Source organism: Gigantopelta aegis, chromosome 9, assembly GCF_016097555.1.
Source record: "Gigantopelta aegis isolate Gae_Host chromosome 9, Gae_host_genome, whole genome shotgun sequence".
NCBI classification, from domain to species: Eukaryota; Metazoa; Mollusca; class Gastropoda; order Neomphalida; family Peltospiridae; genus Gigantopelta; species Gigantopelta aegis.
The window spans coordinates 22,494,619-22,566,707 of NC_054707.1; the positions used below are offsets into that span (position 1 = coordinate 22,494,619).

The following is a 72,089-nucleotide window of genomic DNA, read 5'->3' on the forward strand; positions in this document are numbered from 1 at the left end:
GTGAATGTACATTATATAAAACGAAAGTTTCTCTTTCTGCAGAAGTTTCAAAACGATTTACGGCTCATTCTGCACGCAATCTCAAGAATGTCCAAAGTCTATCGTAATGCAAACACATCACAAGAGGGATGTGTGTATCGTATTTACACACTTTATATTTAGCATTGTTGCCGTGCTAGATTGGTATCGTACTTATCTTGATTTACAAACGCTTAGAACAAATGTGTAGGGTTCTCTGCTTGACAGCATTCACAAACAGATACAGTCAATGGCAAAACATTCAACTTCATAACCGACTTAATCGACAATATTTCAACAACGGCTAATTAATTTTGTGATCTAAAAGACCGAGGTGTTTCCAATCTCTATGTTCTAAGGTTTCAATATTTCATTTCAACTTATTGTCGTGCTTATATCCAATTAAGGTTCCAGTACGCTGTCCTGGGAACACACAATTCCAGGACAGTGGGTTAGTTGTTAGAGGTTAGTGTGAGAGAAGAGGGTGTTGTTTTCTTACACCTACCCACTAAAACGTTAAAACTCGCTATGGGTGGGAGCGGGTACCGGGCTGCGAACCCTGTACCTACCAGCCTTATGTCCGATGGCTTAACCACGACACCACCGCGGCCGGTGGTTGCATTAACCAGATCTTCCTTCCCATTCTTTTAAAATTGGCGTTCATTTGTTTCCCCAGGATTTGGCATAATATTTTTTTAATGCAAATACAATGTTTCTTTCGAAGATCAACCGTTCTCATCGACTGCCAACACCATTAAGGTAAAACTGTCTCCATTTTGAAATATAATTTCTATAAGTCGGATGCTCACAGTTTAAAGGGACAATGAATAAAGTCACCGCGACGTCTACAGTGTCGTGTTCAGGAGGTCAAACGCTGGATGTTGCTCGCCTAGTTGGCCTTTGCACCTGGTGTTAAATGAATATGGTACGATGGAAGCCAGTCAAATAGTTTATGAGCGCTCGCTCGTTTCCTCTTGCATTAAAGCGACTGTATTAGTATTGTATTATGACCAAAAGTATTTATTAAGTTACATTTTGAAATGTAAAGATTATACCATGAAATACATAGCCATAACAAGTAATTTATTTACTAGACAAATAGAGTAATATTTAATTACTAGTATATTACAAAATCTAAAGAGGGTGACCAGCAACATAATGCGTGACGTCATTATTTGTTCTCATCTTCACACTGACAGAAATCCACCCTCCGTTTAACATCGAGTGACGCTAACAAACGTGCTCGAACTGCTTGATTGGTTCCCAATCGGTTTAATGTGAAACACATGAACCAATTTAGTGAACATTGTTACTCTCTCTGGCTGAACGCATGTCGGGCTACTGTTTTTGATGGATAGGCCTTTATATGGTAGATTTTCCGTGTACTTTCTATTTTGGAGAGAATCACTGTTTACGCCGAGTAGCAGTATATTACACATTTTATTTTGGACAATCAAGCTGGACAATCAAGCTGACGACTGTGGTTCAAATCCCATCAAACCTGGATAACACATTCATTCATCTTTCTTATCTACCACCCTCTGCCTATCATTCTCATTATCTTAATAAAAACAAAAAAACTTTCCAATTTCTCCCACGATTTCAATATGTTTCGATCCTTTCTGTCAGTTTCCTCGGACTCTGTGTTCTGAGCTGTCTACACCATCGCCTGCCTGTCTCAACGTCCTCCACGGGTGCAGTTTCTGTGTATTTCCCTGTACCCACCTGGCATCCTCGTCCTCTGCCGCTAATAAAGCTGGTCTGACCCATGGCACTAACAACCGCCTGTAGTAGGGGTGCATAGTAGGTGGCTGCAAGTGCCTCTTTAAAATGTCAGAAGTAACTACTGAATACTTCCTGAAGTGGTCAGACTAAGTCCACAGCTAAAAGCTGATGGGGAATGGCAGGTGTGTGGCACAGATAGCCACAAGAGACAAGCACCTGTCGCGGTTGGAGAGACAAAGACTGGGATGTGGAGGTGGGCAGCGAAAGAAGTTGAAAGGTAGGAGGAGTTACCAGATCGGGAAGCAATGAGATGGAATTCAAAGGAGAGAAAGTAAAGGGGGCAGTGGGATAAACAATACATATATAAATATTATGTCAAGTTAATCATGACAACAATTATGTGTATTTGTTGATTACAGATAAATAATTTGTTTTAGTGAAATATGGCAAATATAATTATGATAATGCATCTTTAAGATAGCATTACATCAAATAGTATTTTACCGAGTCAAAGTTAGAAGCGCACCAAACCTTTAATTCCACAGTTAATGCTACCAGTCCTGCCATTGGTGATATATGTGGCAGTGTTTGTTGTGATAAAATGCTATTTCATTTGCCAGTAAATTCTTGTAATTTAATTTGAACTATAGATGTCAGTGTACCAGCTACTATTGTGCTTGGATCATATGCGGGGTCGTATTAAAAATATCAGCTTAACCCCCAATTGTTCTACGAATTACTTATAAGTGTATGTGTTGGTAGTATGTATATCCGTGGTGTATATGTTGATTAAAACGCTGTGCGTATCAAGTTTAGCAACATATGTTATGATTGTCGTGTATGTGATTTGATTTGGTGGCATGCACCCTAAAATATAGGTCGCTTTAAATTAAAGAAACGCTGCCCATTGGTCATTAGCAAAAACAATTATCTGCGTAGGACCTACATATTGTATAATATCATAAGCTAAAACCGTCCTCGGCGGTGTCGTGGTTAAGCCATCGGACATAAAGCTGGTAGGTACAGGGTTCGCAGCCCGGTACTGGCTCCCACCCAGAGCGAGTTTTAACGACTCAATGGGTAGGTGTAAGGCCACTACACCCTCTTCTCTCTCACTAACCACTAACAACTAACCCACTGTCCTAGACAGACAGCCCAGATAGCTGTGTGTTCCCAGGACAGCGTGCTTGAACCTTAATTGAATATAAGCACGAACATAAGTTATAATGAATGAATGGATACAAAACTAGACATGTATAGCAGTGCTATACATTTTGTTTTTTTATTTCCTTTTATAAATGAAAAAAAAAAAAGACCACAGAATAAGCAATGTTTAGTTTTAAAGTTTATTTTCATATATGATTAATAAATAAAAATCATACATAATTTCATATCCTAGAAGTTGACAAGGCACTCAGAAATACATACATATACATACACTGAGTTCACATTGTCGTGGTTAACTAATAACAAACAACATTGTCGACACAATAGTAACAAAGCACTTATTATGATGCAACATGAGTATGTAAATGATAAAGAAGAATTATTTCAAGAACTATTTTCTGAAATTCGTGGTTTTATGTCAAATTCGACTTCGACTGACCTTAAACCTACAATGCTAATAGATTGTTGAATTTATAAATATTCTTTTCACAATATTTAAGGTATAAAACATGTAGCACTTTTTGGAAACTAAAATATAGTCAGAAGTAAGTTGTGAATAACAAATGGTCAGACGTCGTTATCTCGACTTCTGTAAAGTTGACAGCCTCGAATATTTCGAATTCCAAATATTGTTATATGATATAATGTTCACCAGTAACTACTATGGTTATCTTGAACCACTGATATATCGATCCTTCAACGTGTTAATGAAGTTGATACTTACAACATTACCATTTTTTTTTTACTACTTGTCATAAATCATTCACCAATGATTGAATCAGTATCACTTACTCACAGCTATCGCTTCCGTTTAAATATCACAAATACACGTCATCTATTGCATATTTTGTTAAAACACATTGTTCAATATAAATATGGCACACTTAGTTTTGGAGTCAACTGTTAAAATGAGACATCAGTAGATTCTATAAATACCAAGTTTCAAATTCACATCTGGACTCAACGTAGGACAAGGCACAAAGACAAATTTGGACTCGTGGCAGAATATTTGTTTGTATCTCTTTTCTTACACTACTGACATCCAATAGACGATGATTAATACACCAGTGTGCTCTAGTGGTGTCGTTAAACAAAACAAACTAACTCTTCCACTAACCCTATAACATAATTATGATTTTGATAGGTAGTTCATGCGGCTGTGGTGTGTGCCCAAGAAAGCGAGCTTGAACCTAAGTCAAATATAAGCAGGAAAATACCTGCAGACGTATACTTTGTGGTCTTCAGAAATGTGGTATAAAGTTGTTTAATATTTAAAGCATGAATGCATTTGATGAGATTTGCATTTTGGTCTCGTTTCATTCACCAGGAAACATATGCAAATGAGGTATTTTAACATTGGTTCCACCTGCTTGTACCTTTCAGCTTACACATTACAGTAATTATATAAACATTTTCGTTGTCGTCGTTGTAGTTGTAGTTGTTTTTACACACAAATAAATTTGGCTACGAAAACAAGTCTTGCTCGCTATCTTTGCTGCAAATTAATCACAATGTTTATAAACATAATTGAAAACGAAAACAATAAAATACAACACTACACTGCACAAAAAAACATTGAGCAAAACAGTGAAATGGAGTAATGAATAAGGATACCTGAAATATAAACATTACATTTCGACAGAACCATTGAGGACCAACCTTGGTAAGTCGTAACATCCTATTTACAATATATACAGTTAAATCCCGTTGGCTCGAACCCCGATGATGCTCGAGAAAGTGTTTGACCCATCGGGTAGTTCGACCCAACCATTTGGTCACCAATGTGTAAGTGGAACTCGGGACTTCGTTTTTGGTTTGAGTGTTGTGGTGTATTCGACCATTCCGAGTTCGACCCAACGAGATTCTACTGTATTTTACAATACCGTAAATCCCTGAATGTAGGCTGGGTCTTGAATAGAAACCGCATCAGCCATATCTCTAACATATTAGAAATCGAAGTCAAGCATTGTACTAAACATTAGTTTGAAATAAACTATGGCTGGCAAAGAACAACCTGCGGTAATGCCACTCAATATGAACAACTGTCACGCCTATGCTAAGCGCAGACTGTCAACTGCCTGCTGAAAGTTGGCCAACTCGACCTTTGAGTTCAGACTAACAACTTGGCGTCGCTTTGAGTTGTGATGCGCGCTCAGACTAGCAACAAATATCGGGTCCGATTCGTGTTTTGAATCGGATACGACGGCCGTCGTAGAAGTCGTAAGAACGCTCAGACTAGCAACTGAACAGTCGTAGAAGTCTTGACAGGTAGTTGGCAGCCTGAGCTCAGTATTATTAACATATACATAATTACCAGCTCATAACTTATAGATAAATCTATTTTCATAAATTCCACTAATTATGTCCCAAATATTCAAAGCCGGCTTTCGATTTGCATTTAGGATTTCGAATAATCGCAGGGTTCAGAGTTTGAAACAGAAAGATCATCGGGTTGTAATGAGATATGTACGGTACGTGGAACTTTGATTTCGTAAATCTCTCTGCAGCGAACCTGCATTTATATTATTTGGCTCAGTCATACGTCATCGAATTCTAAGAATATGGCAAGAACAAATGGATTCACACAGTCTTCCTTTGAACAAAGATCAACAGGACATTGGTTTTATTAATATGATTTGATATATATTTGTATAGCACTATATATGCAATCTGTTTTTATCAAACATACACGGACAACAGTTGATAAATACACTCTCCGTAACACATCACGGGTTCGCTTCTTATAAAAGTCCAATTAGTTGCTGGATCGTACAGTGTTCGGCTGCCTCATTAATATTTATGAATTAGGTCAAGAGTTAATGATAGGTTTTCTTCAATAACACCCTAACTCCGCCCACAACTCCGCCCACAATGTCAGTGCTGACCAATCCACAAGGAGTTCGAACAGCTGCCACAGAGCAGCATTGTCTATCAGTTTTCCATCCTCGAGCTAGTACTCATTTACTATTTAAACTCTAGTAGCTCTATCTGTTGGCGCAATATCTTCATACTCTGACGTCATCACCTCTGTAGCGACGAAGGCATCTGAATTCCAGAGTCACGGTAAGAGTTTAGACTAACCACGGCAGCGTTCTCAATCCATTGTTTCAAATTAGAACTGTTAACGCATATTAACATTGTTTATGTGATCTGCCTTGGTGTTAGTAACTAATCAATAATGCTACGGAGTAAATGGACAAAAATACTCATTGTCCAATGAAATGTCTTCTAACAATATATAAACACTCATTGTCCAATGAAATATCTTCTAACAATATATAACTACTTTCTTGTCCAATGAAATGTTTTGTAACATTATATATACACACATTGGCCTGTGTAATTTTTATGATGTGTATGTACACACACACACACACACACACACACACACACACACACACACACACACACACACACACACATACATACTTGTTCTGTGAATTGTTTTGTAACATTATATATACACAACGCTGTCCTGTATAATGATGTGTGTTATGTGTGATATACATACATACGCGCACACTAAGTCAGTGAAATGTCTTGCAATATTATATATACACTATACACGCAATTGTCCAATGAGATGTTTTGTAAGAGTACAGAACACACACCGTCCAACAGAATGCCTTGTAACATACATAAACTCTTATTAACACACGTTGTATTATGCAGCTGACCCTAGATCACATGAAAGTATGATATCACAGTTCGTAGACTCTAGGGAGTGAAGGTGCCATTCAAGCGATCGTTATTTCAAACGCAAGATCCGCATCTTACAGATGGGTGTACAGGTCCTGCAAAGAAGAAGCAAAAGACATGTATTAGCGATACATATTCTGAGTATTTCAAGAAATAAATCGACCTAAAACTTCAGAATAAAACAAAGAATAACAATGCGACACTGAGTACATGTAGGTATTTGATAGAAGACAATGCATATATGTATAATGCATATTACGAAGTGGTTGGTGATATACCCAAAATCCACGTTGTAATGCCATACTTAACCCCACTTGTTGATAGTCTCAACATTTGTCTTTTCCGTATTTAAAGTGCCTAGCCGTATAAGGCTTATGTTTATTATCCCATTAGACCCTAAGGCCCGCCTACATCGTATACCATTCGCTATGACTTACACACCGATGTGATTGGTCGTAAAATAGAAGCATGGATCAATTATTAGCTGGCTTCTTTGAAAGATATGATGATCTCTCCTGACCCTTCTCTAATCAGAATCTTCCCGTGTTTACAAAATGATGCACATCACAAACATGGATCGCCTGGGCCCGTGCTTATTAAACATTTAGAGTCTTGACTCAATCTCAAACGATATCACACGCAATGCAATTTGTATGGCGTTGCCATGACGATAAAGTCTCAGACTCTATATGTCTTATGTCTAGACTTTAAAAGTTAGCCCGTGCTTATAAACCTTTAGAGTCCTAAACTCAGTCTCAAATGAGGTCACAGGTATGCAATTTGTCTAGAGTTGTCATGACGATAAAGTCTCAGATTCTATATGTCTTGAGTATAGACTCTAAAAGTTAGCCCGTGCTTATAAACCTTTAGAGTCCTAGACTCAATCTCAAATGAGGTCACAGGTATACAATTTGTCTAGAGTTGTCATGACGATAAAGTCTCAGACACTTAATTTTGTCTTGAGTCTAGATTCTAAAAGTTAGCCAGTGCTTATAAAATTCTTAGAGTCTAGACTCAGTCTCAAACGACGTCTCACGCAGTGCAGTTTGTATGGCGTTGATACGATGACAAAGTTTCAGACTTTATTAAAGTCTTAAGATCAGTTTTATAAGCACCAGGGCCCCGTTCCACGAAGGGATCTTAGCCCTAAGATCAACTTAAGTGCATAGGGTAGCTATGCGCCTACGGTAATCTTAGGGCTAAGATCGCTTCGTGGAACGGGGCCCAGGACAGGATCAACATACCGTACCAGACATGAGACTACTAATTAATAACTCATACAAACTCACCTCGTCTTGGGGCATGGTGACCTCTTCGTACGTAGGCAACGACATGTCGTCCTCGAACACGGGGTTGTCGTGCCCACTGGACACGTCATCGCATGAGGGGATCACGAACGTGACGTCAGAAGACAGACTTCCGGTCGACAAGGTAAGTAATGACGGATCCAAGCTAACCTGAAGAGAGTAACGACATTTACGAATGAAAATGAAGATCTTAATTAAAATGATCGACATCACGTTTTAATGTGATGTTCAAGCACGATAACCATGGCACGTAATAATCTTGGCTATATGGGCTGTTTGTCCAGGAGACGGACACAGACAGTCATAGAGACAGATAGGACGGAGAGAGGAAATTCGCTACATTGTTTTTCCATTCGCAGCAAGGGGTATACGATATGCATATACCAGTCGTGGGGCAATGGTTGGAATGTGAAAACGCAATGTGAATAGCAATCAATACTGGAATACAAACCCAGCGTCCAATGGCACCTACCACCCTGTTACTAATAATAAGACACTCCAGGATTGTGACTAACCTGCTTGGAAATTGACGGGCGTTCGTGTTCTTCGTCTGATGACGACGAGTCCATTGCTAGACTAGGGTGACTTCCCAGTGCGCTGGCCAACGCCAATGACGCAAAGCTCTCTAGTCCTGGCAAGATGCTGCTCTTTCTTCGTTTTCCTACAATAACAAACGTCTGTGTTAAAACATCTCTAAACAGAGACTTTACGGTAAACCTTATAGGCTAGGACAATTTCTCACTATTTAAGTAACAAAAATGTCAGCTTTTTTCCCCTAGGATTGATTTGTGTGTCACAAAACCAAATATTTGTTTCCTCGGTTCTATTTTCCTTTCATAGCACACAGTAAAAACACAGTACATCTAAAAAACATTGTGTTAAAAAGGCTCCATACATCCACGTTTCCACAAACCTGTCTTAATTTATTAATCGCATTAAAACTACAAACCATTTAGGGTATTGGAAATCGTACCCAAACTTTCTATATAAAGTAATTAAAAATGGCAGGATTTTACGCCATGGAATAGAACGTTAAAAATTAAAGTGTTGTTTTGTTTAACGACACCACTAGATCACATTCATTTATTAATAATAATTTTAACATATAGTCTTAGAGAGGAAACCCGCTACATTTTCCCATTAGTAGTAAGGGATCTTTTATACGCACCATCCCACGGAATAGAACGTTTGCATTTTCATAGTATTTTAATTATGCTTTTCGTAAGAAAAAGCTAGGTAGCACTTATTTAAATATAGTTAATTAGGCAAAAGGAATTTATGTCATCGGCATGAGAGTTACGACGTCCTCTAAGAATAATGACCATGTTTTGCTCACCCACGAGCAGAGATAAGTAGACGCTCCATCACACTTTTAACAGTGGATTATAATTAGAAAAGGCGGATACATATATTGTGTTTTAACATGCATTATATATGACATCCGTTCTGTGTCAACACTTAGCTTTACTTTGTCGTCAGTTTACAAAGAGACATGATTAATTTATTTTTCAAAACTGAATCCGCTGGGTCATTAAAACTTCATAGTTATTATATATATATATATATATATATATATATATATAATATATATATATATATATATATATATATATATATATATATATATATATATATATATATATATATATATATATATATATATATATACTAGTATACAATTTTAAGTTTAAAATTAAAATAAAACAAACAGAGACAAGTGCATTTATGTTGGTGGGTTTTCGTGGGGGGGGGGGGGGGGTTGTTTTTTTTTGGGGGGAAGTCACGGTATATACCATCATATTAAGACATAATACTAGTTTACTAACATAAAAATATGACGATGAGTTGTTTAAAGAAAAAACGAACTAATTTTAAAATGAAAATGACGTCACAAAATATATTACATGCATGCATGGGTGTTAGCTATAGGTAGTTAGTATACTAAGCTATTATTTTCTCACCACAGAGATGGATCTGTATTGTTGTTTAAACTAATTAAACCTGACCTCTAACTTGAGAAAAAGTTTCGAATTATATCAGGATTGGGGGCGGTATTTAGCTCAGTCGGTTGAGCGCTTGCCTGGGGTATTTGCGTCGCGAGATCGAACCACATCGGTGGACCCATTCAACTGATTGGGTTTTCCTCGTTCCAACCAATGCACCACAACTGGTCAAAGGTCATAGTATGTGCTTTTTTGTTTGTGGGAAAGGATGTGAAAGATACCTTGCAACATTAATGTAGCGGGCTCCCTCTGATGACTGTATCAGAATTACCAAATGATTGACATATATATATATATATATATATATATATATATATAAAGGACTGCATCAAGAGTCAATTTATTCTTATTATTTTAACATTTGAGTTAAGAGTGTTTTAGAAATGAAAAGGTGGTGGAGGGGTGATGTAATTGGGTATTATTTGCATTTTAAATTATTTCAGCAAATAACTTAGGTCGGGTACTTGTAACCAGTCCATTAATCTCATGACCACTGCTGATTCTTGTAAAAAGTCAACAAGACGGTTTTTGTTTTCTTCCTTTGTTACAATGCAACTAGTTTAAAGTTCCTATTTGTTTTACTGAATTATGCGTAATAAAACAGGCATTGGCTTTATAAAATTTAAAACCCCCACCTATGTCTGATTACTTATGACTTTTAAATGGGGGGCCCAGTGGTAAAGAGCTCGCTTGATGCGCGGATGGTTTGGGATCGATCCCCGTCGGTGGGCCCATTGGGCTATTTCTCTTTCCAGCCAGTGCACCACGACTGATATATGAAAAACCGTAGTATGTGGGATGATGCATATAAAATATTCCTTGCTACTAATGGAAAAATGTAACGAGTTTCCTCACTAAGACTGTATGTCAAAATCACCAAATGTTTGACACCAAATAACCGATGATTAATAAATCAGTGTGATCTAGTTGTGTTGTTAAACTTTTGAATGGGGAAGAAGAAAACAAATAATAGTCCAGACTTTCGGTCGCCATGAAGTAAATGTATTAGCTGTGACGCCGGCGTGTCACATTCACAGGTATATGATTATCGATGACGTATAACAATAGTTAGCCACCACAGATTCAACTCATTCATGTTCTCAACTTAGCACAGTGACTAATGCCCGATGGTCTCCAGCTGATCAAAGGTGGTGTGGGTTAATAAACAATTACCTTGTGACAGGTGTAAGACAAGGCACCGTTATATCATCGATCATTTTGATGATAATGACGTCGATTCCATTCATCGTGGCACCAAAATATAGGAGACATGATGGACGGCGATTAATCAAAATTTTATTCGTGGGTTCCATAGTGCATTCGTGTTATTTAGTAAATACTGTTATTAGGTTTGCGATTTATATTAATTTGGGATAAAAAAATAAACAAATATTAAAAGTATTCGCCCAGAATGATTTATTACTGAACATGGAAAGAGTAAAAACGCATTGTATATTCCTTTAAGGATCCGACTAATACTTGACTTTAACCTAACCTCACGCAATTATTAACTGTGCGTTTGTGTTTGTGTGTACGTATTCGTCACTAGGAACATATAGCATCGATTTCAAGTTGCAACCAAGAAATATTAAGCACATTACTACCTAAAATAAAGCCCACCTCAAAGTTATTGCATAATAATAATTACCGGGTCTTTTGCGACTGGACAAAGCGGACATTTCTAAACTAATTGGACAGTTTTTGTATTTTTATGGAGGCTACTGTCTCTTGACTTCCGCGTTTACCATGATCTTGGGAATGGGCCCCACTATTGCGACTGAACAAAACGGACATTTGTAAACTAATTGGACAGTTTTTGTATTTTTTATGGGGGCTACCTGTCTCTTGACTTCCACGTTTACCATGATCTTGTGAATGGGCCCCACTATTGCGACTGAACAAAACGGACATTTGTAAACTAATTGGACAGTTTTTGTATCTTTATGGGAGCTACTGTCTCTTGACTTCCACGTTTACCACGATCTTGGGAATGGGCCCCACTATTGCGACTGAACAAAACGGACATTTGCAAACTAATTGGACAGTTTTTGTATTTTTTATGGGGGCTACCTGTCTCTTGACTTCCACGTTTACCACGATCTTGAGAATGGGCCTGCCTATGTTGGATTGAGAAGCCAGTCTGTTAGGCAGGATAGTCAGGCCCCGTCATGGCATCGCCTACAAACCACATACGTGTGATGTCAGTAACGATTTGAGTGTAGATGCTAGATTTTTGTTTAGGCACGGGACCTAGAAAGACCATGCGCATCACCCTCAGCTATCAGTCCATAGTCCTTGCCACAGAGAACGCCTTTTTTCATACTACGGAATTTACTACAAGTTCTTATTTATAAGCCGAGTGTTTTCTAAATTACACACAGAAATAGTATTTTTTTATTATTTCCAAAACACTTTTAGTTTTCTTCTTATGTCAAACAAATTGAAATTATTTACAAAATAAAAGGATGGGATGAACTATAGATATAGCTGTGATATAAAACGTAAACCTGGAACCCTCGGACGTTATTACACCACACTATAGACTATTTCTGGCTAGGATTGTGCCACCAGACAATTAATATTAATACACAAAGGTGTAAACAAACAACAAGAATTATAACAAAAACAAACAATGCTTAATATCCGTGTGTTAGTTGTGTTAATGTTATAAGTACTATGATGGTTAATTGTAATTAGACCAAACATCCTGTAAACTAATAACAGTAGAAATGTGCGATTGCCAATTAAGCTAGCAAAACCGAAAGGACCGACATTGCTTTCTCATCACACACTTGAAGGGAATAGACCGGCCTCGATGGCACAGCGGTTATGCCATCGGATTACAGGCTGGTAGGTACAGGGTTCGCAGCCCGGTACCGGCTCCAACCCAGAGCGAGTTCTTAAGGGCTCAATGGGTAGGTGTAAGACCACTACACCCTGTTCTCTATCACTAACCACTAACCAACTAACAATTAACCCACTGTCCTGGACAAACATCCCAGATAGCTGAGGTGTGTGCCCAGGACAGCTTGCTTCAACTTTAATTGGATATAAGCACGAAAATAAGTTGAAAAGAAAAAGAAGGGGAATAGCATTGGTGTCTGTGATGCTGTTAGTGACTCAATATCACACCAATGATGGTACATGGTGTTTTGTGAAAGACGAATACACTAAACGGTATTCTTAACTCCAGGATGGACAATACATGTAGTGTCAATACATTTCAGACTCCCGAGCTAAATGGCTTTCCACGGGCAGAGATCAGTCATGCTTTACCTAATGACTTATTCACGAACAACAAGTTTGGTCTCATCCCACGTAGTCAGTTCAATTATTCATTGAAACTTGGAGCAATAACTGGTTATCAGAAATAAATACAAATAACATGCTGGAAAACCCATATGTAACCGTTTTCCAGACAAATAGAGATATACCAAAAGGAGAGAGAAAGAGTAAATGTACCCATAACCAATACCATACCCCGAGTTCTTCCACCACACAACTGAAAGCCCAAACCTAGTACAAACCTATTATGGAAGTTCTCTTTTTCTTTGACCAGTAATCTAAAGAAACCAGATAGAATCATATGTCTTTTGTCTTGGCAGTATACATACTTTGATATGATTTTGCTTTGAGGCCGATTGTACTATACATTGTATGAGAAATGCATTTACTATAAAACATTTTAATTAGAACTACATTTAACACAGAGTTCACAATATATATATGAATTTAAAATTAATGAACAACTACTTTTGTCTGACTCAGTATCACAGGAAAGGTAGGGGTATTTGGTTAACATCACGTCAGTACGGTTTAAATGTTGGCTCCTTATATATCATAATGTTATGGTTATTTCCATAATTGTTCAATATAATCCGAGAGAACACTAGCTGTCTCCACAAATTTAAAATGGCTCAGAATATTGTTAACAGAACAGTCGATTAAATTTTGTGAACAAAACATCATGTCCCCACCCCTCCCCAATAACTAAATTGCGGCCTTCTCTAACTGATATTAATCGTTATATACATATATCTATGCCCCCAACCCTGATTCGAATATAAACTATTTTTGACGGGTCTGGGACAATTTCGGTTTTTGGGGGTAAATTCAAACTCCTTTTATACCTGTCGTACAGTAATCACACTAATAAAAAAAGTAAAGTTTGTTTTATTTAACGACGCCACTAGAGCACATTGATTTTTAATCTTATCATCGGCTATTGGACGTCAAACATATGGTCATTCTGACACTGTTTTTAGAGGAAACCCGCTGTCGCCACATAGGCTACTCTTCTTTACGACAGGCAGCAAGGGATCTTTTATTTGCGCTTCCCACAGGCAGGATAGCACAAACCATGGCCTTTGTTGAACCAGTTATGGATCACTGGTCGGTGCAAGTGGTTTACACCTACCCATTGAGCCTTGCGGAACACTCACTCAGGGTTTGGAGTCGGTATCTGGATTAAAAATCCCATGCCTCGACTGGGATCCGAACCCAGTACCTACCAGCCTGTAGACCGATGGCCTGCCACGACGCCACCGAGGCCGGTTCACACACTAATAATGTCTAGACTATAACGAGAAATAAGGTGACTATCGTACCTCCGGGACCACAGGCGTGGATCTCTTTTTCTGTAGCGCCGTGTTTTCTACAAACTCCCTGAAGATGCTTAGTTTCCAACTGAAAACAATAAAAAGAAATAAAACATCTTTGTTAGTATATCCGTGTGCGTTTTCGTGATCCACTGGGGGTGTGGGGTGAGGTGGGGTGGATTGTGTGTGGATGTTATGTGTCAATACCTCCCAAATCACATCTCATTTTTCGCCCATCAGCTTACATATTTTCCTGTCACCCTAAACACAACTAATAGACAATTTGGTCGCCACCAGCCCCATCTGACCTCAGACCACAATTAATTTCGCTATATGTTTCTATATAGCCTTAGTGGCTATAACATTTTTATTAATATCAGCAGGCCCATGGATTTTTGTATGTACCTTTGCCTGCCTGGGGGACACATACCTTGAAAAGGACAACCCCTGTTGTCCAGCTCTTTCTCCCAGCATATTGGTTTAAACAGACACACCCTCTAAACCAGGCCGGAGTACACCCATTTTACACAAAAAGAACTACTTTTGCATGGGCCGGAATTACCACAAACAAGTCTTCAATGTCAACAAGTTACACATGTTTACAAACTACATGCTCTCCCCTGTCACTTCAGTCAAACAGTTGCCACTTCATAGCTGTCTGCCATAAAATAACCACAGTCAAACAGCAGACTACTTGCGCGGTCAAATTTCTGGATTTTGGACAACCAAATGGGAAGATAACTGTAATCTGAGGCCATCTCTTAACCCCAATATACAATCCTGGCTACGCCTGTAATGTGTTGCTCGTTAAGCACTCGGGCACACATACGTTTGGGGCGAGATGTAGCTCAGTGGTAGAGCGATTTCACTGACGTGCAGTGGGTCACAGAATCGATCACCTTCGGAGGAAACGTGGGGTCTTGTCTCGTCCCAACCAGTGCCCCGCTATTAGTATAACAAAGGTTGTGATGTGTACATTCCTCTCTGTGATAAAGTGCACATAAAAGATCCCATGCGGCTGTTTGATACACAATTACAAATTATTTCAGTGCTGACTTTACATTCCTTCTGTTACATATAACAGTAACACTAAGTGCTGAGCAATTCCATACCTTGTATGAATTTGACTTTTCAGCAAGTTCTCTCGTCTTCTTTACCGAGCCCCTCAATCTCTGTTTAATGATCTTCAGTTGGACATGGTCTTTCTGTTGTATGACGAGGACAAAACCTGAAAATAAAATGAGTGAATGTTTGACCTCCAATAGCCGATGGTTAATTAATTAATGTACCCTAGTGGTGTCGTTAAACAAAACAAACTGTCCCATTAGTGGACAGTTTTATCTGACAATTTTCTGTCAAGATAGGTTTTTTTTAATGGCAGTCCAGTCAGTGTTTAAAGGTTCGAGTTTTTGTGTATTTGTTTATTCTTAAGCTATCCAGTTTCAGACACAAATGGATCATGATTATCATAATATGTAAAATGCCAAAATAATAGTATCAAGGTTCGCTCGTATTTATGTTTACGTATTATAGCTATTACAATAGATAGTTGATAGTTAACGTGCCTCAACAATAAACTTACTATTCACTATCCTGACCACTCGCCAGGGAAGAATGAAAATCAAAATGGTGGCAGCTTCCGTTCCAGGTTTCGCCCAGATTCCTTCCCAGAAGGCAACATCCAGGGACCATGACACAGCAACGACGAAACAGTCAAAACACTAAAATGGAGAATAACGATTGTTAAATATTGGTGGCTAAGTAGTAATTTGGTACAACATTTATGCTGAAAGATTGATACTACTTAAACATTCCCATGTCCACTTAAGATTTTGGCATGTATACCCGTGACATGAATCATAGGCTACATCAGTTCTTGGTCATGGTCATTGAGTGGGTTAAAAACAAATATCAATATTTAAATACGCAGTTTGATACTCTATCTCTCTCTGTCTGTCTGTCTGTCTGTCTCTCTCTCTCTCTCTCTCTCTCTCTCTCTCTCTCTCTCTCTCTCTCTCTCTCTCTCTCTCTCTCTCTCTCTCCGTGTCTCTGTCTTTGTCTCTGTCTGTGTCTGTGTCTTTCTATATGTATGTCTCTCTCTGTCTCTCTTTCTGTCTATCTATGTGTGTCTGTATCTCTTTGTCTCTGTCTGTCTCTTTCTGTTTGTGTGTGTGTGTGTCTCTCTCTCTCTCTCTCTCTCTCTCTCTCTCTCTCTCTCTCTCTCTCTCTCTCTCTCTCTCTCTCTCTTTCTGTCTTTCTCACTCTGTGTGTCTCTCTCTGTCTCTCTCTATATATCTATCTGTCTATCTACCCCTCCCTTCCTTTCTCTCAGCATGTGACGGAACGCTTACCTCGAGTTTGTGGTGCAGAATCTTTCTTCCCATTGCAAATGATTTCAATATTGTCTGAAAGTAACAAAGAAAATTTCAAAGTTCTAGTGTGATTCTCTGTATGATTTCTGCTGAATGCCAAAACACAACGATATCGCTGGTGCTTCATGTGCACAAGTTTGTGATATAGCAATACTTGAATCAGAAAAAAAACTACAATCTTGTTTTTTTAAATTTGGATTTGGTGTATTTAACAGATAGTAACACCATGCGGTACCGTGTTAACCATATATAAGACGTTTAGCATATATCACACCATATTCATTTGAAGTTTGAATATCGCCGTACCATTTTATAACATTTACTAACAGAAAATACAAAAACACCTGCAATTTTAATAAACGTGTATGTGATGGTGCCGGCGGCAACTTTAGAAAAAAATAATGAAAATTATCTATTGTAAATGATTAAATAATGAAGATATAGTAGAGATTGCTGCATTAAGTGTGGTGAATTCTAACCTACAGCAACAGAACTGACAGGATGGCCATACTGCTCAGATGGAAGGTGTGGATAGAAATTAATGAAGATTACCTAATCTAACTGATTTAAGATTGAATAATGAAGATATACAAGAGATTGCAGCTTTATCATTGTACAATGTAGTGAGTTCTAACCTCTAGCAACAGAGCAGACAGGATGGCCATACTGCCCAGATGGAAGGCGTGTGTGAGTTCCTCCAGCAAAGAGTGTTCCTCCGCTTTCCCGTGAGAGTCCGAACCAGCAGATCTTTTCTGTCTACCTCTGAGGAACCTGTTCGCAGAGTCTCCAAACTTGGTTCTGTTTTCTCTCCTCCTCGTCGCGTCCTGGTCGTTAGCGCCGTGCTGAGATCGGCCGAGGTCGACAGGAAGAGAATGGCCCACGATGCTGTGACTCCCGAGTCCAGTGAAGCTGCCATGGTTTCCTTCCGTGAGGATCTCGTAGATCTTTTCCAAATTCATGTAGTCGTAGTGGCTCGAGTTGAGGCGGGGTATTTCCACTATGAGCACTTTCGTCAGGTTGGCGTCTAGTTCGTGCCATTCGTGCAGTTCCTCTTTAAAAATAAAAGGACAAGACAATTTAGAGATGATTTTACATGATTATTATATTAGGCTTGTAAAGGTGATCTGACCATTACTCGAGGGCTCTTCAATACGAACAAGAGTCTACTCTAAAGTTAACCATGCGACTTGTTACATCAGTTTAGAAGGACTGAAATCCATATTTGATAAATATTATCCTAAATATTGTCTTTGAAATAATGAGCCCAAATGTACAGAAGCAAAATGTTTTGGATTCGACTTAGATCTATCTATTTTGAATAATAAAACTATAAAATAAAAATGAACTATTTGATATATGTATCTGAGATAAGCCTGAAATCGTCAAAATCCCTGCATCAGTGTCCACTATTTGGCAAATACAATTTTGCTAATTACTGATTCTATTTTGGAAAGAAATGTCAGCGAAATTGGACATTACATTATGAACACGTTCATTAGAAAGAAGCAATAAAAATATTGACTTATTGTTAACCATTGCTACTAAACTACTGATTTTAAACTTGCGTACAGAAGTATCAAAATAACCAAATATAACTGTGCATTGTTAGCATGCAAAAAGCAAAAAAATTATTTTTAAAAGCCCCCGTCATTTAAATGCAAACATAAATTGTATTTTGTTTTAAAATGCTGACTCAAATTATTTTCCAGCTTCCCCTTTGCGACACGTTTCTGGCAAACAAACTATTACTCAAAAGAAACAACTATAAAGTAACGAGCAGACGGGGCCATATCTTCTTGACGCATATCTATAAATACAAGCAAATGACGGTTTAGTTGCACAGTGTGACTCGATGTGAACTGAACGTGCACAGTAGGTACTGAGCTACACTCCCTGGTCTCTGTAAATAATCTTCTACCCACTGGGCTAATTAGATCCCACAAATACACCGCTATCTGGAGACTCGGTGTGTGCTGCACGACAGAGTTCTCCACTGGCCTGTCGTGTAACTTCACAGTGGGAAGTTTAATATACGGTCTTGGTGTTACTGTACTACGCCCTGGTATGGAGAGATTTGAGAATACAATTATACTGAAAACACATTTCTCACAAAAAAACTTTGAATTTTACTTTTTGTGGTTTTAATATTTTTGTTTTTTGTTTTTTTTGTTATGCGTTTATAATCTGGACTAAGAATGAAGTCCAGTGGCTAATTACAGTAGGACACCAAATAGACGAGTTTAATATTCACTTTCTAAATCTAAGGTTTGACATCGCGAATGTACGAAAATACCTTATGAAACATCGTAAGGCTGTAGGTGGTCTCAACATGTTGTGTTGGTTCAGAGTTAAACTTGGGACCAAATCCTAAAGTTTTGTAAACATGATTCTAGATAATTCGTTTACACGCATGACCAGTTTAATACACTTGGTTGCTAACTCTTAGTAAAGTGACTTGTCGATCAGACATGAGTCTGACGTTTCACCAAATTGAAAAATTAAACAATTTGAAATAAAACTATACTTATTGCTCTAACATCTAGATCTGACACTCGTCCAGTATCCAAGATGGTGGGTACATAAAACAGACTCAAAATCAGAGTTAAGTGAATAACGATATAAGTATTTCCCTTAACAACTAGATCTAACACTCGGCTACATAGTGGGTATATAGAACGGACTCAGGCGCAGTGCTAAGTGGATAGCCATATACAAATAAAACATCGTGTCCAGGAAGACGACTTTGGCCAATAAAAAAAAATATGTGCCTACCTTTCATGATAAGGATATCACAGATGATTTGTCCGATAACACACGAGGCGTCCAGTGCCGCTAAGGTGCTCACCAAAATGAGGACGACATGGGTATGCAGAAGAATCGACAACCGCTTCCGGAATCTGGAGAAACAAGATGGCGACTTTGAAGAATTCTTGTCATGCTTTTTTGCAATCGTTACCTGTATGACTGTCATATTAATTATTGTTCTTTTCTTCGTGTTTTACAGGTGTAATATCTGTGCTCCAGAAGTGTCTCCAAATCGATTCTATTATATTGCAATATGTTTTTGTTAAGATAGAATATTAAGAGAATGTTAACACGTTTTCGTCTTTTCATTTAATATTAAAATATTAAATATTCTGGTTTCAGTATCGTAACGTATTGACAAATATGCAGATTTTAAATACATTAACAATTCGAATCTTGTAGCCATTTAAATACCTGTGATATGAATTATTACTCATGTCATGATATCGTAATCTATTACTTGATTACTAATAATTTAACTGATATACAATAGAAAATGAATATTCAAAAATGTATCATAGTCTCTATGCGTTTGAAGGTGCGTACAATGAACTGGCATGTTTTGTCCTCTAAAAGATCGTTACATTATATATCTCTTAGAACTCTCCACTCCTTAAATAAGTATTTATATTGTGTACGATGTATTTTGTCATACATTAGTGTTGTTGTTTTTGATTAATTTTGTTTTCTTAACGGCAGTTATACAAAAAAAAGATATGTATTTTTTTTTCTTGCTGCTGTTGGTGTTAAACGCGGAATGCATGCATTGTATGTATACTGAAATGCGTTACAAAAAGCAACCGCAATAATTCACGATTGGTTATAACCTTTGAATCTGTCACCAAATCAAACAATGACTGCAACAGTGAACTGTTACATTAAAGACTTTGAACAGGAGCAAGGAGTTTTAGACCACAAAACTACACTGACTTAAAACATTAATGCACAATATCGTTACGCTTGTTACAATTGTTACAGTAAACACTGTAAAGATATTGACCCGAGTGTGTTGCCGTTGTTGAGATGTTACACCGTGCCTAGTTAATATCTTCTATGTATCACCCGGTACCGTCTATTATCACAACAAGAGCTATGCTGCAAGCTGTTATCACTAAAAAGTTCTATGTACAGCAATGTTAAACACCCAAACTCCCGCCTGTCAACGTGACGGAGTGCTACAAAGTAGCAGACGACACAGCCTTAAGATGGTTGTCGTCTGCTGTTTGTTCTCGACGTGAACAAAACACATGTAAAACAAGCCAAGCTCTGTGTTCTTCGTCTTGTGGTAATCTTTCCAGTTAGACGTGGAGCACGAAAACACAAATCGCTAGAAATAGTTACTGGCTGAGATAGGCCGTTACGAAACAGTGAAACTGTTATTTTGGGATCTTTGTCAGGGTCAAGTACGATTTGGATGGTATAAAAAGTAAGCTTAGTATTTAATTTCTGGCTATTTTTAAACAGCGATATTCTCAATGTGGATTCAGGCACACGGCGACTTTAAGGGGGAATTATGTTAATTATTGTTGCACTATTTGTTTGACCTTTTTTAGTGGATGTAGTCCGGGTCATGGTATCAGTGCAGAAACAGTCGTTTGTTACGTACACGTCATATTGTTTGTTCCTCGTGTACAATTTACAAAAAGTTAAAGTTTGGTTTGTTTAACGACACCACTAGAGCACATTGATTTATTAATCATCGGTTATTGGATGTTAAATATTTGGTAATTTTGAGATATAGTCTTAGAGAGAAAACCCGCTACATTTTTCTCCATTAGTAGCAAGGAATATTTTGTATGCACCATCCAACAAACGGGATGGCGCATTTGATATACCAGTCGTGGTGCACTGACCGCGCATCAAGCGAGCGCTTTACCACTGGGCAACGTTCCGCCCAACAGTTTACAATGTAGCATCTCTAAAATTAAATTTTTATCGACTGACGTATTACGAGGTCTCACTTCTTTTTTTCCAAAACGCATAAAAAAGGAGTTTGCCTTCTTCATTTCCTATATTTAAATTTTGAACGGGTGTCTAAGAAAAGTGTTTTAACGTAACTGTCAGTCCGTATCATCATTTCAAATCTAACTATCGGAACTGTATCCTTGCAGAACTAATTAACCAAATTAATGTTGAGATTGCGTGGGGAAATTAAAAGCAAAAGTGTATAGCCAGTAAAATCTAAGTGTCCAAACTTAAATTATTCAAGAAAGCTGTCATTTTGATCAAATGAGTCGGGTACTTTTATTATATAATATGAACTATGAAACAATTTTAATGACACCCCAGCACGTAGAACAAATTAGTTTTTGAGAATCTCTGTGTTATAATAAAAGAAAAATGAAATATCGGATCGTGTATACAGAAAGACATGACATGTTTGTTTTTATCTCTGTCGCTCACCTACATTCATTGTGTTTATTTATCCCAGACAGTAGAATAAATAATAGCAGGATATATTTTTAGCGTGACATGTATACGTCGAAAATAAAAAGCATCAGACACAAAATGTATGTAAGCGGAAGTAGCCTGCAACCCACACACTAGAGGTGAGTAAATATAAAATAAACAATGGAAATTCCCATAAAAACATGGAGTTATTTATAGGTCATCCTCACTTAAAAACTACTTACCTTGCAATATTAGCTAGCCAGACTAATGGTGTGTTGGAAGGGGAGGGGGGGGGGTGTGTGTGTGTGGGGGGGGGGGGTCTGGAGTGGTTGGTTTTTGAAAGCTGTGAATTGCAAAAAAAATATTTAATGCCTATGTTTTCTTCTGATATAATAATGATTATGGTTATTCTATTTTCATTACATCATTGTCAGTGTTGAACAAGGATGTTACATTCTTGCTTTTTACATATTATTAGTTAATATTATTTCAATATCTGAAATGCAGAACAAATAAAAGACTAAACTTCACATTAAAAGGTCATACCGAATGTCTCATTTCGATTGTTTCATTCCGTTTGCTTTGTTCTTTTTATGCACTTATGGATATTTGTTGCTGTTATTATTATTATTATTATTATTATTATTATTATATTCGTTTCACCCAAAACAAAATATTTGTGTCTTATACAATGACATTTTCATGACAAACTTTTGGGTTTTATTTAAAGATTTATCTTTGGTAAGTAACGAATACTGTTACGTGGTCATACCTACCGGGGGGGGGGGGGGGGGGGGGGGGGGGGACAGTTATGCCACCAGAGATAAGAAACTAGCCACAACTAAAAACAAAAAACCCCTACAAAACAACAACAACAACAACGAACCAAACAACCAAACAACCAACAAACAAACAAAACGTTTTGTTTTGTATGTGAAGACACTATGAACAATACAACTCCCTAGTTACTTTAGTCTAGATACGGCCCTTATATAAACGTTGTAACTGAAATTAAAGTGAGAATTTTTAGATATTATAATAAGAGGCATACGTTTGTATTGTTTAAAGGCACCTCTAGTGCACACTGATTTACTGGGCATTGGATGTCAAACATTTGATAATTCTGACATATAATCGTAGAGGCAACCCTCTCAACGATCACTTGATCATTGTTGTTGGTGTCTTTGTGGTTAGTTGCACGGGTGTACGTTGTTAGCTTTTAATTGTTCTATTTATTCACATACTTTCCCATATACATTTAATATATATATATATATATATATATATATATATATATATATATATATATATATATATATATATATATATATATATATATATATATATATATATATTATATGCTGTGCATGATGGTAAAAAAAAAGTTAAAAAATAAAAATTATCTATACAGTATCTGCGTTTTATTTTTATTTTTATTATTAAATACTTATTATGCAATGTTGCATTTAAATTGAATGTTTAAAACGTAACTTCTTTTCATGGTTTTTTTTCTTCAAAACTGAACTTGCATACAATCTTATATATCTCCATTGACACTAACTTCAGATTATTGAAATACATGTATTATTTTGTATATTTGTAATGTCTAATAATTATATTTTAAAATGTGATGTTCGATTGATTATAAATTAAACACAAGCGTATTATTGCGTTTCTTTTGTAGTCTAGTATAATTACTATAAACTACTACATTTATATTACAAACTGACTAATTTAACTTTTCAGAATGTGGATGATATTTGTTTTGTTTCTAATACCCTGTAGAACTTTACACGGACAGGTGTGATAATTCAAATTAATAATTTAAACTTTCCGTATAGAAACTAGGTTCACGCCAAACTGTGTTGTAAGGACACTCATTTGGAATATTTAAACATAACCTCAAACACACACTGTAAGTTTTACACGTGTACGTTTTAAACACACCACAAACGCACACTTGTACGTTTTAAACACACCACAAACTCACACTTGTACGTTTTAAACATAAGCCTCAAACACACAGTGTAAGTTTTACATTTGTAAGTTTTAAACACAAACCACAAACTCACACTTGTAAGTATTAAATATAAGCCTCAAACACACACTGTACGTTTGACACTTGTACGTTTTAAACACACACACCACAAACTAACACTTGTAAGTTTTAAACATAAGCCTCAAACACACACTGTACGTTTGACACTTGTACGTTTTAAACACACACACACCACAAACTCACACTTGTAAGTTTTAAACATAAGCCTCAAACACACAGTGTAAGTTTTACACTTGTACGTTTTAAACACACACCACAAACTCACTCTTGTAAGTTTTAAACATAAGCCTCAAACACACACTGTACGTTTGACACTTGTACGTTTTAAACACAGAGTCACACTTGTAAGTTTTAAACATAAGCCTCAAACACACACTGTACGTTGACACTTGTACGTTTTAAACACAAACTCACACTTGTAAGTTTTAAACATAAACCACAAACACACACTGTAAGTTTTAAACATAAACCACAAACACATCCAATGAACCCGGTGATGTTAGTGTAGCATCAAAGACGTTTCCTACTTTATGTTTTCTTTCTTTTGTCTCGACTTTTTTTTCTCTGTTTTGTTATTGTTGTTATTGTTGTGACGGTGTTACAATTGTTTTGTTTCTCTTCCTTTTTTTGTCTTTTGTTATTCGGATAAAAATTATTATTATTATTCTTTGTTATATTATTACTTAAACATTGTATATGATGTAAAACTTAAAAACGTTTTGTGTTTCTTTTTTTCTTTCCTTTTTATCGTTTGGCATTGAGATATATTTTTTATTTGTGTGTTTGTGTTTGATTATAAAGGTCTCGAATTACATTATTTCACTAGTACTCATTATGGGCATGTTACTAATATTACACGCATACATCAACGTATTTGCTTTGTATTTAAACTAGTTTTCGTAACACAACATCTAATTAACTTATATTACACTGTTTTGTTGTTTATAAATATATGCTGTCCTCTCAATAAAGATTTCCGCTATGGCTGCTTTTACTATATATAAAGATGTACTTAGTCCCAAGTTCTACGACAGGGAAATGGTTAGTTATAGCACTTAGGCCATCTAGTGCGAATACTTAATTCACAAACTCAAAACTGTTATTTTTAGATCTTCGATACCAACGCAAACGTAGTATAGTAATTCCATTATTTATCGCTGTTCGAATATATAAATATTATAAGCAATGCAATTGGTGGTAAGTAATTTTACAAAAATAGTTATTTATTAAACATTGGTCAAGATTGCTGGCAATTTGAAATTTTGAAAACGAATAAATAGATTTATTTCTACATTTTAACCTATATCTGTTTTGTTTGTAACGACTACCCAGTAACATCCAGGTATTTAAATTATTATGAAAAACAAAGGTATTTGGGGAACTACGAAAATAGAATACTCATGCACACATACACACACACACACACACACACACACACACACACACAGAGAGAGAGAGAGAGAGAGAGGGGGGGAGGGAGAGACAGACAGACAGACATACAGACACAAAGACAGACAGACAGACAGACACACACACACACACACACACACACAAACGTACGCATCCACACGAAAAAGTCGCATGTACAAATTGCACATGCAAACACATATACAGAAATTAACGCTCACGCACAAGCACACGAAGAGATCTACTGACACGCACGATTTTAAAGTGTATAATGTGTTACCTTCTATGCAATGGTTTGTTAAACTGGAGCTCCAGCTCTTGTTTCTGAGGGTCGTTCGTTTGCTGGCCAGTGCTTGGCCGGTGCATATTGCCGTCAATCAGGGACTGGGGGACACTACATAATGTCAACCGCTAGTCTCACCAAAAAACCCCAACAACATCCAAACATCGCACCATCGGTTCTGAATATTATTTGAATAGTTTTATCGTCTGACTATTTCATGGTTAGCGCGCCATTTCAGATATCCCATTCCCTTCTGATTCCAAGAGAACACATCGTGTGTCTGTATTTCAAATCCTTGCAAACGGTTTCATATTTTTGACATTATAAAGTCCAACAAATACTGTCCAGCACTGAGGGTGGAATACAAGAAAGACTAAATTCCAATTAACTGCTTCGAAACAGAAATCAAATTGCAAGTACTGATTATAGTACATAAACAAATGGTTGTCTAACAAAAACTGTCCAGCATTGGGAATGGAATAGAACAATAGTTAAATGTCAAACAATTGCTTCCAAACAGAAACAAAAATTGTAAGTAGTGAACATGGTATATAAACAAACTGTTTGCTGTTTACAGTTTAGAGCCTTAAATCGGATTTGATTAGGCTCTCTTCCTGAAGATCTTTCTCCACTTTAACAATGAAGAGGACATCAGATGTGTTGTGCGTGTGTTTGTCGTAGATGGATATTTGTGAAACGGACTAACACACTACTTTTTAGGGTCCACTTCTTCAGGTGTAGAAATCTTTAACACGTCCGTGAAGTCCATTCTGTTTTACTGTATGTCCACTACAAATACTTTTCGCGGACTATTTTTAACAGTTCTCTTTCAGTGTAATCACTTCGTTTCTGGTCGTTTGAAAATGATCGCTTACAACATGGCGAAGCTTACGTTATATAAAAAAGATTTGAGACCTGGCTGTGCGTATTAGGCATGCCTGCTGGACGCCATGTTACGACAAGACGTCCAGCTGATGTTTACTTGTTTATTTCTCTCTTGTAAATCCTATTGAAGATGGATTTGTTTAAGGAAACGTAGCATGGGCGGACTCAGTGAATCCGATCTCTCGTCAATAAAACAGTGGTTCTTGATAGGTGCTGTACCTATGTGGGGGTTTTTTTCTGCCACTATACCATATAGTACTATTCACTTACTGCTTTTGTTTGGCTTGCAATAAATGATGACGTAACAATCAGCAAGAAATGGGCGTTTCGAAGTTTCGAAAGTATGAAACCAGCGTGAAGATTATCTTGTTTAACACGTCTGCAGAAAGGGTTTTCTTTTATAAGACGGTGAAGAAAGATTTGCAAACACAATGTGTTTTCTCTTTATTGATAGCACGTATCTCTTTATTATTAAAACTCAAAGTATAAATTATGTAATTTGAACTTTTTTGTGCACATGATTATCTCTCTCTCTCTCTCTCTCTCTCTCTCTCTCTCTCTCTCTCTCTCTCTCTCTCTCTCTCTCTCTCTCTCTCTCTCTCTCTCTCTCTCTTTATATATATATATATATATTTTTTTTTTTTTAAATCTTACGCCTTTAAATAAATTAATAATTTATTCATGAATTCATTGCATAATAATTTTTCAAACGTTCTTCATAGCATTTTTACAAAGCACCTTAATCCTGCTCGTTATAATAACCTTCGGTACTTTTATGTAAAGTGTGAAAGCGAAACATTCTTGACATTGTGGATCAGGATTTTGATTGACATTGTACTGTCATTTTCAGACGCGGCGCCATTGCGGTAGTATGATATATGAGACACAAAGCAATACCAAAGAGTCCTGTACATAATAATAGACCATTAAAATGTAATTACATGGACTGTTAAACCTGCTTCAGCGGCCACCTGTCCTTAGAGGTCACCTTAGAGTCAACATCTGTCCTCGCAGAAAAAACCCCAAACATCTGCCCTCGCCATATTATAACAATACTTATTAATGCAAAATACAAACACACTTACAGTATGCATGTCTGTGGTCATATTTTAAAATTATGTTACAGTAAATAGTAGAATAGTGCATCGCTTGTGAGTTATAATGCGGTATATAGAAAATACTACACGAGTGGCCGTTAGATTTATTTCACAACGAGTTGTTTTAAAATGTATCTAACGAGCGAAAACGAGTTTGATACGTTTTTAAACAACGAGTTGTGAGATAAATGGTATCTAACGGACACGAATGTATTATTCTATTTTTTACATATCCTAAAAAAAACCCAGGTTTTAAGCAAATTTTAATATCTTGTTTCGACTAAAAGTTATTTACAGCCATTGCACTTGCAGCTGACTTACGCGTCACAGACACATGATTGCCACGTTAACTATACGTCGCAGTGTAATCGATTTCCACCGTGATGTTTTTCATTGTATGGCACTGGTGACCTGGTTATCACCTATTAGTAGCCAGTCGGATGTCTTGAAGTTGTTAACACACGTACGTGTGTAAACAACTATGTGTTATCAAAAATAGCACATGGTGTTCTCACCAATGGGTGTGTAAGAAAGTGAATTTACAACAGATTAGCTGTTGCTGTAGACCGGCCTCGGTGGCGTCGTGGCAGGCCATCGGTCTACAGGCTGGTAGGTACTGGGTTCTGATCCCAGTCGAGGCATGGAATTTTTAATCCAGATACCGACTCCAAACCCTGAGTGAGTGCTCCGCAAGGCTCAATGGATAGGTGTAAACCACTTGCACCGACCAGTGATCCATAACTGGTTCAACAAAGGCCATGGTTTGTGCTATCCTGCATGTGGAAAGCGCAAATAAAAGATCCCTTGCTGCCTGTCGTAAAAGAGTAGCCTATGTGGCGACAGCGGGTTTCCTCTAAAAAAATATGTGTGGTCCTTAACCATATGTCTGACGCCATATAACCGTAAATAAAATGTGTTGAGTGCGTCGTTAAATAAAACACTTCTTTCTTTCTGTTGCTGTAATTACAAACAGAAAAAAAATGAAGTTCGAAATATACATAAATCACTCTCTTTTGTCCTTACTGTGAGCTGGAAAGTTTGTTTTGTTTAATGACACCACTAGAGCACATTGGTTTATTAATAATCGGCTATTGGATGTCAAACATTTGGTAATTCTGACACGTAGTCATCAGAGGAAACCCGCTACATTTCCCCTAATGCAGCCAGGGATCTTTTATATGCAGTTTCCAACAGACAGGAACGCACCTACCACGGCCTTTGACCAGTTGTGGTGCACTGGGTGGAACGAGAAAAAAAATCCCAGCAAGTTGAATGGATCCACCGATGTGGTTCGATCCTGCGACGCAAGCACCCCAGGCGAGATAGCATATATCAAATAAAAATACATGCAAACGCACACCTGCTAAACGTAACGGTAAAGTCGCGATGGTTTTTGTGGATTTGGCTCGACAATCTGACCGCTCGCCCGGGGCTCCAAATAGCCTTGTACTGGCACTGAACAAGTTGTATCTGGATTGTCAGAACAGCACAAAGATAACCGTAATGGCTTAGGCCCCCGTCATTCGCCTGGTCATTGGGTCAAACGTCCGGGACATTATTACACTGTTTCAAGACGTCTGCTTCCTTGGCCATCCCTCGTGATCTGACAGCCGTAGACACACGGGCCTTGTTGCGCCGACCAGAATTATTGTCATAGCCAAACGACCTCGCGGTCGCCTTTACTTTTAACGCTGCTTGCAAGTGCGGTTTTTATGCAGATGTGGATGGACTGACCACAGATTCATCATGTGGATAACCGTTCAGAAAACAATGTTCACATTTTATTTTATTTGAACGTATAAAGTATGATGAACAGAAGCCGGTTATGTGAGGGTCATTACAACATAGCTCAGTTGTAGAGCGCTCACTTCAGGTGTCAAGATCATATGGCTGATCGCCGTCAATGGACTTTTTTTTCTTCTTTTTGTTTTGTCATGTCCCAAGTATTGTCCCATGATCGTGGCGAGTCTATTTTGTTCTGTTTATGGGAAAGTGAATTTAAAAGATTCCCTGCTATCTTTTTTGTTTTTGTTTTTTGGTATCAAGGAAGGAATGTTTTATTTAACGACGCACTTAACGTTTTAATTAAAGTAAAATGGTAACGGACATATTGTTAAGGACTACACATATAATGAGACAGGAAACCCGCTGTCGTCAAGCAGTGTTCTACTCTTTCCAATTAACAGCAAGTGATGTTTTATATGCACCATTCCATAGACAGGATAGCACATGCCACGATTTTTTATATACCAGTTGTGGTTAACTGGCCGGAACGAGAAATTGCCCAATTTTCTCACCGACTGTGATCGATTCTAGACCGACCGCGCATCAGGCAAGCGGTTTACCACTGGGCTACATCCCGCCCCATTTTTGGTAGGGGTATCCTATTTAAAAGCAGCGGGTTTCTTCCTTCATTCTATACCATGTTCGCAATACCCACAGCCGTAGTTTAAAGTTCGCTAATTTAGTGTTAAGTGTCACTGAAAGGCTTAACGCTACGCTGTTGGGTTAGACGTAAGGAAATGGCTGACATCGAGTATGTATTTGTTCTACGTTTTAACGGATGTTACTCCCCCAATATTAATGTCTGAATATCCGCGCTTCCGTTACCGTTAGTTAGCTATATTTAAAATCAACATGCTGGGTGGAAACAGACCATTGTTTCTCTTTTTTATATTTACAATTCCCTTTTTCATTGTTGTTGTTATTGGGCGGGTTTTTTGTTTTTTTTTTTTTGGGTTTTTTTTTTGGGGGGGGGGGGTGTTTGTGTTTTTAAATCAAAATGCCAGATGGGAAAACACCTTCTTTTTTTTTTTCTTCTTTTTTTTTACGCTTCTCTTTCTCTTTAAATTTTTTTTTTATTTTTCATTAAGACACATGAGATATTTTCTTCACGATTCTAACCAGCTACTGTCAAATTAAAATTCATCCTAGTTGATTTATGTTTCCTTTATATGTATTTTGGAATTTTGTGTCCACAAAAAAAAAAATATGCCTCTAACTAAAATGTTTTAAAGTCACACATAAATACTGGCGTACATCATAGGACAAACATGTAACGCACTCGGTATCACCTATAATTGTTGATGTGTCCTTATCAAGTTGTAGTCTGATGAAAAAAACCCAGGCATTTTTATGTTCCAAATATGACAGAAACATTATCTCACAAGAAAAACTATAAAAGTACTAGTTTAACAACAATAATAATGTTTGCACTAAAACAAAGGCGATGAAACGAACCGTTTAAAAATAACCCAGTGTAGATTATTACTGTTGGGTGTTTTAAATGGATATTCCTGAGTTTGCTGCAATTTTTAAGATGTTATCGACTAATAGAGATTTTTTAACGATTGTAATTGCATATCAAATACACTTCTCTGCATAAAATATCAGTAGCTGTATATTAAATGTGATTCTGATTGTTCCAATATTTGTATTAGGTTAAATTTCATTTTATTTCCTGAAATATTTTTTTGGGTACGTACGAAATTATGCGTAGACAAAATCCAGTTTCGGCTTCTTACAAATATTAAAACGACCAGAAACACATTGAATATACAGACACTGATATTCTAAACAAGAAAATATATTTAATATGTAAGTTTAATCGTGGAACTATTTTATTTGCCGGAAACATTTTACAATGCAGCAAACTCAGGAATGTCCCTTTAACAGTATTCGCAGTGCATGAACGGACGAACCAACGGACCAACGGACCAATGGATTAATGAATGAACACATTATGATAAAGAAATAATTTTTTGACTGATTTACGATATGTGGTTTAGAGAATGAGACATGAAAAAAAATTCGTCTCTACAGAAAACACAAATCAAGTTTGTTGACTTTTAACGAGCTACTTATGACACGATTAACGTCCTGAAACAAGATATTTATTATTTTTGCTAAACAAATCATTTACTTCTTTATATATATATCCAAATGGAAAGATAAATTAAACCTTTTTTTTTTTATTATAAGAAACACCTGAAGTCAAATAGTATTTATTTGCACTGAGAAATATGTTGGCTTTGGTATGTTTGTTGAATTTTATTTATTTATTTACTTATTTATTTACTTATTTATTTTTTATTTATTCACACACACACACATACCCATATATGTGACGTTTCTTTTGCAGTTCAATATAATATATTATATATTTAGCTTTTTGATATAAGTAAGCTGTCCCAAGACAGTTTATTTACAGTCCCAAGTTTTTTTTTTTTTTCAATTGACATACCTCCTTAGGTTACTTTTTTTCGGCCTTGTCTGAATATTAGTTTCGCTAGGTCGACTTGATTCGCCATTTGGTACCAAGGAAATTCTGCTACTAGAAGATGGATTCCGAGTGCGGGAATTGCTGTCATCCATCTTGTTCGGTTTCGGTCTGTGTTACGTATGAAACGTATCTTATTATATTCGACACCACCCCGAGATTTACGTCTCTCTCTGTTGTAAATTTTCACAAGATGATGCGAGCCAGTAAAACTAATATATTGCACGTGCTATGACATTCTCAACGCAGTGTCAGTTATTAGTACATTGATATTTATGATCATGTTTGTTTACCGACATGTTTACAACACGCATAAGATTACGTTCATATTCCTTGGAATTATATTTCACGACACGACAAACGGCCGTAGAACAATTATAGGGTGTCAAAATACGGGTGAACCGTTTTAGAAATGAAACTAGTTGTAAATAAAATATATTTTATTAATATTAAATACAAAATTATCAACAGTTAAGTTTGCCATTTTCGCAAATATAAAAATGAAAAGGAACATTTGTATTTAATTAGCGGCATTGGCAGATCCAGAGTGTGTGTGTGGGGGGGGGGGGGGGGGGGGACCTCGACCAGCCCGTTTGAAGTGCGCTTTTAAATGACACCCCCCCCCCCCATTAGTAACAATGGATCAGTTGTATGCACCATCCCACAGATATGATAGCACATACCACGGCCCTAAAGTGTAATATTTGTACACAAAGGTCCTGCATGTTTCAAGTAAATATATATTCTTATAGCATTCAAATTTCAGTTCTGTTATATCTGTTTTACCAACACATGTCATCCGTTATTTCTCCATATCTTGTGTAGAGGGTGTGTGTGTGTGTGTGTGGGGGGGGGGGGGGTAATTATTACTAATTTTGTTTTGTAATTTGTGTTCTTTGTTTTGTGTTGTTTAATTTCACAGGCAACTCATTATTGAGATGTATTTATAGTTTGCTATAAGTATTTTGTTTTGGCCACGTACCAAGACAATTAAAACTAAATGTCGACAAAACTCGAAATGACCATCACCTGTGTGTCGCTATCTAATCCGTAGATCCGAATATAACTTTAATGTTATGGTAAGAGATCACTCAAACGACACTCTGCTGATCAAGTGTCGACTCAACGACAGTGTGAGAGGTTAGCTCCCCTTAACAAGTGACGTGTAATTTACAAAGTGTTTTGCAGTCCGGGTCAGGAGTAAGACAGCGCTACTTTTATTGCGGCTTGATACAGTTTACAAGTAATACTTAAAAATGCACTTTTTACTATATGTTGATTGTTTATAATTTTATGTGTTTTTACAGTAAGGTGTGTTCTCATGGTGCGACTTGACGAAACGATTTTTAACGATTTCACCACGTTGTGAAAGTGAGGAAAAACAAGGAAAGATTTTTTTAACATTTCAGCACATTTTTAAACACCGGCTATTTAATGTCTAACATATGGTTATTTCGACACTTGATCAATAGAAAAAAGAGAAAACGATCGATAAAAAAGTTTGTTTGATTTGCTTACCGACACCTCTAAAGCACATTGATTTATTAACCGCTAAATTGTTCCATTAGTAACAAGGTATCTTTTAAAGAAATGTTTTATTTAACGACGCACTCAACACATTTTATTTACGGTTATATGGCATCAGACATATGGTTAAGGACAACACAGATTGAGAGAGGAAACCCGCTGTCGCCACTTCATGGGCTACTCTTTTCGATTAGCAGCAAGGGATCTTTTATATGCACCAAACCACAGACAGGGTAGTACATACCACGGCCTTTGATCTACCAGTCATGGTGCACTGGCTAGAACGAGAAATAGCCCAATGGGCCCACCGACGGGGATCGATCCCAGACCGACCGCGCATCGGGCGAGCGCTTTACCACTGGGCTACGTCCCGCCCCCAAGGAACCTTTTAAGTGCATCACCCTACATACATTATTATAGCACACACCACGGTCTTTGATATACCAGTCGTGGTGTACAGGCTGGAACGAGAAATAGCGTAATGGGCTCCTACCTATAAGGCAGCATGGGATTTTATAAGTACTTTTCCTTGGACAGAATAGTATCTATCACAGTATTTGGTATAACAGTCGTGGAGCACTGGTTGTTACAAAAGAAACCCGAGTCCATTGTGGGCGATCGATCCTGCGATCCACTACACCCCGGGCGAGCGCCCTACTACCGAACTATTCCCCGCCTCTGGTAGTGGAAGGCGTGTTTCGATTTATTATTTAGTGTGTGAAATCGTGCATTTTGTATATATTAGTCAAACTAAAAGTTCAAAATGATGCTTATCATGTTTTCGCTCTATACATATATGTGTAGGTAAATTCTTATATATTGTAACCTATTTTTGGAGTATCTGCATAGATGCATTTTGAACTTCATAAGTATTCACATATAAATTTATGCATTTTAACCTGTTCATAAAGTGTTCGGCGTATATCTTTCAATTAAGTATTTTACATACAGACGCATGCAAAGGTATGACTTTTAGCTGAAACCTATTCAGCAGTTAATATCATTATAGACATAAGCGTACGAGACAGGGGCGGGGTGGGGTGGGGTGGGGTAAACTACCCCCTTGTTCTGGAGCAAAACCTCAAGTTCCGGCAAAAATTACACAGATATTCGAACAAAATGTGTTAACCTGAGACCTTTTTACCATGTATTTTCATCAGTATACCCTAAAAATTAGTTGTAATCCATGGGAAAATGCGTAGTGATTCGTTTGCAACCCTATATAGCTGTTTGGTAGTAATGCTAATATGAATTTTCGTTTAATTCGGGCAAAAGCCAACCTGCACCCACCCCCACCCCCACCCCCACCCCCCACCCCCTTACAAAAATTGGAGCTCGTACGCTTATGATTATAGATGGTGTTTGCTTAACACAGGTCCTTTCGCACTACGCCAGATGATTAGAGAGGATTTCAAGAAACCGTTTAGAATAAATGACTGCTTTTAACACGTTTAAAAAAATAATAATAATAAAACCATTTTTTTTTTTTTTTTTTTAAATAAACGCTGCCGCCATTCACTTTGTTCCTTGCCAAATATGGACATGTTATATTTTGTCCTGTGTAACATATATTTCATGCTGTGGAATATAATTTTACGACGCCGACGTCTTAAATGAAATATATGTTCTGTCAGCATAACATACAGGAAGTGGTTTTTCAGACTTAAAAAGAAATGTTTAGGCATGCGATGTACACCTCAACAAATCTGAGGTCAGTGCCAAACCACTCACCGCGCGATACAGTTCGCACCTTTCTAAAGCCTGCCGCACACGAGAGCAATCAGCTGAGCAAAACGTTACTTCAGACGTTTAGCCCAGTGCCAAAACGCTCGCTTGATGTGCGGTCGGTTTGGGATCAATCCCCGTCGGCCCATTGGGCTTTTCCTCGTTCCATCCAGTGCACCACGACCAGTATGTATATCAAAGGCCGTTGTATGTGCTTTCTTGTCCGTGGGATACCATTCCTAAGTTGCAGACCCACGGTTCAATCCGTTAAAATAAACACTAAGTTTAGCTCAGTCTACAAACTTATAACACATTTGGATAAAATTACAACAGAGAAAAGCAAGAGTTTGTGACGCTGAAAAGGAGAAAACCATTAAAAATAGACTAGAGTTCATCTCCATAAAAGCTCAGAAGTACATACGTACGTTTTTTTAAAATATGAAAAATGCATTTTTACACTTGGTAAGTATGGAAAGGGATCTTCTAAACAATAAAATCGAAGTAATGTATGATTTCAGTTATCAAAAACCACTCTAAGAGTGAAAAATACGCCATAGTGTTTAAAAACTAGAGTTTGTCACTTTAAGAAAAACCAAATTCCGCAAAAATGTTTTTGCAGTAAAAATGTAGATGCTAAAAACCGCATGTCGTAAACGGAAGACTTTCCGCCATAAAAATAGTGACCTGTCAACGTGTCCGTCAAGTTGACAGTCAGTTAGTGAGTCACTCTACGTCTGCATTAGCCTGTGTCAGCAAAGTCAGAATAATACGAGGCCACACGTGTAGAACCGTCAGCCATTCATTCACCTTACGTCCGAGAGTATGACCTAATTCAGAGCAGAAAAAAAAACCCACCGGCCCCGGTGGAGCAGTGGTTAGGCCATCGGACTACAGGCTGGTAGGTACAGGGTTCGCAGCCCGGTACCGGCTAGAAATCCAGAGCGAGTTGTTACGGACTCAATAGGTAGGTGTAAGGCCACTACACCCTCTCTACACCCTCTTTTCTCTCACTAACCCCTAACCAACTAACAACTAACCCACTGTCCTGGACAGACAGCCCAGATAGCTGAGGTGTGTGCCCAGGACAGCGTGCTTGAACCTCAATTTTTTATATATATATACAAGTCGTTTAGCTCTAGCTGAGACGGAGGAAAACCAACAAATCCACTAATGGTAATCGATCCTACAATTGACCACACCTCAAGTGAATGCTCTACCACTGGTCTGCATCCCGCACTTCAAGTGAGCGCTCTACCACTGGTCTGCATCACGCACCTCGAGTGAGCGCTCTACCACTAGTCTACATCCCGCACTTCAAGTGAGCGCTCTACCACTGGTCTGCATCACGCACCTCGAGTGAGCGCTCTACCACTAGTCTACATCCCGCACTTCAAGTGAATGCTCGACCACTGGTCTGCATCACGCACCTCGAGTGAGCGCTCTACCACTAGTCTACATCCCGCACTTCAAGTGAGCGCTCTACCACTGGTCTGCATCACGCACCTCGAGTGAGCGCTCTACCACTAGTCTACATCCCGCACTTCAAGTGAATGCTCTACCACTGGTCTGCATCACGCACCTCGAGTGAGCGCTCTACCACTAGTCTACATCCCGCACTTCAAGTGAGCGCTCTACCACTGGTCTGCATCACGCACCTCGAGTGAGCGCTCTACCACTAGTCTACATCCCGCACTTCAAGTGAGCGCTCTACCACTAGTCTGCATCACGCACCTCGAGTGAGCGCTCTACCACTAGTCTACATCCCGCACTTCAAGTGAGCGCTCTACCACTAGTCTACATCCCGCACCTCGAGTGAGCGCTCTACCACTAGTCTACATCCCGCACTTCAAGTGAATGCTCTACCACTGGTCTGCATCACGCACCTCGAGTGAGCGCTCTACCACTAGTCTACATCCCGCACTTCAAGTGAGCGCTCTACCACTGGTCTGCATCACGCACCTCGAGTGAGCGCTCTACCACTAGTCTACATCCCGCACTTCAAGTGAGCGCTCTACCACTAGTCTGCATCACGCACCTCGAGTGAGCGCTCTACCACTAGTCTACATCCCGCACTTCAAGTGAGCGCTCTACCACTAGTCTACATCCCGCACCTCAAGTGAGCGCTCTACCACTAGTCTACATCCCGCACCTCAAGTGAGCGCTCTACCACTAGTCTACATCCCGCACCTCAAGTGAGCGCTCTACCACTAGTCTACATCCCGCACCTCAAGTGAGCGCTCTTCCACTAGTCTACATCCCGCACCTCAAGTGAGCGCTCTACCACTAGTCTACATCCCGCACCTCAAGTGAGCGCTCTTCCACTAGTCTACATCCCGCACCTCAAGTGAGCGCTCTACCACTAGTCTACATCCCGCACCTCAAGTGAGCGCTCTTCCACTAGTCTACATCCCGCACCTCAAGTGAGCGCTCTACCACTAGTCTACATCCCGCACCTCAAGTGAGCGCTCTTCCACTAGTCTACATCCCGCACTTCAAGTGAGCGCTCTTCCACTAGTCTACATCCCGCACCTCAAGTGAGCGCTCTACCACTAGTCTACATCCCGCACCTCAAGTGAGCGCTCTTCCACTAGTCTACATCCCGCACCTCAAGTGAGCGCTCTACCACTAGTCTACATCCCGCACCTAACTTATTAGATTCAGGTAACACTAGTTAGAGAGAACTGGCCTCGGTGGCGTCGTGGTTAGGCCATCGGACTACAGGCTGGTAGGTACTGGGTTCGGATCCCAGTCGAGGCATGGAATTTTTACTCCAGATACCGACTCCAAACCCTGAGTGAGTGCTCCGCAAGGCTCAATAGGTAGGTTTAAACCACTTGCACCGACCAGTGATCATCCATAACTGGTTCAACAATGGTCATGGTTTGTGCTATCCTGCCTGTAGGAAGCGCAAATAAAAGATCCCTTGCTGCTAATCGGAAAGAGTAGCCCATGTAGTGGCGACAGTGGGTTTCCTCTCAAAATCTCTGTGGTCCTTAACCATATGTCTGACGCCATATAACCGTAAATAAAATGTGTTGAGTGCGTCGTTAAATAAAACATTTCTTTCTTTTCTTTCAATAGTTAGAGAATGTTAAAGTCAGACAATATGCCAATGGCGGTGTATGTGGTCTTTACATATAAGTTTTAATTCAAGTGTCTTACCTTCTGGCCTTGAGCCGCAGTTTCTTAACGCAGTCCAGATGCCGTGCCGCGCCTTTTGGTACGCCAGGCATTGGCGGGAAACCATGTGCAGATGCAGTCATTTTGAACACCTTCACCAATGTATTCCGGAGAAGATTAAGATCAAATGCACTGACCTTGAGATTAAACAAGTTCTGAAATGTTTTACAGCACGGAACACACAGCTTAGTTCGTTGCGATTAGACTTTATATGTATTAAACAGATTGCACTTCAAACTTTTCTCTACTAGATGCTGATAGTCTCTTCCAACAGCAAATTAGAAAAAATTAGCGTCCTGGTAAACTCTTCAGCAATGTCTCGTCACAAAATAAAATTGTTTTAAAACAATTTTTTCTTTTTTTTTCTTCAATGTCTACTCTTTTTTTTACTAAAGCAGGAATACTTTCTAACTTCACTTATACAGGAGCACGTTTTAAACTTAACTTCACTCAAGCAAAAAGAGTTTCTGAAATCAGTCTTTAAAACTTAAAGTTTCTCAACTCAATAAGCAAATTTTTTAAAAACAAAATGAACATCCCGTATGGACATGCTACCTGCCAAAGGTCCCGTCCCAATACTGACTTCTTAAACCAAGGATCGGGTCTTTAAAATAATGTAGATATAATTATGTCGACCAATGATTGATGAATTAACTTTTGTTTGCCGCGAACTGCCGACGGACGGTAGGAAGCACGAACAGCATTACCATTGGTACATCCCACATAAAAGGGGAATGTGTGTCCATCATTTGACTGACACTTTGAGGTTACTCTGACAGGGGTAACACCTTCAGCTAATGTTCTACATGAGAGCCGTATCACCGCGTTACATCCTGACCTCTCGTAATGTTAATAGCTGCGGCCTGGCCAGTGTCAGTGTCCACAGCCCGGCCCCGACCCGGAAATCCAATCTCGGGATAGCCAAACGATGTACAGAGTAAGGGAGACGACCCAAAATTTGACATTTCCGTGAGGTGTTTCTTGCGCAAAATTGAATTTCTTAATGCGTTTCTGATGACTCGGTCTAAAAGGAGAATAAATAATTACCTGCGTAAGTAAGGAGCAACAGAAACAAGAAATTAATACCAGTTAAACAAGATCTAGATCTTGATCTTTTTTTCTTTTCTTTTCTTTTTTTCATTCGCAGTAGACATGCTTTAAAGAACGTATTCAATTAAAACAGACATACGAACTATTTATGTAACAGAAACGGACTTAAAACGGTTTATTTATTTCTTATTTATAGTACTTGGTTGGGATTTTTTTTTTTTTAATTTGTCTGTTTTGTTTGTTGTTTGTTTGTTGTTGTTTTGGGGGGGTTTTGGTTTTCTTGAGGGGGGGGGGTTGGTGGTTAGGTTTATTTCTTTTTTATTTACTTTTGGGGTGGTTTTATTTGTTTGTTTTTTGTGGTTTTTTTGCTTTTTTTACACATGAATATATGATGATGTTGCGTGCTATATAGTCTTGCACACAATAAACTCATATAATAAATAAGTTAAAGTTTCTTTTGTTTAAAGACTAAAGCCCATTTATTTATCAATTGACTATTGGATGTCATAAATTTGGTAGTCAGAGGGGACCAGCTACATGTGTCTATAAGCATCAACGAGTCATTTATATGCACATACCACAGCCTTTGATATACCAAACGTTTGGCTCTAGTTGCGATGACCCCCCCTCCCCCGAAAATAGCACCACCGAGGGATTTCGACTCTAAAATCTAAGCACCTCATGCGAGCGTTCCATCGACTTAGCTAGACCCTGCCCCCATGTAATAAATATGTCCTCTTCTTTTATAATGTATGCATCTTTAACTCCCCTCCCTGTCTTCGAAATTACTAGTGGTAAAGCACTCGCATGATGCGCGGTCGGTGTGGGATCGATCCCCGTCGGTGGACCCATTGGGCTATTTTTCGTTCTAGCCAATGCACCACGACTGGTATATCAAAGGCCGTGGTATGTGTTATCCTGTCGGTGGGATGATGCATAATTTATAAAAGATCTCTTGCTATTAATAGAAAAAATTTATCGGATTTCATCTCTAAGACTATATGTCAGAATTACCAAATTTTTGACATCCAATAGCCGATGATTAATAAATCAATGTGCTCTAGTGGTGTCGTTAAACAAAAACAAACTTTTACAAATTATTACGAAGATTTTTTAATATCTTTTTGTGTCGCAGGTCTAGCGAATTTAGTGTCACGGTCAGGAAAGAAATGTGTTTACCGACACCTCAGCACCTTCTAACATTAATACCATGATGATTTAGTGCCTAACAGAAGGGTTATTGCTACATTAGAAACACAAATTAGAGCCGAATTTACAAAGACTGTTTATGTCTTACACGCGTGTAACTACATACATTTACATACACTTACAATGCTTGAACACCTGCGTTTAAGAAAAACAGGTTTCGTAAATTCGGTCCATAACCTTTCATATGCACTTCCCACAAGCATAGTAGTACATGCCACAATCTTTGATATACCAGCCGTGGCGCACTGGTTAGAACGGAAACAAAATAGTTTCATGCATTTAATGCTAACTTATTTTATGGATGGTTGGAGCTAGAAGATAAATTTCCTTTTTTAACATCCATCGCAGGTGATAAATGAAGTAACAACCATTAAATAAATGATATTGTTACGACAAACGAGGACAGGACGTAGCCCAGTGGTAAAGCGCTCACCCGATGCGCAGTTGGTCTAAGATCGATCCCCATCAGGGGACCCATTGGGCTATTGCACAACGACTGGTATATCAAAGGCCGCGGTATGTGCTATCCTGTCTGTGGGATGGTGCTTATTAAAGATCCCTTGCTACTAATGGAAAAAATGTAGCGGGTTTCCTCTCTAACATTATTTGTCAATATTACCAAATGTTTCACATCTAATAGCCGATGATTAATAAACAATGTGCTCTAGTGGTGTCGTTAAACAAAACAAACTTTAAACAAATGATATTTTGTTACGACATACGACAGTATTACCATACTAATATCTTGTCGTGCTAAATGTAGCATGTTTGCGGTTTTTCTCGTTAATTTGTCAATATGCTGATGTCGTTGTGGTATTCGCGCTGAGGTGACAGTTTTACCGGTCCTACGCCTGGGCCGCCCGACACTTCACATCAGTCTTTCCGGCGAACCTAAAACTGAGACCGTGTACGCCATAGTGTTAAATCAGAGTATTTTTAATGATTCTGTTTTTCATTCTTCCTTTCAGAGCTAAAAGAGAGAAATAGCTACGGGCCAGATACTGAACCACCCCCCCCCCCCCCCCCCCCCCCCCAAGGGATTTTTGTAGACAAGTATTTTTGGATACCTCATTATATATCATTTTGAATATATAAAAAAGATATGGTAGTTTGAGTAGTGGTACCCACGCATAAAATTCATTAATTTCTATACTTGGGACTACCTGAATATATTATTATTATTAAAAATTGCACTGTATTTAGCATATGGCGGCACTAGTATTCAAACATGATTCAGTGTATTTAGCCTATACAATGTGCATAGATATTGTTAAGATGTTATTCTCTACTCTTACACTAGCCTATGTTTGTAATTCGTTTAGACGTACATTTCTATTTACAATGTGCTCAACTTATGCTCAGTTGTATACAATTGGCTTCGACATCGACTATTGACATTAACAATAACTAGCACTTGGAAAGTCTTGACTTTCATTCATGTCCTTCAATCTTATCATCCGATTCAAATATGATGTCTGTCATGTTCACAATAATTTCTCATTCCTCCATCAATATGTCCACCATCTCTCATGGTATCAGATCACAAGCCATCCACTTCATCTTCAGAGTTCCTTCTGAAATTGTACATCTGGTTGGAGAATAGCCTGGACTGTCTGGTATGACTGATACCAAACAACAGCTTGGCAATTTCAGCTTCTCTTGATGGACATTCTCATGGAATCGCTGTGTGGTGGAGAAGACTTGCGTATACTCTACTGTCGTTCAATGTTAATATCATCCTTGGTTTTGGAACTAAACGTTTCCAGACATTCCTCATATTACGGTTTAATTGTGATATTCATACTTGCACCTTTACAAAGGATGTATGAGATACTAACGACTTAAATGTATCATCATTAACTTCTGCTGAAATTCCAAGAGTTAAAACACATTTTAAGGTAGTCTCAGTGTTGCTTTGGGGATATTCAAAACCATCAGTTATCCCTTTTGCACAAAAAATTGATGTTGGTATCGTAACCAGTAATGGTATGTACAGCAGGAATTGCCAGTCAGTGTCTTTCCCCGCATCTTTGCTGCATTAGGAAAACATGTAGCGGGTGTCCCTTGCTACTAATAGAAAAATGTAGCGGGTTTCCTTTTCAAGATTATATGTCTAAATTACCAAATGTTTGACATCCAATGATTATTAAATCAATGGACTCTAGTGGTGTCGTTATAGAAAATAAACTTTAACTTTTAATTAATTTCGGTGGGCCATGTCGGAAAGCCGGGCATATATCTATGGATTCCGTCCTATGATAAATGACATACGATGGAATTGGATTAAACAGGTGTGAGATAACTTGACAAATATCGCAGAGGCGAAAACTGCCCAGAAAAAAAAATCATGGACCATGTTAATTTACACAACGAACGAGTGAAATAATGTGTTATGGTTAGATATATAGCCATTCTTTGTTTCGACGACGTGTTGATGCAGCCAATGTAGACATAAATGCTGTCGTAGTTTAAAATGTGCTAAGATGTCGTCCAAAAAAATATCCATTTAATGTCTTGCCATGTCTTGTACAGAGAGCCCCTGCGTGTGCTGTAACCTCACCGTGGTGCAGGGGTGTAACATTCTCTTTAAGAATGGCCAATACAGCACAAAATTGAAGTTTTGAGTAAAATTCAGTATCCGTAAAATTCTGTGATATTTGTGTTTTTGCACAGTTCTTTACACTGTTTTTGTTTACGTCTTGAATTATTATACTGATGTTGAACATCACTTTATTTATTTGCATTACCATAGTTTGACACCCAATAGCCTGGGGTGTCATTAAACATTCATTCATTCATTCATTCATTCATTCATTGTACAGTGATGTACTTATCTTTAGTGCGATAATAATGTGGTTGTTTCGAGTGAACAAATTCAGCGTTAATGTCCAGGCTATTTAATTTGCACTTTAACGAATTAATTGTTTCGTTTCAACTTCTAGTGGTGATAACATTAATTCTGTTGATGTGTACCACCTACGTGCCTCTCTTAGGATATCTAGATTATTACAACACCGTTATAAAGGATGGGTACATTTGAATTGCATGAGACGGGATTTAGCTCAGTCGGTTGAGTAGGCTACTCGCTTGAGGTGCTTGCGTCGCAGGATCGAACCACCTCGGTGGATCCATTCAACTGATTGGGTTTTTCTCTCGTTTCAACCAGTGCACCACAACTGTTCAAAGGCCGTGGTATGTGCTTTCCTGTCTGTGGAAAAGTCCATATAAAAGATTCCTCGCTGTATTCGAAAAAAATGTTGCGGGTTTCCTCTGACGACTACGAGTCAGAATTACCAAATGTTTGACATGCAATAGCCGATGATTCATTAATCAGTGTGCTCTAGTGGTGTCGTTAAACAAAACAAACTTTGAATTGCATATCTGAAACGTACATATAAAAAATCTTAATTTAATTAATATCTAGGAATCATTACTTAATGTCAGTCAATTACTGAGGATCTAATGTAGTTTTACCCATCTATTACGCACCATGGTTTCTCTGGTTTCGTCACTCGGTGAACTGCATGTGTTAAAATGGGTCATGGTGTCCTTTTTAAAAATTAATTATTTCTGTCTAACATATAGGAAGTAACACACGTCATTCAAACAAGACGAGGGTTCAATAGGGAAGTGTTGGTGCAGCACGGAAATGGCGGGTCTATACGGAAAAGTTGAATTACTGTGGCCACTGATTGTGTAGGGATATCATTTCGGGGTGTGTTATAATATAGGGGTTTTTTCTGAACAAAATTTATTTCCAATATTTGTAAAGTACTTTGGGATTGACGATCGTGCACACGACCATACTAACGCCCTATCCCTTATAGATGTAATTAATGTAAAAATATTCATGTAGCAATGACGTTAGACAATATTCATATATAGCAATGATGTCAGACAATATTCATGAAGCAATGATGTCATCAAACCACAATATTTTATCAAGAAACTATAGAGAAAAAGCAGTTAGTGTTTAAAATGCAATATTTTTTATATAATATAATAATTTTATGGTAATATATATTACATTAATACATTAAATATATCTCTTTTTAAGTTTGCAAATATTTAGTTGAATTTCATTTTTTTTTTTTTTCTTCTTCTTTTTTTTTTGCACATAAGTTAAAACTATATCAAATCTTCCAATGTTTTCATTAATGTTTATGAAACCCCAATCTTGGCTGTTTCAACTGTGACTACAGTCGAGCACCGTTATGTCGATATCGTGGGTACAATATAAAAATACCGAGTTAACCAAATATCGACTCAAATGTTCAGTCAAATATGTACAAAAAACTTACTACTCCAAAAGAAGAAGAAGAATCGTGTTATTCGGAACAAAAAAAAGCTAATCACGGTTTAAAACAGATACGACATACCACTGTATGAAGTATAAATATTTGTATAATGACACTTTATTTCGACATTTCACCAATGGTATATCAAAGGTTGTGGTATGTGCTATCCTGTCTGTGGGATGGTGCATATTAAAGATTCCTTGCTACTACTAAAAAAAAAAATGTATCAGGTTTCCTCTTTAAGACTATATCGTCAAAATTACCAAATATATCGGGTTTTATCTTTAAGACTATTCGTCAAAATTACTTATGTGCTCTAGTGGTGTCGTTAAACAAAACGACCTTTAACTTTTAAAACTTTATTTCGAGTCTTGTAGCAAGCCCGCTACCGCCACACAGACTAAAAACTTGCAGAAAGCAGCAAGAGATCTTTTCATAGGACGGAAAGTACCGACCATGGCATTTGATGCCCCACCCGTGAGACGCTGACTAGGTCGGGATAAACTCCGAGTCTATTGACGGCGATCGATCCTGCGATCCACGCATCTCGAGAGATTTTTGTTTGTCTGTTTTGTTTAACAACACTACTACTAGAGCACATTGATTTATTAATCATCGGCTATCGGATGTCAAACATTTGATAATTTTGACATATAAGTCTTAGAGAGGAAACCCGCTACTTTTTTTCCGTTAGTAACAAAGGGTCCTTTATATGCACCATCCCACAGACAGGATAACACATACCACAGACTTTGATTTACGAGTCGTGGTGCACTGGCTGGAACGAGAAATAGCCCAATGGGCCCACCGACAGGGATCGATCCCAGATCGACCGCGCATCAAGCGAGCGCTTTACCACTGGGCTACGTGCGCCTTTCCCCGCCCCATCTCGGGAGAGCGCTGTACAAAAGATCTATAGAAGGCCCCTGGGGGCAAAATGTTATATTATGGCCCATGTCCGAGGGATTGGATACAATACATTAATTTCCTTATTAACGCCTGTTTTCGTTTTGTTTATCAACACGGTATTGACTTGGGATTTATTGGTAATGTCATTCGTATACCCACTGGCTACAGCACAGTAACTGGCCCACACCAGTCAAACGATGACACGTGATAAACACCATGACGTTTATTACTAGGTCCGCGGCAAAAACACACTGTGTAGACCATACTTAAGTGTCCTCATTGGTTCAACAGGCAGATTCATAAACAAACTCGGCAAAAAGGCAGATTTATCATCTGTTAGATGAATGACATGTCTCCATGTAGGCATGTCATCAGTAGTAGTTTAACATCTCTGGAGTAAAAAAACAAAACACAAAAACCCCCACAAAAAAAAAAAAAAAAAAAAAAAAAAAAAAAAAGGAGTGTTTATTTACAATGAATTAAGGTGCATGTGTAACATCCATGGCTCCGTCGAAATTCAAATACTTGTTTGGATTTTGTTTCGTACAGAAATACGAGTTTGTAATATTGTAATAGCTCCTTTGTTTTGATAATTATTTGACTGGCCCGTAGGAACGGGCGGGGGGGGGGGGGGGGACTGTGCTTCCCTCTACTTCAGGAGAATAGTTTTTTTTAAATCTGCCCCCCACCCCCACCCACCCCACCCCCACCCCCACGCCCCACACACACACCAGCTAGGGACTGTGCCCCACACTCTAGACATCGTTCACAAAAGGTCGTAAGCCTAGTTTTGCATATAGGCATAAATCTACGGCAAAATTGCAATTCGTATTACTATTAATACCACAACAAATAGTTTGACGTATACATATTTCATTTTCTTTTGTCCTTAAAGTAATCCATCATCCGTAATTATGTAATTTTTTGCATTACCTAAATGTCAGACACATGTCAACGTACGACCGTTATAACTTCTAGTCGCAAACAATTGTGAAATCGCCCCCTGTTTTGAAGATAACCTTTGCATATTAGATGCAAAGAAGACTTATACATATTATTTAGCTCATGGAACAATATCAGTCCCAGAACTATCTGTTCAGCGAAAGATTTGAAAAGGACTACGCAAAAGTATGTCCGTAGATTGCATTAAAAGACATATCCAAGAACCTTGAGTAAATAAACAAACGTACATACATGAAACACGGAAGACGAAACACAAGCCATGTCGCCCCGCACCACTCGAATAGGGTTCCTGTATTTCTTGTGGAAAGAGAAAAATTTCTAAATATTTTTTCACACAAATATGCATGTATTTAAAAGTTAATAGGTAGCAGGTTGAATATTTAAACACCTTGGGCAGAATTTATCAAATCCGTTTTTTCGCGTGTAAATTTATTAAACGCGCATGTGTGTATTTAAACGGACGTGTAAGTTTGTATAAATTCAGTTTAACCGTGAGTAGCGTTTAAACACGCGTGCAAGAGTGAATGAATGAATGAATGTTTAACGACACCCCAGCACGAAGAACACATCGGCTATTGGGTGTCAAACTATGGTTATGCAAACAAATAAGGTGATGATCAACATCAATACAAAAATTCAAGATTCAAATAAAAACAGTGTAAAGAACTGTGCAAAAATACAAATATCACAGATAGATACTTACTTTTACTCAAAATTTCAATTTGTGCTGTATTGGCCATTCTCAAAGAATGTTACACCCCTGCACCACGGTGAGGTTACAGCACGCGGGGGGGGGGGGGGGGGGGCGTGCAAGAGACAAACACTCGACGTAAATTTGGCCCATTATGTTCGAGTATATCGAGAGCTGACAACCCGAGCCTTGCTAACTCGAAATATTCGTAAATAATTTCGCATTACGTGCTCGCTATGATAGCAGTTGTAATCACTAAGGCAGTCATAGCAATAAATTAGTTGCGTAACCTGAAACGCATACAACATTGGCTTGCGGCATACGTATTTAGCTAGACTGGAGCCATATTTTGGAAGCCATCTTAGCCACGATATGTGGTAAATCCGTCGTAAGTGACTGCGGCAAATGTAGCGTATTTTCGAAATTGTCGTAACTCTAAAATATCGTAAATTCATCGTAGATCCTACGACAGGTTTCTAGCTGTCGTAGACTAGAAACCAATATGGCGCATTACTTCTTATCTCATGATAACGACGAAGATACAGCTCCCCAGTTTTGTAAACTCGAAATATTTTGCCGTCAAAACTTTAAAACAGTGCATTGTAACCGTCACCTTTGATTGTAACGCTACCTATTTCAGAAAATTTAACAATCGATATAATGGGGCCTGATAGGGATTGTTGAAGAAGGCACAAGTGAGAAATGTAATATGCACCTAAATAAAAGAAATATTACTGCAGTTAACTGACAAATTTTCACTATTTACAATAATAAAAAACAGACTTAATATTTGAAATGTCTTACTGGTACATGAAAACTGATGTAAAGATTTGTTTATATAAATAAAATATTATTTTATTAAATAATATTTATAGTGCATTATTAAGATAGTAAAATATGTTGTGTGACAAACTTAGGTCCATTGAAATATTACGTAACGCTTGAGGGGGGTGGGTGGGTGGATGTATGTACAAACGTTATGTAGCGTTACATGAGATGAGTGTACTGAACAACATTACGTAACGCACTTTTTATTACTAAATAGTTTTTTTTTTTTTTTTAATGGTTTTTTTTTTTTTTTTTTTACCTTCTCATAAACACTGTCACGGCAACAGTGTTTAACGTAGGTAGTTATAGCTATAGTTCTTCACACAGGGAACGCCTTTTTCATACTATGAAATTTACTACAAATTATTTATTTCTAAGCGATTGTTTTTTAAACTGCACACAAAAATAGTAAAACAAAAAAAAGGAATTTATTTCCAAAACACTTTTACTTTTTTTGTTATGTAAAACGAAACTGAAATTATTTACCAAAAAACATTTTTGTAGGAGAATGGGACAAACTATAGATGTAAACAAACAATGGTGATTATTAATCGAGTTGAAATACATGCATATCTGCGTCATTGGCGTAGCCAGGATTTTATATTGCCCGAAAATCTGTCGTATCTTAAATCTACGACATTAGTATTTTGCTCTTAACTAGCTACGATATGTCGTAGCTAAAATGGCTTCGAACATACGGGCCCTGAAACTGGAATGTTTTCCCACAAGGAGATTCCCTTGTTGTCATCATTGCATTCCATAGTAAATGCCCACAACTGGTCAAAGGATGTGGTATGTGCTTTCCTGTCTGTGGAAAGTGCATATAAAAGATCCCTTGCTGCTAATGGATTTTTTTTTTAGCGGGTTTTCTCTGATGACTACGTCTCAGAATTACCAAGTGTTTGACATCCAATAGCCGATGATTAATTAATCAATGTGCTCTAATGGTGTCGTATAGTAAATGCTTGCAATGTTCTGGCAGCAAACGGGTGGGATGTAGTTCAGTGTTAAATTGCAATGGGTCGCAGAATCGATCGCACTCTATGTAGTCGCCCCCGCTCCACCTCATCCAGTACCCCACGACTGGTACGTCCACTACTCTGGTATGTACTGTCTTATATAAAGTGCATATTAAAGATCCATTAGTGCCTCTCGGAAGGAATATTGTGTGTGACAGCTGCATGTCTCCTCTCCCTCTCACATAAGAGTCAAAATAACCATGTGTTAGACACCTAATAGCGATAGTTTAAAATATGCTGAGGTATCGTTAAACCAATCTGATTAAAATTAGATCTACTGGTCTAACAGCATTGCGTGGACAACCATGTCCAGGTGATATTTCATCTATAAATAACAATTTAAATATCAACCAATTACACTTCGCCTTTTATAGCGTTATTCGGGAGCATACAAATTCTAAAAATATCGGGCGAGACTGTTTATGCAATAGGCGAACTTGTTGGTCTATTTCAACATTGAAAAAAAAAACAGGGAGAAAAGTGTAGTAATAAACTCTGGATTGTATACTAGTATAAACAGATTTTATGGCTATACCATCACGGTTTGGGTTTTTTGGTCTTGAAACGAATTTTATATTGAAATTAGTTTCCGGCATACTTCGTAATTCACCCGAATCATAATCCCGAATATTTTCAAATTCTTTTCAAATCACTGGCATGATTTTGCAAGTAAGGTCTTGATTGGTCGAATGAAAGGTCAACTGGACATGAGCTCCAACGGGTTGCTGTTAGATCCACATGTAATAGTGGAGCTAATTTTAATTACATTGTCGTTAAACGAATATTCCTTTCTTTTAACAACCAACCACTGATCGCGGAGTAATGTAGAGCTGTAATTAGGCCTACACGTGAAGAGACAGGCAACGGTATGCTAAGATCATCTTCTAACATTTCACACAATTCAGTAATGCTTGGATTATATACTTTATACCTTAATATTACTGTTGTATCATGTATCATGTTGAAGTGGGACGTTGCCCAGTGACAATGCGTTCGTCTGCTATGCGTCTGGGATCGATTCGCGATTAGGCTTTTTATCGTTCCAACAACTGGTTAAAGGCCGTGGTATGTGCTGTCCTGTATATGGGATGGTACATATAAAAGGTCCCTTGCTACTAATGAAAAAAATGTGGCTGGTTTCCTCTCTAAGACAATATGTTAAAATTACCAAATGTTTGACATGCAATAGCCGATGATTAAGAAACCAATGTACTTTTTTCATGTATCATTTTAAACGGATTTGTTGTCGCGAAATCTATCCCTAATTCTCCTTTGATGACGTTTTGCATATATCCATATAGAGCCCTTGCTGGACACAGTATTAATGCAAGAAAGAAAGAAAGAAAGAAATGTTTTATTTAACGACGCACTCATCTCATATACGGTTATATGGCGTCAGATATATGGTTAAGGACCAAACAGATTTTGAGAGGAAACCGGCTGTCGCCACTTCATGGGCTACTCTTTCCGATTAGCAGCAAGGAATCTTTTATTTGCGCTTCCCACAGGCAGGATAGCACAAACCAAGGGTTTGGAATAGTACTAAAGCGTGCTAATATGTGCCAATATGCACGTACCAGTTTATAGGTTAAATATTTTATTCATGATATAGTTAACACTGAAGTTCGAATCACTCTGTATTTCACCTTTTTCATAACACAATGGCGTTATTTACTTTTAAACCTATTTTCGTGCTTATATCCAATTAAACTTCAAGCACGCTGTCCTGGGCACACACCTCAGCTATGTGGGATGTCTGTCCAGGACAGTGGGTTAATTGTTTGTGGTTAGTGGTTAGTGATTAGTTAGAGAAAAGAGGGTGTAGTGGTCTTACACCTACTCATTGAGTCGTTAAAACTCGCTCTGAGTGGGAGCCGGTACCGGGCTACGAACCCAGTACCTACCAGCCTTATGTCCGATGACTTAACCACAACACCACCGAGGCCGGTCAATGGCGTTATGTGCATGATAAGACTAGACAGAAGTACTACCAAATGTTGTCGTAAATCTTGAAATGCTTACGCTTAAAATTAAAAAGTGTTTCATATTACCTAACATGTCTTAGTATTGCTTTCCGACTACTGTGAGTTTAATATTCCGTTCCAACAGTCGTATACGTATATATTATGTAACCCATAATGCACAATCTGCAAAATTCTGTATCGGTTGAAAAGATTCCATATATGCGTCTCCATATGTGTATCCGTATCCATATCCGGATCGCTCAACAGACTTGACTGATGTGTTTGTGTATATATGGAAACTGCGCCATACGTTTCATATGTATTTGCAATACAGATAAATGGGTCTTTACTCTCTGTATCTTATCATGGTCAACCGAGCAGGATCGATCCTAAGGACACGAGCGTCCCAGGTAAACGTTTCTACCGACTGCGCTAAATCCCGCCCCTCGATGATCTGTCTATACGTCACTGTCCCATAGCCGTGTTACTATATATGTCCGTCCGTTACGTTGATGGATAGGTAAGATTTACTTTATTGCCTTGTCCTTGCAAACACTCTTTGTTTTATTCACAAAGTTCTCTTTTCTGGAGAATGCCAGAGACCCAGCCTACGTACGTATCGTTCAGCTAATGTGTGGTTTTATACCCACCTCATTTGCTTTCAAAATGCCAGTACAGCCAGGGCACCGAGTGTACATCCCGAGGACATTTTTTATTTGGTGTTCTAAATGTTCATGAATAAAATAAACGTTGCACGTAATGTAAACACATTTATTTTTTTATTTCGGTTTGGATTGTTGTGTTCTATCGAGTACATTTTGCTTTCAAAATTGTTTAAAATTAGATCGTGACTTTGTTTTTTTTAGCTTAGCAATTGCCTTAGATCTACTTTTAATCGGAACTTGCGCCTACTTCAAACAAAATAGTGTGTAAGTCTTTTAAAAATGGTTTCCAAGCACCCATCCCTGCATAGAAAAAAAACCCCAGGACTGAAGCTAATTTTATATGCGGGTTTGTTTGTTTGTTTTTTGTTTGTTTGTTTGTTTGTTTTTTTGTTTTAAAATAAACTTGTTGATGAAAAGAATGCATACATATTATATGTCTGAATGTAGTAAATGATTTTTAAAGCAGACCTCACCAATCTAATATTTATTTGGCACGTTCCCCTTAGGAAACGTTTAAGACGTCACATTTACTTCTCTTTGGATTGTAATGCATAATGCGAGTTTGTTTTGTTTACCGACACCACTAGAGCGTATTGATTTATTCGTAATTCTTATATGTAGACTCAGAGAGGAAACCCACTACATATGTCCATTAGTAGCAACGGATCTTTTATATGCACCATCCCACAGACAGGCTTTTGATATACCAGTCGTAGTGCACTAGCTGGAACTAGATTGCAAGTCAAAGAATCTTAATAATGTTTTCCTTCCAGCGGTTGGGGGTGGGTGGACGTAATATAGCCCAGTGATAAAGCACTCGGTTGATGTGTGGTCGGTTTCGGATCGATCCCCGTCGGCGGTGGGCCCATTAGGCTATTTCTCGTTCAAACCAGTGCACCACGACTGGTATATTAAAGGCCATGGTATGTGCTATCCTGTCTGTGGGATGGTGCATATAAAAGATCTCTTGATGCTAATCGAAACAAAAATGTTGCGGGTTTTCTCTTAGACTATATGTCAAAAATTACCAAATGTTTGACATCTAATAGCCAATGATTAATAAATCAATATGCTCAAGTGGCGTCGTTAAACAAAACAAACAAACAAACAAATCCTTCCAGCGGTCTAATCTCATGAAGGAAGGAAGGAAGGAAGGAATGAAGGAAATCTTTTATTTAACGACGCACTCAACACATTTTATTTACGGTTATATGGCATACTCAGACATATGGTTAAGGACCACACATATATTGAAGGAGGAAACCCGCTGTCGCCACTTCATGGGCTACTCTTTTCGATTGGCAGCAAGGGATCTTTTGTATGCACCATCCCATAGACAGGATAGCACATACCACGGCCTTTGATGTACCAGTCGTGGTGCACTGGCTGGAGCGAGAAATAGCCCAATGGGCCCACCGACGGGGATCGATCCCAAACCGACCGCGCATCAAGCGAGTGCTTTACCACTGGGCTACGTCTCGCCCCTGATCTCATGAAGTCAAGTAAACGATTTATTACAGTTTTCCACCAAGTTGCGTGTGCATGCGTGCGTGTGCGCGTGCATGTATGTGTATGTGTGTGTAGACTTAACAACAAGGAAATTCTACATGTAGATTCTGGATTGTTGCAAACAATTTAATTTTATTTGATGCATAGTATTACATACACATCCCCGATACGGTTATTTCTGAATGAGCCTGTGATAAAACAATGAATTGCAATGCACCAGTTCTCTGTAAAGAAACGGATTAGAACTGAAACCTATGAGTCACAAGCTGGCGGTCTGTGACAGTTGTCTTACTTCTATCACACGGAGGTATTCTGCGGTTACTTTCGTTGCAGGAAACTGTTGGCAGAGAAAATTGATGGGTATGTTCCAGCATACGGGAGTAGGCCCCACAGCGCCCAAGAATAATTAAAACACGGAAGCACAAAATATACTCTTGATTATGATTGGTCTTGAAAAATTCGGGCGACAACTAGCCGTAAGGTCCGGGTTTAGGTCAAACGTCCAAGACTTGATGAGGTAGTCTTGAATGAAAGCACTAACGTCTTTGCAAAGGGCATAGCGTTATTGCATCAGTCATACCGTGAATGCACTTGTCATACCGTAAATGCACCAGTCGTACCGTAAATGCATTAGTTATTTCGTAAATGCATTTACTCATATAGTTGTTGCAATAGTTATATGGTAATTGCATTGGTCCCACCGTAATGGCATTAATCATATTGAAATTGCATTAGTCATATCGTAGCTACATTTATTATATAGTAATTGCATTATTCATATTCAAAATGTATTTGTATTTGTTAATTGCAATTTACATGATCATATCGTAACTGCATTTGTCTTATTGTAATTGCATTATTTGTATCGTAATAGCATTTGCCATGTGGTAATCGCATTTGTTACGTCGTAATTGCTTTGGTTATGCCATACTTACATTAGTCATATTGTAATTGCAATAGCTATATCGTAAATGCAATTCAATTTCTTTATTGACTTTGAGCTGAAAGCCATATAGTAATTGCAATAGCTATATCATAATTGCGTTGGTCTTATCGTAATGGTATTAATCATTTAAAAATTGCATTAGTCATATCCTAGATGCATTTATCATATCGTAATTTCCGTATTCGTATCGTAATAGTATTATTCATATCCTATTTGTATTTGTTATATCGCAATTGCCATTTACATTGGTCGTATTGTAATAGCATTTGGCATATGGTAATTGCATTTGTTATGTCGTAATTGCTTAGGTCATGACATATTTGCATTAGTCATATTGCAATTGCAACAGGCTATCGTAATATCATTAGTCACACTGTAATCGCATAAGTAATATCATAATTGCATCAGTCAAACCGTAATTTCATGTTCGATTTCTTTCTGTATCTGTCTCTTTGTCTCTGTCTGTCTGTCTGTCTGTCTGTCTCTCTCTCTCTCTCTCTCTCTCTCTCTCTCTCTCTCTCTCTCTCTCTCTCTCTCTCTCTCTCTCTCTCTCTCTCTGTCTGTCTCTGTCTCTCTTTCTCTCTCTGTCTGTCTCTCTGTATATCTCCCTGTCTGTCTCTCAGTCTCTGTCTCTTCTGTATCTCTCTGTCTCTGTCTGTCTGTCTGTCTGTCGTCTGTCTGTCTGTCTGTCTGTCTCTCTCTCTCTCTCTCTCTCTCTCTCTCTCTCTCTCTCTCTCTCTCTCTCTCTCTCTCTCTCTCTCTCTCTCTCTCTCTCTCTCTCTCTCTCTCTCTCTCTCTCTCTCTCTCTCTCTCGCTCTCTCTCTCATAAGTGTTGGAATAACCATATGTTAGACAGCAAATTCTCGAATGTCGAGGTGCTGTTATTAAACAGATATTCATTTCCTTTCTTATGAAAGAAATAATTAACCGAAGTCCGCTGTGACAGAACATGCTCTTAATTTTGTTTTCGCCTGTGGCGATATTAAATGTTTTAGAGGGCCGTGTGCAGTTCCAATATGCACTTAATCCCAGGTGGGCACTTTGTTACGTAATAACTCTGCGCGACGGTGGTCGTGCTGTTTTCAATACACACCCAGACCAGGTGCGGAGGCCATGTGGCCAGTAGTTACGTAATACCTCCGCGAGTGCGGTTTTTACGACCGTGATTCTAGCGAACTAAGCGACGACCAGTCTAGGCTTCTAAGAAAAATATGCCGGCTTGGTCGCTGTGGATATATCACTTGTAGGTATTCGGTGCCGCCTTGTGCCCCCAGGCGATATTCGGGTTTTATAATAAATAGCTAGGGTTTTATAATAAATAGCTAGGGTTTTAGAGATATCAGGGAGAAACATAGGAGGGCTCCCAGGGAACGTTGTCCGTCCGGACTGGTAAATATATATTTCTGCTCTGTTGTATAACCTTGATGTGATTGATGTGACTTTAAATATTTTAATACTGTATTATACCAATATTATTTAGACAGTGTTTCCGGTAATCTGACGAAGTAAACTGTAGGATTCATTGTTCTAAAAATTATTAAAGCTTAACCAGCTATCCTAGAGGACCTAGGTAAACTGTATGTTATTGTCTTTATTGTGATAGGTACCAGTATTAATTCTGTATTACAAGGTTACTGAATGAGTAGTAAGGGTTGATTAAAAATTAACCAGTTAGGAATAGAGTTGTAATTCCTTTATTAATTAAGTTCCCCTGGCAGCGTTTCTCAATTATCACCCGTGTGGGTGTTGTGTCACGGTGAAGTGATTAGAATATTGTGTAAACTAGACACCTAGAGATTAACAAATTAAATGATTAGTTCTGGGTTGTTATTATATTGTTGTTGTTAATTAACTACTGCGGCAGTACATTTGTCAGCGTAGTATTAATACAGATTCCAAAGTGTATTGTGTTTTTGTTGTGTTTTCTAGTGAACTAACGTGCTATATTATATATACTTTATATATAGATCTTATCTCTGATCATACCTAGAGCCGAGCCACGCGGGTATTAAACTGCTCGTTACAGAGAGATCTAATAGATATACAGTTAGGAGAGATATTTGGATAATCGTGTTTCATTCAGTTACGAGTATTATAGGATTCCCCGTGACATCCACCATTTCCCTAAAGTGTAACTTTGGAGCATGAGACCAAGCTAAATAACTAAGGGCAAGTCACCGATGTTTTCATTTGAGTGCATTCAGGTGTTTCTGACTGAGCGATATTTCTCCCTCTGTCACCTCTTTCGGTGTAATACTGCAGGACACACTGGCGCTGCTATTATTGTCATTTTTCCTCGGCTGTTTCCGTAAATAAAGATATAAAAATATCTCGAGAGTGACTCATCACTTAACCTCTTTTCGTTAAGGTCTCGGCGCTCGTGTCTGGTGCAGTGAAATCGTAGGATCTAGTGCCGTCAGTGAACCCAGAACGTTTTCACCGTCTCAACAAGTGCTCCACGACTTGTATATCGAAGGCCTTGTGATGTCCTGCCCTGTAGAAGTAGCCTGTGTGGCTGCAGTGTATTTCTTCCCTCGCAGTATGGTGTTAAAATAATGATTTGTTCAACACTAAACAGCCGCAGTTTTAAGATGTGTTTAGGTGCCATGGAACAAATACTCCTTTTCTCTTCTTTCATTAATTACCGTATGCTCTTTGCACTTCTGCTCCTTGCGCCCACCACGTTTCTTGTCCACCTCTTCTTTGCACTTCTGCCCCTTGCACGCCCCCCTCCCCCCCCGCTCCTTGCCCACCTGTTCTTTGCACTTCTGCTCCTTGCACCACCACCACCCACGCTCCTTGCCCACCTGTTCTTTGCACTTCTGCTCCTTGCACCCCACCCCCCCCCCACGCTTCTTGCCTACCTGTTCTTTGCACTTCTGCTCCTTGCACCCCCCCCCCCCGCGTCTTGTCCACCTGTTCTTTGCACTTCTGCTCCTTGCACCTCGCCCCCCCCCCCACGCTTCTTGCCTACCTGTTCTTAGCACTTGTGCTCCTTGCACACCCCCCCCCCCCGCGTCTTGTCCACCTGTTCTTAGCACTTCTGCTCCTTGCACCTCCCCCCTACGCTTCTTGCCCACCTGTTCTTTGCACTTCTGCTCCTTGCACACCTCATGCGTCTTGCCCACCTGTTCTTTGCACTTCTGCTCCTTGCAAACCTGTTCTTTGCACTTCTGCTCCTTGCACACCGTGCTTCTTGCCCACCTGTTCTTTGCACTTCTGCTCCTTGCACACTGTGCTTCTTGCCCACTTGTTCTTTGCACTTCTGCTCCTTGCACACCGTGCTTCTTGCCCACCTGTTCTTTGCACTTCTGCTCCTTGCACACCGTGCTTCTTGCCCACCTGTTCTTTGCACTTCTGCTCCTTGCACACCGTGCTTCTTGCCCACCTGTTCTTTGCACTTCTGCTCCTTGCACACCGTGCGTCTTGCCCACCTGTTCTTTGCACTTCTGCTCCTTGCACACCGTGCTTCTTGCCCACCTGTTCTTTGCACTTCTGCTCCTTGCACACCGTGCGTCTTGCCCACCTGTTCTTTGCACTTCTGTTCCTTGCACACCGTGCTTCTTGCCCACCTGTTCTTTGCACTTCTGCTCCTTGCACACTGGTGCCTTGCCCACTTGTTCTTTGCACTTCGCTCCTTTGCGTCTTGCCCACCTGTTCTTTGCACTTCTGCTCCTTGCACCGTGCTTCTTGCCCACCTGTTCTTTGCACTTCTGCTCCCACACCGTGCTTCTTGCCCACCTGTTCTTTGCACTTCTGCTCCTTGCACCGTGCGTCTTGCCCACCTGTTCTTTGCACTTCTGCTCCTTGCACACCGCTTCTTGCCCACCTGTTCTTTGCACTTCTGCTCCTTGCACACCGTGCGTCTTGCCCACCTGTTCTTTGCACTTCTGTTCCTTGCACACCGTGCTTCTTGCCCACCTGTTCTTTGCACTTCTGCTCCTTGCACACTGGTGCTTCTTGCCCACTTGTTCTTTGCACTTCTGCTCCTTGCACACCGTGCGTCTTGCCCACCTGTTCTTTGCACTTCTGCTCCTTGCACACCGTGCTTCTTGCCCACCTGTTCTTTGCACTTCTGCTCCTTGCACACCGTGCTTCTTGCCCACCTGTTCTTTGCACTTCTGCTCCTTGCACGCTGGTGCTTCTTGCCCACCTGTTCTTTGCACTTCTGCTCCTTGCACGCCGTGCTTCTTGCCCACCTGTTCTTTGCACTTCTGCTCCTTGCACGCCGTGCTTCTTGCCCACCTGTTCTTTGCACTTCTGCTCCTTGCACACTGTGCTTCTTGCCCACTTGTTCTTTGCACTTCTGCTCCTTGCACACCGTGCTTCTTGCCCACCTGTTCTTTGCACTTCTGCTCCTTGCACACCGTGCTTCTTGCCCACCTGTTCTTTGCACTTCTGCTCCTTGCACACCGTGCTTCTTGCCCACCTGTTCTTTGCACTTCTGCTCCTTGCACACCGTGCGTCTTGCCCACCTGTTCTTTGCACTTCTGCTCCTTGCACACCGTGCTTCTTGCCCACCTGTTCTTTGCACTTCTGCTCCTTGCACACCGTGCGTCTTGCCCACCTGTTCTTTGCACTTCTGCTCCTTGCACACCGTGCTTCTTGCCCACCTGTGCTTTGCACTTCTGCTCCTTGCACACCGTGCGTCTTGCCCACTGTTCTTTGCACTTCTGCTCCTTGCACACCGTGCTTCTTGCCCACCTGTTCTTTGCACTTCTGCTCCTTGCACACCGTGCTTCTTGCCCACCTGTTCTTTGCACTTCTGCTCCTTGCACACCGTGCGTCTTGCCCACCTGTTCTTTGCACTTCTGCTCCTTGCACACCGTGCTTCTTGCCCACCTGTTCTTTGCACTTCTGCTCCTTGCACACCGTGCGTCTTGCCCACCTGTTCTTTGCACTTCTGCTCCTTGCACACCGTGCTTCTTTCCCACCTGTTATTTGCCCTTCTGCTCCTTGCACACCGTGCTTCTTGCCCACTTGTTCTTTGCACTCTTGCTCCTTGCACACCGTGCGTCTTGCCCACCTGTTCTTTGCACTTCTGCTCCTTGCACACCGTGCGTCTTGCCCACCTGTTCTTTGCACTTCTGCTCCTTGCTTACCTGTTCCTTGCCCACGTACTCCTTGCCCACGTGACCCTTGTCCACATATTCTATACACATGCACCAGCTTTTTGTTCATCGGTTCTGCTTTCTTTCCCATTGTCTCCCTGTTCCCTGCTCTCGTTCCTCTCCCAGTAAGTACAGTTAATATCACATGGTGCTAGGCACTACTACTGAATTTGCCGACATAACTGGCATGGTGCAGGGCCAAATTTCACAAAACATCGCAAGCCTAATTTTTCACGTAGACGTAAATCTACGACTAGACTACAATTTTTATTACTATTATAGTACAACAAATATAGTTAAAAGTACATGTATTTCATTTTCTGTTAAAATGTTCCATCTTCTGTAATGATGTAAGTTTCTGCGTGAAATAGATGCCAAACACGTGTGAATGTATGCCTGGTATAACTGCTAAGTCACAGACGTAAACTTACGATGTTTTGTGAAATAGGCCCTAGGTGTTTACAGCTGTCTCCCTTCCCCACCAGAAAACAAAATAGCCAAAAAGGTGCTCTATTAGTTTAGAAATGATTTTTTTCTATCTGATTGCGTTTTCATAATTCATGCTCACGTATTAAAATAGGCTACTTTACCGCACCAGGTCGCCAGGTTTTGTCAGTTTCGTTGGTGAAGGCCGCCTACACAACTTTCGCCACGGGCTAAGAGCCTTCGGCGTTTGCCGTCTTTCAGCTTTGCTTGCACCTAATATGTTTTCCTTACTGCCATAACAGTTGTTTATAACACTGATGTCCGGTTTCATCTTATTCTTTATTTGTTTATACGTATTTTCGTGACCTATAATTTAATTAAGGTTCAAGCACGCTGTCCTGGGCACACACTTCAGCTATCTGGGCTGTTTGTTCAGAACAGAGGGTTAATTGTTAGATGAAGTATCAGGGGTTTTTCTGTGCCTTTTTCAAGGTTTGTGTTTTCTAATTGTAAGTGTTGTTTGGTGGTTGTTTTGTTGTTTTTGTTTGGTTTATGGTGTGTGTGTGTGTGTGTGTGTGTGTGTGTGTGTGTGTGTGTTTGTGTGTGAGTGTGTGTGTGTGTACGTGTGTGTGTGTGTGTGTGTGTGTGTTTGTGTGTATGTGTGTGTGTGTGTGTGTGTGTGTGTGTGTTTGTGTGTGTGTGTTTTTTGTCTTGCATTTTTTTTTTGAGGGGGAGGGGGGTTGTTTTGGGAGGTTTTTTTGTTGTTGTTTGTTTGGGACTTTAATGTGGTTAAAAAAAAGAAAAAAATTTACCTCACAGATAACACCACCACTACTATCTCATTGTGCTATCATTTGTGGAGCAGCCACAAGCTTCGACCCTGCTTTTGGAGGAATGACTGTTCTCACCCGTGTCCTGCTAAATACGGAGCGGACTGCCCCTCAATTGTAGAGTCTCATCCAAGGTGCAATGGGTCAGGGGAACGACTGTCCCTCGTCAGTCCATTAGCGTATTCTTGCTCCACAAATAGACCGGCCTCGGTGGCGTCGTGGTTAGCCATCGGTTTACAGGCGTGTAGGTACTGGGTTCGGATCCCAGTCGAGGCATGTTATTTTTAATCTAGATACCGACTCCAAATCCTGAGTGAGTGCTTCGCAAGGCTCAATGGGTAGGTGTAAACCACGTGCACTGACCAGTGATCCATAACTGGTTCAACAAAGGCCATGGTTTGTGCTATCCTGCCTGTGGGAAGCGCAAATAAAAGATTCCTTGCTGACTGTCGTAAAAGAGTAGCCTATGTGGCGACAGCGGGTTTCCTCTAAAAACCAGTGTCAGAATGGCCATATATTTGACGTCCAATACCCGATGATAAAATCAAAAAAAAATCAAACGGTGCGTTCAATAAAACAAACTTTACTTTTTTACTCCACAAATCATGCTACACCTGAACGCCGTTCTACGAAGCGATTTTAGCACTAAGATCACCTTAAGGGCATAAGGTATTTTAAGCACTTAAGGTGATCTTAGTGCTGCGATCGCTTCGTATAAAGGGCATCTGGTGTATTAAATGCTGTTGTATGATCTATTATACGTGGAAATACATGTAACATAATCCTGCTAATGGCAAACCGGCCTCAGTGGCGTAGTGGTTAGGCCATCGGACTACAGGCTGGTAGGTACTGGGTTCGGATCTCAGTCGAGGCATGGGATTTGTAATCCAGATACCGACTCCAAACCCTGACTGAGTGCTCTGCAAGGCTCAGTGGGTAGGTGTAAACCACTTGCACCGACCAGTGATCCATAACTGGTTCAACAAAGGCCATGGTTTGTGCTATCCTGCCTGTGGGAAGCGCAAATAAAAGATCCCTTGCTGCCTGTCGTAAAAGAGTAACCTATGTGGCGACAGCGGGTTTCCTCTAAAAACCAGTGTCATAATGGTCATATGTTTGACGTCCAATAGCCGATGATAAGATAAAAAAAAAAATCAAACGGTGCGTTCAATAAAACAAACTTTACTTTTTTGCTTCACAAATCATGCTACACCCGAACGCCGTTCCACGAAGCGATTTTAGCACTAAGATCACCTTAAGGGCATAAGGTAGTTTAAGGGTGTATACTACCAAATCAAATCCCATAGACGACAATAGTAACATATGTGGCTAAAACTCCTACCTGCAACGTATCAACCGACATAAACGCCACGGATATAAATACTACCACCCCTCACACTTAAAGTGAATCAGAAAAAAATGGGGTCAAGCTGCTCGTTTCTGAGATAACGGGTAGCGTCTATGACTACCCTAGTTCCGCACAAAATTCGAGTACTTTTTTTTACAGGTACCCCATACACGTTTCAAGCACAAGGCTACTTGACACATTGGTACTAGATGAAATAAAATTGCATTTTTTTTTAACCCAGATAAAACTATTATTTTTTACAACCAACACACTCACATTTATAACCAATCACAGGACTTGTGGTGTTCACTTCTCTATCAAAAGTTCGGTGCACCTCGAACTTTGACCCAGCCGGAAGTTATTTGGTCTAGTACTACCTTAAGCACTTAAGGTGATCTTAGTGCTGCGATCGCTTCGTATAAAGGGCGACTGGTGTATTAAATGCTGTGGTATGATCTATTATACGTGGAAATACATATAACATAATCCTGCTAATGGCAAACCGGCCTCGGTGGCCTAGTGGTTAGGCCATCGGTCTACAGGCTGGTAGGTACTGGGTTCGGATCCCAGTCGAGGCATGGGATTTTTAATCCAGATACCGACTCCAAACCCTGAGTGAGTGCTCTGCAAGGCTCAATGGGTAGGTGTAAACCACTTGCACCGACCAGTGATCCATAACTGGTTCAACAAAGGCCATGGTTTGTGCTATCCTGCCTGTGGGAAGCGCAAATAAAAGATCCCGTGCTGCTTGTCGTAAAAGAGTAGCCTATGTGGCGACAGCGGGTTTCCTCTAAAAATCTGGGTGGTCCGTAACCATATGTCTGACGCCATATAGCCGTAAATAAAATGTGTTGAGAGCGTCGTTAAATAAAACACTTCTTTCTTCCTTTTCTAATGGCAATGTCAGACACACGTTTGCCCCAGATTAAATAATAGGAGTCTCGATAAACATACATTCCTCTCCCTTTCTGTTGTGGTTTTTGCTCTTTAAATTGTGACAATTCTCAAATGAGTTACATAGCATCCTTGATTACCAATACCCGTTGTTTATGTTGGCTGTCATAAGATATATATATATATATATATATATATATATATATATATATATATATATATATATATATATATATATATATGTATATATACTAGTATATAAAACAACACTTTACTTTTACTAAAATGATTTAAATTAAGTCTTGTTTACTACAAAGGACACATTAATATTATCTTCTGTCTATTGATGAATGCTACATACCTAACCAAATAAGGACTGCCTCCGCGAAAAGACACCTATAGATAATAACAATAAAAAGGGAGAATTTAATACATCATTGTGTCATAATTGACTTCATCTTGTCGTGGTATGACAGCACAGGTTCATATATTACATCAAGCACGTACAGTGAAGCCTGTGTCTGGCAGCCACCTGCTTTATACAACGTGGCTTAAGGAGCCACCTGTCCTAATGGGCCACCCCACACAATTCCACAAATCATCTAACTTGGTACAGGTTAACCTGTGGTATGCAGCCAGCGGTCTTTGCAGCTCGTGTTTGATATGTCGTTAATTAGTTGTATACGTTTGACGGTGTGTTCACAACACACACTTCCAGATAGCCTTGTATGTGTCCTTATGTGACCTAAGCTATGTAGCATCTATGTTAAAAATAATCACATACACACACGCACGTGGTAACCGACTCAGGTGGTGTATACCGGCCAAGGTGATACAGTGGTTAAAACTAAAGTTGAAAATTAAAGTGTTAAAGTTTGTTTTATTTAACGACACCACTAAAAGCACACTGATTTATTAATTGTTGGCTACTGGGTGTCAAACATTTGGTAATTTGACAGTATAGTCTCAGTGAGGAAACCCGCTACATGTTTCTATATATAAGTCAGGTCAAGTCATATGATTTAACGTGCACATTCAAAGCAAACTGTTTTAGCGCACGCCTGTCATGGGCCGAGGCGGGCACGCTCCTAAGTCCAGAACAGGAAAGGGTTGGGGAGGGAGGGAGAGGGGACCTCCAGCACTGGCAGGTGCAAGGGAGCACCAGAAGCGCGACTGAGGTCGGAAACAGGGGATGGGGGGGGGGGGGGATGCTATGAAATGTGGAATATCCCGTAGGATTAATGCCAAAGGGAAAAAGCTGCGCTGTGTGAATCAAGGAAATTTGGCGCATTTTTTTTTATCGGTCCGCCGAATTTGAAAAGGGGAGCTATATATATTTTGGAACTTAGTTTGCCGAGAGTAGCTCGTTGCTAGGACCTAGTTGGTGTTGAGCTGTCTCCCTAGGTTGCCCATAGTGGCCCTTATAAGGGCCTGGACCCATATTCACAAAAAAGTGTAAATTTACGTCTACGACTAGCACTTACGTGTGCCGTAGATTTACGTTTACGTGCAAGAAGCACCTTATTCCCAAAGATGGTCGTAAATGTATACGTAACTTAGTTGGACGTAAATCTACGATTTAACATTCTCACTGGAGTAATTAATAAAAACACATTAGAAACGATGGCTACCGGGTAAATAACAAATGCGCAAAAGTCAATTTTGTTTGTCGTCTGCTAACAATAACATTGCGAACAGTGAACCATGGCATTTTGGTATTGGTGGTGATCCGCATTTTGGTACGAACTTGAGGACATTTCTTAAAAAGGAAAAGATAACTCAGGAGAAATTGGCCGAGTCGAAAACATCCGTTCGATCACGAACAAAAATATGTTCAATCCGTGGGCGTTCGCCATCGCAAATTGCTTCATTTATTGTAAATACTGCTAGTTTCCGTAAATAATAGTAAATAACGGCGATCGTGCTTGATTTATTATATGTAAACAACTTACGTGCAGCGTTAGTTGCAACCTGAGGCACTCTTATATTTACGTCCAACTTTACACGTAACTTACGTTTTCGTTGTTTCGTGAATAGCTCTTCAGTCGTAGATTTACGTTTACGTGTAAAACTAGGCTTACGATATTTTGTGAATATGGGTCCTGATCTATTCAGATCGTGACATGACAACCCAGTGGAGGCTCAATAGCATTTTTTGTATGCTTTTTTCTATAAGTAGCAAGGGATCTTTTATATGCACCATCCCGCATACAGGATAGGAGATACTGCAGCCTTTGATATGCCAGTCGTGGTGCACTGGCTAGAGCGAGAAATAGTTCAATAGCCCCGCCGACGGGGATCGATCCCATACCGATCGTGCACCAGGCGAGCGTTTTGCCACTGGGATACTTCCACTCCGCAGTGGTTAAAAGTGGGTTAAATGTGCATTATCAAAGTTTGAAGGGTCATTTTATTTATATTGTGTAAATATATTTGTGATAAGTAACTACGAGGCAGTCGACCCCACGTATAAACCTCACATAATTAACTCAAAGATATCAAAACTGTTATGTTGCGATTCGGCGTAAACATAGTTTTACTCAAAATCCCCCCCAAAAAAGGAAAATATGTATATTGTTTCCATGAAAATAGAAAGAAGGAAGGAAATGTTTTATTTAACGACACTCTCAACACATTTTAATTACGGTTATATGGCGTCGGACATATGGTTAAGGACCACCCAGATATAAAGAGAGGAAACCCGCTGTCGCCATTTCATGGGCTACTCTTTTCGATTAGCAGCAAGGGATCTTTTATATACACCATCCCACAGACAGGATAACACATACCACGGCCTTTGATATACCAGTCGTGGTGTACTGGCTGGAGCGAGAAATAGCCCAATGGGCCCACTGACGGGGATCGATCCCAAACCGACCGCGCATCAAGGGAGCGCTTTACCACTGGGCTACGTCCCGCCTCCCCACCCCACGTGAAAATAGCAGCCACTTGTTCGTCAGTATTCAAATACAGTTGGAATATAAACTGTGACGTCACGTTGTAACCTATCGATGACCTGTATTGGATTTTACAATGGCACACATTTAGCAAAGAAATTATGTATCTATGTAATTTTGTATGGGCGTGTACTTCAAGATATCATCTGTACATATCATAATATATTTATTTGTTCGTTACTTTTTTTCTTCTTGTTTTTTTCTGGGGGTTTTTTTTCTTTTTTTTTTCTGGGGGTTTTTCAATTTTATTATTACACTAAGGCATGTTTTTCACCTAAACCCTAGTTTCAACCCATAACAATGGACACTAAGTTTGGTTAATTTACAAACCTGTAACAAATTTGGATACAATAGAGTCTGTGACGTTGAAATACCATTAAAAATAGACTAAAACGCGATTCAATAATCATTACTTCTCAGACGCACGTGCGTTTTTAAAAATGTGAAAAATGAATTGTGTGGTATTATAAACACCAGGATGACCATAAACACTTCGGTTGTACGGAAATGGATAATCTAAACAATAAAATATAAGTAATGTTTGATTTCAGTTATCATAAACGGCTCTAATAGTGAAAAATATGTCTTAGTGTTTAAAAAATAGGGTATGTCCCTTTAATGGGGGGGGGGGGGTCTGTTCAGGGAGTGAGTTGGGTGGTAGTATATTCTAGTTTTGTTTATTTGTTGCTTGGTTGGTTTGTTTTTGTTGTTGTTGTGGTTGTTGTTGTTGTGGTGGTAGTTGTTGTTGTTGTTGTGGTGGTGTTGTTGTTGTTGTGGTGGTTGTTGTTGTGGTGGTGGTGGGTTGTTGTTGTTGTGGTGGTGGTGGTGGTGGTGGTGGTTGTTGTTGTGGTTGGTGTTGTTGTGGTTGGTTTTGTTATTGTTGTTGTTGTTGTTATTGTTGTTGTGGTTGTGGTTGTTGTTGTTGTTGTTGTTGTTGTTGTCAGTAGAGCGCTCGGATCGTACGATCGAATCCTTTCCGTGAACCCATTCTGTGTTCTTTCCATCTCAACCAGTGCTGCACGACTGTTATATCAGAGGACTTGGCACGTGATGTCTGAGTGAAAGTGCATAATTATAAAAGATTCGTTGCTGCTAATAGAAACAAACTGTAGCTAGTTACCTCGTTAGAAAACTATAGGCCAAAAGTACCAAATGTTTGACATCCAATTGGCGATGATTAATAAATCAATGTGCTCTAGTGGTGTTGTTAAGCATTTCGTTATCATTGTTGTTGTTATTATTGTTGTTGTATTGTAGCGCTGGATATCATAACAATTTCACGCGTGAAATGCAAAATATCATACCTACGTTTTTGAATGAATGAATGAATGAATGAATGAATGTTTAACGACACTCCAGCACGAAAAATACATCGACTATTGGGTGTCAAACTATGGTAATGCAAACAAATAAGGTGATGACCAACACCAATAGAAAAATTCAAGATTTAAATAAAAACAGTGTAAAGAACTGTGCAAAAATACAAATATCACAGATAGATACTGACTTTTACTCAAAATTTCAATTTGTGCTGTATTGGCCATTCTTAAAGAGAAAGTTACACCCCTGTCCCACGGTGAGGTTACAGCACGCGCAGGGGACGTTTTTGAAATGCAAAAAAAATATATTGTATCGTAGCTACGTTTTTAAAATGCAAAATATATATTGTATCGTACCTACATTTTTTTTGTGAAATACAAAATATATATTTATGGTACCTACGTTTATGACATGGAAGTAAACTTGAACAAATAAACATTAAATGTTCCGCTGGGAACGCTTTGAGAAATGAGAACGCGCAAGTTTTCACAATAGAAATACTGTGCACAGCTGAAAACAACAGCCGCGCATTCACTGAACCGGGAACTGTTTGTCACATTTGGTTTTGTTTCTACAGTGCAGTTCTTTCAACACACTCAGTGTCGTGCAGTGCAGCAAGCTGACGGAGTTGTTTCTAAGAATTAATTTTAACTTTATATCCGTGCTTTTAAATACAATTAAAGTTCACGCAACGGTACACACCGCAGCTAACTGGGTTACATTGCTTGTCTAACGACAAAGGGTCAATGGTTAGTTGCTAGTGGTTAGGAAAGTACATATAAAAAGTTAATTTGCTGATAATCATCAATAAAAGTATGCATAAGAAGACAGCAGGGTTTTTGTATTCTATTTCCTTAAAGGGACAGTCCTGAGTTTGCTGCAATTTTTAAGATGTTATCGACTAACAGAGACTTTTTAACGATTGTAATTACATATCAAACATATTTTTCTGCATGAAATATTAGTAGCTGTATATTAAATGTGTTTCTGATCGTTCTAATATTTGTACTAGGTTAAATTTCATTTTATTTCCTAAAATATTTTTTTTTCGTACGTACGAAATTATTTGAAGACAAAATCCAGTTTGGGCTTCTTACAAATATTAAGACGACCAGAAACACATTGAATATACAGACATTGATATTCTAAACAAGAAACTATATTTAATATGTAAGTTTAATCGTAGAAATATTTTATTTTTCGGAAAATCGTACAATGCAGCAAACTCAGGAATGTCCCTTTAATGCATTAGCTGCAGAATGAGTGCTGTATATTTCTTTTTTATCTAAAGAGTTTATTCTATGAAAAATACCTGTGATATATTTGATGATTTGTCATTCTTTGTTGTAGCAGCTATTCTGGTAATCATTTTGGATTCAAACAATGATACAACTCCTTTGTATTAGAAACTGGATGCAATAACTGACTTAATTGCACCCAAAACATTACATTTGAAGGGGAGGAAGGACATTTTGTGTTACAGGGTGACCAACTTTCGGGAATTCTCCAAAAAAGCGTAATGCAGAACGATAGCTAGTCTTAATGTGTGTAGCACTGCTAAAATAGAATGTAGAATATGGCCACGTTTTACTTTTGTGGACTTTTTTTTGTAGCCATCTGGGATTTAAATGATTATGCAATATTTCAATTAGCAGAAAGTTGTTAATAATCAATTCGTCCACTAACACAAAAATCGTTAAATCGATAAATTGCTGTTTTCGTGGGCTATCTGCTATAGTTGGGGCAATCTTGGACTTAAACGTCTTGAATAGCTACGGGTAGTTCAAATTGAATTCCTTGTCCCTAAAACCAAGTCACAGAACAACATTTTTTCCTAGGTGATTGCAAGTATCAGAGATATTGGCAGTTCTCTGTTGGTAGTGATCTTGGACGCCATCTAGAATATTATAAAATGTTAAAGACCGTGAAGTCTACACTCCTCGGATCTTCATCCAGCACCTCCCAAAGATGCAAAAGCCACAAAATTAACAGTTTTGAGTACCGAACTGCAAGCTTCAATTCCCTGCCACCAGAATGTTTTTCTTTGGTCTTTGGACAACCATTTTGGTGACCACCTTGAATACAATAGTGGTACAATTCCCAGTTAGCAAGATGATGTTATACATGAAACGTTTTACTACTAAAGTTCAATCATGTTTTGGCCCAGTTTAGTGCTTTAAAACTGCTTTTCTAAAACCAGTCCTATCCTCTTACAAAAACGTTTTTTTCTTTTTTTGTTTTTTTTCTTTGTAAATAATTTCAGATTGGTTTAACGTATAGTAAGAAGAAAAGTAAAATTGTTTTGGAAATGACGAAAACATACTATTTTTGTGTGCAATTTATAAAACAATCGGCTTAGAAATAAATAACTTATAGTAAATTCCATAGTATGGAAAAAGGCGTTCTCTGTTCTTCGTATGCGCGTATTATTCATGAATGGTACAAAAACACCAAAAAACTCTATTATTTATTGTCAGGCGTTTTGAATGTAGTATTACAGAGCTTTTACAAATATGTCACCAATTAAGATTAATCACGTCTTGAGACCTTTAGCGTGATATCCGGATTAGCAATGATGTCAATGTTCTTTACATAAAATGCGAACACCGTCGACCTTTTTATATTGAATTCCTCTCGAAGAAGCAGCCGTTTTCTATATATATGAGATGCATGTTTGATTGTTGTTGTTGTTGTTTATTCTGGGGTTTGTTGTTTTTTAAACGAAATTTTCATGTTTATATTTCAGGGCTCAGTTCCACGAAGCGATCTTAGCACTAAGATCACCTTAGTGCATAAGGTAGCTATGTACTTAAGGTGATCTTAGGGCTAAGATCGCTTTGTGGAACGGGGCCCAGCACGCTGTGATGAACAAACACCTCGGCTATCTGGGCTGTCTAGGTCAGGGATTAGTAGTTAGTTATTCGAGATTAATAAAAAAAATAAGTCCATTGAGCCGTTAACAATTTAATCGGAATGGAAACCGGTTCTGGAGTGGAAACCAAGCATCTACATACCTTGGAGTTTAGAGCTTAGGGTTTCGTGTTTTGTGGTTTTGTTTATGACATTTTTTTCTTTATATATTGGTTGGAAATTGCTGTGGTAGGCTGTACTCAGTTGCACTACAGCAAGCATGACAGAAGCAGGTAGATATTTGGAGGGGAGGGGACTGACAGATCGAGGGCACAATGCAAAGTTTCTAGGGGGTACGGGGATATACTCCCCCGTAAAAGCTTGAAAGCTAGATGTCCTGAAGTGTAATATCCTGCATTCTACAAGTAAAATTAATCTCTGCTTTAATATTTACTACCAATATTAAACTGTCATTATCAAGAATACGACTGGAAACTTATAAATGCAATGCCGTTTCGCCGCACAGACAATAAAGAATTAAAATGATTTCAGTACACAATTATCCACAGAATATTACCAGATAGCCGGGGTTTTTTTACATATCATAGGATATATTGAGTCTCCACTTTGTTCTTTCTGTGAAGATGAAATATCAACATTAATTCATTTATATTGTCTGACTGTAGTAAAATTAATCCCATTTGGAAAGTGCTAAAAGAATGGATCCTTGAAAAAACACGTATATTAATAAATTGTACAACGAAAAAATGTAATTTTGTGTTTTAAAACATGTAATAATGATCCAATTAATTTAATTATACTATCAACTAAGCAAATTATATTTAAGAGTCACTTTAAAAGATATACATGTATTTCAAATATAGAATGGATTAAAAAAGAATTAGATATATATTATAATATTGCAAAAAGTGTAGTCTTTTCCAAGTGTGAATATGATAAATTTGTAAGATTTTGGTCAATGTGTCACAATTTGTTTAAGGAATAAATTTAAGTATTTTTTCCCATATTCACTTTAAAATAGCAATGCTCTTGTAGTAAGAATTGTATGTTGACGTTACTATATATTGTTGTTGAATGTATGTATGTATGTGTGTATGTGTGTGTATGTATGTATGTATGTATGTTTGTATGTATATAAATGTTTATCATTTGTATGTATGGTTATGTTAACAAAAATGGTTAAATAATAATAATAATAATAATAATTTTGATTTAGAATTATTGAGGGACTAGAGCCCTCAGCCTCCGGTACTCCGCCGTGCCTGTACAGTACGTAGTAACAGACACTAGCTACAGTATTATGGTCTGTTTTAGTTTATGTATTGCGCAGCTGCTTTATTTACATCTTGACCAGTGGTATTACACACCTCATTATTAGTGGACACTGGACCGTGGTATACTTTGATTACTTCTGTCCATCCATACTACAACTAATATCCACGTGCGCATGTCTGCTATAATATTCCGTTTTAGTTCCAGGCGACCATCATAATTGGTGTTTTCTAGGAAATGTACATAGCATAAGCATAACTGTTGTAATATTTGTATAATTTGAACGTTTTTGACAGTGATGGTAATTTAATTTTGAGAAATAAATTTAAATTGTTTTTTGGGTGTTTTGGGGGATTTTTTTGTTGTATTTAACTAAACTTAAGTTCTTATATTATTCAGCGCATGTGTGGTGATGGTTATGATACTGGCGATGATGATGGTGATGGTGATGATGATGATGACGATGATGATTATGATAATAT

At 38.8% G+C, this 72,089-nt stretch overlaps 2 protein-coding genes across 3 annotated transcripts; both read right to left on the reverse strand.

The window, feature by feature from the left end:
* Positions 1–3,087: 3,087 nt before the first annotated feature.
* Positions 3,088–39,089, reverse strand: LOC121380462. 2 transcript variants are annotated; one of them, XM_041509280.1, is made up of 11 exons: positions 38,510–39,089; positions 19,662–19,786; positions 17,525–17,940; positions 16,869–16,922; positions 16,100–16,238; positions 15,630–15,745; positions 14,527–14,605; positions 13,447–13,482; positions 8,432–8,577; positions 7,899–8,066; positions 3,088–6,704 (listed from the first exon to the last, which is right to left on the reverse strand). In XM_041509280.1, the coding sequence occupies exons 1-11, from the start codon at positions 38,608–38,610 to the stop codon at positions 6,684–6,686; spliced, it is 1,401 nt and encodes a 466-aa protein (XP_041365214.1). In that variant the 5' UTR covers positions 38,611–39,089; the 3' UTR covers positions 3,088–6,683. The 2 variants fall into 2 exon arrangements, with proteins under 2 accessions (XP_041365214.1, XP_041365215.1); XM_041509281.1 differs by lacking the exon at positions 13,447–13,482.
* A 256-nt stretch (positions 39,090–39,345) lies between these two features.
* On the reverse strand, positions 39,346–59,740 carry LOC121381499 (axoneme-associated protein mst101(2)-like). The gene is made up of 3 exons (XM_041510820.1): positions 59,543–59,740; positions 57,607–59,512; positions 39,346–39,551 (listed from the first exon to the last, which is right to left on the reverse strand). Exons 1-3 carry the CDS (start codon positions 59,738–59,740, stop codon positions 39,346–39,348), a joined length of 2,310 nt encoding a protein of 769 aa, XP_041366754.1.
* Between the last annotated feature and the right edge of the window lie 12,349 nt (positions 59,741–72,089).

Excerpts from the sequence above, each read along its gene's own strand:
- LOC121380462 (XM_041509280.1), bottom strand. The coding sequence starts at position 38,610 with ATGACTGCATCTGCACATGGTTTCCCGCCAATGCCTGGCGTACCAAAA. Across the intron at positions 16,923-17,524 it reads TGTCTGCTCTGTTGCTAGAG|ACAATATTGAAATCATTTGC; the intron begins GTTAGAACTCAC and ends TGTTACTTTCAG. Across the intron at positions 16,239-16,868 it reads TTCTGCACCACAAACTCGAG|TGTTTTGACTGTTTCGTCGT; the intron begins GTAAGCGTTCCG and ends TCTCCATTTTAG.
- LOC121381499 (XM_041510820.1), bottom strand. The coding sequence starts at position 59,740 with ATGTGTATAGAATATGTGGACAAGGGTCACGTGGGCAAGGAGTACGTG. Across the intron at positions 59,513-59,542 it reads ACAAGTGGGCAAGAAGCACG|GTGGGAAAGAAGCACGGTGT; the intron begins GTGTGCAAGGAG and ends GGCAAATAACAG. Across the intron at positions 39,552-57,606 it reads AGCAGAAGTGCTAAGAACAG|ACCGAGTCATCAGAAACGCA; the intron begins GTGGACAAGACG and ends TTCTCCTTTTAG.